At 38.7% G+C, this 72089-nt stretch overlaps 1 pseudogene; it reads right to left on the reverse strand.

The window, feature by feature from the left end:
- Positions 1-5544: 5544 nt before the first annotated feature.
- LOC132061329 (mechanosensitive ion channel protein 10-like) lies at positions 5545-54208 on the reverse strand (annotated as a pseudogene).
- Between the last annotated feature and the right edge of the window lie 17881 nt (positions 54209-72089).

The following is a 72089-nucleotide window of genomic DNA, read 5'->3' on the forward strand; positions in this document are numbered from 1 at the left end:
AGGCTCGATTTCATATGGAGAGACGAGATAACATGGTTCTCGGATGCTCTGAAAGCTCGACAAACGGTTCATTGAGGAGCCGAAAAGGATTCTAGTGGTGGATCCTACGGTGAGTGCTAAGTCTTCGCGGAAATTAATGGTCGAGATCGTCACCGACTCGGTGTTTCTCCATATAACACAATTGTTAAGGAGCTAAGAGAAAGGAGTCGGAAACTCAAGAATGTAAAATTCGGCATGAAGATGATTCACGTGGTTCGCAAAGGCCAATAAGAAATAGTGGCAAGACTTGCTCGCTACGGAGATGAAAATTTTATCAAGGCATATTCATGTTTCTTTGGAGGCCCAATTATCGGCGGAAAACCATCATCATTTGAAGAAGGAAGAAGTGTCGGGAAAACATTGCCGAGATCTTCACCAAGGCACGTCCAAAAGATTCGTCGAGTTCTTCCACGACAAGTTCGGGATAGCTTCCAAAAAATTACTTTAAGGGGGAGTGTGAAAAATTAAAGTAAATTTTTTGGAAGAACAAAAAAAATATCATAGATATTTAAAAGAGTTTCTAGAAAGTTATAATATAATATCTTTGATATATATTGTATTTAGGAATTGTCTAGAAATTCTAGACACTTAGATATTTATAGTTGAGGATAGAATTATCTAGAATAGTCTAGTGTAGGATCTTGGATAATTATCCTAAAGAAAAATCTAGATATTCTAGAGTAGTGGTAGGGGATAAAGATGATTAGTTTTTTCTTATGGATGTATCTAGAATAATATCTAGAAGCATCCCTAGACAAGTATAAATAGGAGTGACATTAGGCATTTGTAATCAAGCAAAACCAACCCCAATTGTAAGTCATTCAAGCCAATTCAAGAAAGTCTTTCTTCTTCAACCAAATTCTCCTTTTCATAGCTTCCTCTTCTTTAGTTGAATCTTCCGATCTTAGTTACGATCTTGGGCTAGCAGAAGGTTTCTCCGATTTACTTTTCTTCTGCTATATTTCTCTACAGATAAGGCCCTAGATGTCGGGTAATGCATAGTTAGAACAATTTAGCAATTTTATTTTATTTATTATAAATTTAGACTGGAAACGAATAGTTTTTCTTATACCTGTGCATGCTTTTATTGTTTGGTCTTAAACTGCATGCATTATTTAGAAACCAACTTAGGTCACGGGAGCAATCGTGTCTGACACGGCCCTCAAAGGGTGCCTAACATTTTTCCTTCGATAGAATCTCCTTAAATTTTTGGTAGCTCACCGGTAGGATTAGTTCAAAAATGATTTTTTTAACAAAAAATTATTTTCAAGAAAAAGAATTAGATGGCCTAAAACACCTAAAGAAATAACAAATATTAGGTGCGATTTCAAAAAAATAAGAAACCTTTTGAATTCAATTTTTTCACTTTGATATTTCAAGAACCCTTCCCTTATGACCATTTTTAAAAAACTTCAAAAGAGGAGGAATTTTGAATGGAGGATAAAAAAGGGGGCGTGACATCATGTTCAAGCTCTGGAATGAAGGAATCCTGTTGCAAAGCGTTTTCCCCTTAAGTAAAATTGATGTGACATGAATCTAAACAAATCATGGTTCAATTTGGTTTAGTTTATACAAAGACAGAAACCAAATAAATTATGTTGGTTTATTAAATATGCAAATGCCATTGAGTTATTTTTTTGTTTTGAAATTTGTCTAATTTTTTAATTTTTTTTTTTTACATATTATAAAAATTTATTTCATTCAATTTACTAGAATTAATAATTGAACATTGACTCGGTCAGATAACACAAATGACAAATTTGAGTATTTTTGGAAGTTGTTTGTCCATTTAACGCAAAAGCGGCAGTTAGGCTTAAATGAGTGTGAAGTGCACAAACACTCGTTTTTGGGGCCGCCATTTACTCCCTCCGTATTAAAGCAAGACTTTTAAAACTTATAGTTTAAAAAAAATCATAGATAGCTGTATGCTATAAATTATCACATTAAGGGGTAAAATGAGAAGTTTAAAGTTGAAATTGTAACTAAAGATAGAAAGGTGTCATTCTTTTTAGGACTGACTAAAAAGGAAAGAATGTTACTTAAATTGGGACGGAAGGAGTAAATTATTTCCGAAGTTAAAAGAAATTGTCAAGTTTATCTGCATCAGATACAACTTCAGATATTCGTGTCTGCAGTTGTGAAATTTGTGCCTGATTTCAGAACTTTTTTCTGAAGTGTGGCCTTGAGAAGGTCAAACATTAAACATTTTTGCCTGGAGTTTTGTATGGCCCGCAAAAGCCAACTTCGAACAGTTTTTACTGTAGTTAATTGTGACATTGACAAAGCCTAACTTCATTTATTTGACAGTTGTGGCCTTCAATAATAAATGTCTGAATGCAATACTAAGGCAAATTGAAAAGGTCAAGTCAATTAGAACAAATAGAATAGAAGCTCCATGAATCAGATACAGGAAAAAGCGTTTCTATTTTCTTTTCTTCTTTTGGTGGATAAAATATGTTTCATACTCTCTGTGTTGAACCAAGAAGACGTAGGACCTAGAAAAGTACAAGCTAGATTAACTAATTAAGAGAAATTTCTTAAAAAAATAAACGTGTACTAGTAAATACAGACGAAATATAAATATAGATCAAGATTTGACGGGAGACTGATAATGAAATGGGAGTACATTGAGAACATCTGGTGATATGAAAAGGCTTCAGATTGTTAGGGGTTGCTTTAAATTTTCTATCTTATTTGGATTATATCATAATTGTGTTTTACTTTAAAAATAAATTTTTTGGTAGAAAACTTTCTATTGGTGATAATACAATGAAATTACAAATACAACTGAAAAATAAAATGAAGAAAAAAATATCTTCGGCTGAGGCTCAGATATCTCACTCTCTTTAAGGAGATTCAAGTCCATGCAAAAATCTACCGGTCCGTGATATCTTTCCCGACTTGTCACTTCGGATACAAAGTACGATCACGTCATACAACTCAACAAACTCTGAACAAGATATTGAGTCCAAAACTCCACCAAAAAGAAGAACACCTTCCTTTAACTAATAAACTCTCTTTTTTCTTACTTTTCAAGAACTCTCCGAAGTATATATTTTTCTCTCTACCCCCAAAATCTAAGGAAGACTTCTATCTATAGTTTAGAAAATTATCCTAGAATTGAATAGGACATGAATGGGGTAGTAAAATAGGTAAATAATGGAAGAATTATTAAATGGAGGTTACATGAGTTACAAAGAAAGAATAGTGGCCATATTCTTACCACTAACTGATGTGGTTTAAAGGAAAATTAAGGACAAAAAACGGAGAGGCCACTTCTGCCTATATGACACTAACTGAAAGGAGTAAATGTGATAAATGGATAAAGGAGTTTCAAAGGAATTAAACTCCACATTCTGCCATGAACTGAACGTGGTCATGGACCATTTCAAAGACACTTTAATATACTAATTTGTAATATTAAAATGCTAAAAAACACTTACACTTTCTTTGTAGAAAAGGACTATGCTATATCTATCCTTTTTTTGGAGGAAAAGTTTTAGACTTCTATAAATAGAAGATTTTTTCTTCTCATACATAACATAATAACATTCACAATGTAGGCATTTAGATAGTCTTGTTAAGGGAGAGATTATTCCCTTGATAGTTTTTATGCTTTCCTTTATGTTAGTTTTCATATGTAGGCCAATTGACCAAATTCTATTAAAATATTATGTCTTTTTAGTATATTTTCTTTATTTTTCTGATTTATCGCTGTTCAAGATTTGCAATTGTAAGCTTCCGAATGACGCCCTGTTATTTTGATACCAACAAGTGGTATCCAACTTCAGACAAAATGTTGAAGTTGTGGCGTCGACATGACCTAACTTCTGATATTTTTACTGTGTCAAGGCCAAAACTTCAGAAATTTTCAAACGAGGTCAGGCTAGCTAAACTTCAGACACTATCGCATAAAGTTTAGGCGAACAAAATTTTGCCCAAATCAACAACTTGTTCTTCAAATTTCAACAATCAAACAAGCAAGTCAACACCCGAATCTACCTCAAATTTGAAACATAAGTTTCATATATAATAAGGAACGAACCCCAATCATCAATTTGCAAAAACAACAAATATAACAAACTCATTTTGCAACAATGGGGATTTGCCATTGTTTTCAAGCTTTTCAACCATCATGAACTTATTATTTCATATAAATGAAACAAACCCAATTCAAATCCGAGATCAATTGTTAGAAAATATCTGGTAATCTCAAATCCTAGATAAGAGAAGAAGTAGAATAAGAAGAAGCGGAGGAAGAAGCAAAAGAAGTCTAGTACATGTAATCATCAAAGCGTAATAGCCATTAATCTAGTGTTTGCAATCATAAAGCATACAATAAAGCATGAAACATTTAGACAACACAATGTTTAATCGAAAGAAGAATTTATATTAATAACTCATCAACAACACTTCAAATTCGTAATCCTAGAAAATGAGTATAGCTAAACATACTAAAAGAAAAAATAAACAAAAGAAATTTAAAAATAGTCATAAATATAATGCTAAAAGAGGAAGGAAAATTTCGCAAAACCAATGTGAAGTCACCAAGAACCCTGAGAGGAAAGCTCAAAAGTTTCTTAGTACTACTCTCTACGACAAAAGTTCTTTAATTAATAAAACATTATTCTGTTTATACATTTGGGTTTAATTAAGACGTGTACAATGACTCAATTACGGTTTTTGGATTGCTTTTAGTGATTGTATTTTGCTAAAAGCAAATTGGCTTCTTCCCTCTAAACATCAAATTCGCGAAAGGCATCCAAATTTGCTATTAGCGATTCAGAATCACTATTTCCATTAGTAGCGATTCAGCCTTGTCAATGAGCCTCTGTCAATGACAATTCTAATCTTCTAAAAGTGGTCACTTGGCCAACTTTTTTGCTTTTCGTTGCACCATTCCACTTTTAGCGATTTTCAAATGCGATTACAGATCTTCATTAGCTAATGGAACTTCTCCATTAACGTCCAAAGTTGTGTAATTGTGGCTCTTTTACTTATTTGATCTTCATTTCTTTCTGTCTTCTTAACTCTACAACTGCTGCAACCTGAAATCATGCAACCTATGTAAGAATCCAATCATATTCATCACTTAAAGACAACAAAAGCTCATGTAAAGATGCAAATAAGTTGGTAAAATCCCATCTTATCAACCGTGCTTCTCATCTTGATGATATCGACAATAATGTAAGATTCGTAAATAGATTTGTTTTATACTATTTACCAGGGTAGCCTATTATAATCCTCCTTTGTCTAGACTTAGGACAGACAATAGGAGCAAACAACACTAGCATAATTAAAATAAAGGAGAATGAAATTAATGCATGGCGGAGACTTGAGAAATTAATAAAGGGTTGACAAGGAAAATTAAATGCACACACCACAAATAAAATGTTTTATCCAGAAACTAAAGCAGCAACATTATTGCAATTTATAGACCTGTCTTAATTAATTAGCTGCAATTATCTTGTTGCTAGTCATATAGATATCAAATAAAATATGATCAAAGAGTGCAATGGCATATTTTATTTTATTTTAAATTAAGCAAATTCACCTAAAGCTAAGGCTTGGAGGTGATGGGGTTTTGGCTTGATCCCACCTTGTTTATTGATTAGTAATAATTACATAAATGGAGGGGGATGTGAGCCTAACCTCCACAACACACAAGGTGAACAAACTTACCTATAATAAAATTAGTAAAACTCTATAGTGCCACCATTGTGTCTCAAAGAAGTATGACTAAAATAGAGACACTTAAGCATGAAATTAGTCCTATACATAATATAGTGATTCTATAAAAAAAGCTGGGAGAGTTACAAGAGCAAAGTGTTCTTCTAATATATGCACAACAAAAAAATATCTCCCATGGACAGTGATGAAAGAACTGAATTTAACTGACAAAAAATTGGATTTGTCTAGCAAATCCTGAAACTTGGTAACTGCTATTTATCAAGGTGGTAAGGTCCTTTGGAGGCCTGTGGTAAGCTCTTACATTGCCTGATAACCTTCTTTAAGCATAATAGCCAACTTTTCTAGTCCATCAGCAACTAGATTAGCTTCCCTGTAGCAATGAACTACCTCAATGTTTTACCTCTTGAGTGACATATTAATTTCTGAGATTGGTCATGTCCACTTGGACTTGTTGAGGGAGAAGAGAGTATTTGATATTAAGGGTCTCAAAGATTTTCTTCAACTCAAGGATGAGCTCAGTGATCATGTTGCTTCTATTCCCATAGTTCTGGTGGTTAATGGTATGTTGAACACATAGCATCATTCCTATTGTGTGCACATTAGCTATTCCTTTCACTATCACTGAGTGTTTTGGATTCCAATACTTTGGCTTGCTCTCGAGGTACCTATATATATTATATGTTTTCCATCAAACACATAATCATATATATGTTGATTTGAGTTGAATAAATGAACCTCAAATCCACAAAATAAGAAAAGAAAAAGACAAGGTTGCCATCCCATCCAGTGAACTGGAAATATCAAGACAAGTTTGGAATGGTGGCTGACGTAGACTAGTATATCAGGCAATCACAATTTGCTAAAGTTAAAATCAAAACTTAGTTTCTTACTCACTGCATCTAAACACTTAGAATCACTGTGGTCCGGATCAAGAAAACAGAAAGAGGTTAACTTCTGCACACTAATAGACTAATTTTTTTATATCATCAAGTTACCTAAAAGATGGTTATAGATAACTGTTATAAAAAACAGGATTAATAGCTTGAGAAATAAGACAAGTTTTGAGGTGGATATAGCCTCATTTGTGTGGGTTTAGCCGAACCAAGTATTTTGACACAAAATATAGATATATAGGTTAAGAAAACCACATAAATGCATTCAAGGTGTGGTCAATAAAGTGGGTGAAGAACTATGACGTCTCATGTTCAAATTCTAATGGAGGCAAAACACTAGGTGATTCAATTTCTTCCCATCTACCCAAGCCGTGATGGGCAGAGTTACCCAATACCAGAAATAATTGAGGTGCGCACAAGCTGACCCGTACAGTCCACAAAAGTTAAATTGAAAAGAAATTATTAATTAAAAAAAAGGGTGGGTGAAAGTGACAAGAGTTCTTACAATTGAATGGCCTTCTTGAGGGCTATGATGGTTTCCATAGAAGTGTTGGTATCAATATCAAAGGAAATGGTGTCATACATTTCAGGGCTTCTATAGAAGTTGCTTATTGGCTTTGTGATCAAAACTGCATTTGGGTAGATATTTTCTCATTGTCGTAACGGAGAAATACTATTGTCAATATATTCATCTCTTCAACTATCATCTGCATATATACAATAAACATATTTAGAGCTTGTGTAGGTTATATTATTGTAATTAAATAATTGATAAACATTACGTGTTGACAAATAAGATAGAATAAGAAAGATTATTTGCTACATCAGGTTAAAATTAATCCTGAACTCTATTGACAACACAACAATCTCCAATGTCAAAAGGATGGACAACAAACACGAAGATGATGGATTCGAAGATAGTCTTGCAAGTGTTTTGGAAAGAAAATCCCTAAAGGGCAAGTTGGGATAAGAAAGATTATTTTCTACATCAGGTTAAAATTGATCCTGAACTCCATTGAGAACACAACGATCTCCAATGTCAAAAGGATGGACAACAAACACGAAGATGATGGATTCGAAGATAGTCTTGCAAGTGTTTTGGAAAGCAAATCCCAAAAGGACAAGTTGGCATAGGAGGAGAGCAAGTGTGTGGACAAGAGTCCCATCATTAAGAGTGAAATCACAAGTAATATGAAACTCATTATCCCACTTGCTAACTTGTGAAGCTGTTGCACTGCCGTCTTTGTATCATTCAATGAGTGTGCCAAGTACTTCCTCTCATAGTATGCTCCTACCTACATGCACTTAAAAATTAATTGATACCTATTAAAACTTTCAAGAATTTAACTTTCAGAAATTTTACCCTATGCATGGCTGATTTTCGTACGAAGGAAAACATTTTTTTTTTCAAAATAAGTAATTTCTTATTTATTTTTAATATTTAATATGTAAACATAAAATATTTTCCCAAGAAGGGGTGGAGGGGATAAGGGGTAGGGGTGAGTTAGGGATTAGGGGTGGGGATTGGCTGAGTAGTTGGTGATGGGTGAGTAAGGGGGTTTGTATGCTGGTGGTGGGGATGAGGGTGGGAGGCAAGGGGTGGGGGTTGGAGGTTGGGTGTGGCTGTGTGGGAAAGTGGGGGTGGGACAACATGTGGCGTTTTGGGTTAGGGGGAAAGACAATAAGCATGCAAATGACTTATGGAACTTGTTTTCTCTAGTTCTATCAGGGAAGTCGTTTTTCTGATTTTTAGAAAACTTTTCAAAAAATCATTTTAGCCAACCTAACATGGAAAAATTGAATGCTGGGTCTTCATGTTTAATTGATTTTTGTGAACTTTGTGGAGGATCCCACTCATGGGAAAATTGTTCTAAAATTTGGATCATACAGGATGTGTTGTGTGACCCTTCTAAATTTTATGATTGGAACTATTGTTCTAGTCTCTCAAGTGATTTTCACAAAGTAGATGTTGTAAATGATACTTGGCTATTGGTTCGAGCTCACCGATTAGAGGTATGGGAGGATTATCTTGATGAAATTACAAGTGACATGGCATACTTCATGGAAGAAAGAACAAAGCTCAAACAAGAGATAGACCAATTTGGCTTAGATATCCATGACCTGCAGGCTCAATAAATAAAAAGGTTGAGGCGTCTGATGCCCAAGTACCAATTGTTGTGGATAGCGGCCAGCATGTGTAGCCGATAGAGGAATTCCAACCATTTGATCAGATCTTTCCTCTCAAATCGCTGGTCTTTAATTATTGCCCCTGCTTCTCATTTAATGAAATTCTTTTGGCCAAAGTACTCTTATCCGCTAGTCTACAAAACAAGATATTCTGGGTTCGATCCCCAATAGAGGTGATGAATTCGTTGTTTTCTTCTCATTTAATTCATGAACTTTGCCTTGTCCGACATAAGTTATGTAGGAATTAAATTATCCGGCATAAGTTTTGTAATAACTAATACGCAAGGTATAAGTTTATAGAAACTTTGCCTTATCCGGCATATAATTTCTGTAGGAATTAAATTTTTCGGTATAAGTTGTGTAGTGCCGAGTGAATTAGTTACTACACAAATTATGCTGGAAAATTTAATTCCTACAGAAATTATGCCGGACAAATAGAAACTTTGCCTTGCGAAATTAGGGTCAAAGATAAAGGTGGACCGATTTTTTTTTTGTTTTGTTTTTTTGATGTCAGGGATATTTTTGATCATTTTCTTGTTACTTAAAGTCCCGAAGGGCATGTAAGATACATACTTATATTATTAATATCTCAAATAAAGAATAAGAATCATCTTTGAATTTTCTATTATATCTACTACTAACTTTGGTCAAAAGCAAAATTAATTATATGTTTTATGACCTTAATGATATCCTTCATGATGAAGGAAAATGTTTTAATTTGTCTTTATGGACTTCATTACAATGGTCTTTATGGCCTTAATTACTCTTAAAGTTTCAAAAATGTTTATAGATAAAAGACAGCTATTTTGCTATACATCTGATCTTATGGGATCATCCATTGACATAGCAAAAAATATAAAGTAAAATCCTTTCTTATTCTCCATTTTTTGGCCAATTGTGTTTGAGCAAACTCCAAACTTCCAGCCACTAGTGCAAGTGTTTGGAGGTGCTGTGAAACCTTAGGGAGCGACCTGGCTAAACAATTTGCACCACAGTCGGTCCGAAATCGCTTTTAAGGTAGTGACTTTCCACAACGCAGCGTTCATCCGATAAGTTGATTGTATCCTTTTGTTTGTTTTACTGATTAATATTGCTAATATTTCTAACAATTTCAATCGATTTGTTTTATACAATACTGATTAGTAGCATATGGAGAGGTAAAAAAAATTTATATATATATATATTGGTGATGAAAGGTAAATTACTTTTATTTCCTCTCTAAGAATGTGGTCATGGAAAAAAAGAAGAAGATGAGAAATCTATTTTGTCTAAAAAAAAAAAAGTGGGAAATTTTGGCATTAATAAATTTGAGTAAGCGTATGATATAACTATTGTGGTTATTTCTCAAGTGAATCTTGTGGACTCTTTTACTCCTAGGCAAATATGTGCTAACAAAGTTAATCTTGTGTCACCCAAGTTGAAGAAGAAGAATGATTTATTATGTTGGTTATTCAAAACTACTCAAGTTCTTCTTAAACTTGTATTTGGAAGAAAAATGGAGTGAAGGTTTTATTTGTGTGTGATTTATTGTGTCAACCTAAATATTATTGTTGATACTTATTATCTTATTTATCTGTGGTAACCACTGCTTCTTTTCTCTGAGAATGCTTTATCAGTGGCTTTTTCGCTTTCGTTAGTTGCATTTTCATATTGCTTTGAGCTATTTGTGCTTATCTGACCTTTTCTTGTCATGTTTTCTCTTGAGCCGAGGGTCTTTCGGAAATAGCCTCCCTATCTTCCGAGATAGGGGTAAGGTCTGCGTACACTTTAACCTCCGGACCGAACGTTGAGATTTGATTTGGTATGTTGTTGTTGTTGTTGTTGTTGTTGATACTTACTTTTCTCATATTGTTTTCTTAAGATATTTGTTGATGATGACATAGTGTGAGTAAATTTTACATGATTATTTGGATGAAGTTATATTATTAGCTTGTTATTTATAAGATGAAATGGCTTATGAGAAATTAGAAATACTTCGTATGAGCTATGAAAATATTATTCCCCTATATTAAAATTTTAAAGATGTGGGGGTTACGGTATCTTACTAGAGTTATGGTGAGAGAATCTTTTAAAAGTGATAATATTTCACTTAGGTCTTGCAATTCAAAGTGTTCTGAAAAAGAAAAATTTGAGGAAAAAAAATAGTAGCTGAATTTGTCATGGAATATGAGTTTGTAATATTGAATTGATTGGCAATGAGGTTGAATGGTTACGAAACCTCTTGATGAGTATTCCCTTAGGATTTAAACCGACATTTTTGAGTCGATGAATTGTTATTGTCAAGTCGTAATAGCCATTGCAAAAGATAAATCTTGTGATTGGATGATGATTAATAGAGAACATTTTATTTTACATAACATTATGAATATAGTGCTAAAAAGGAATTCTAGCAAGTATGCTAATATTTATCTCATAATTTTTGTTGCTTATAATGATAATGCAAGTTGATTGGATGGGTGTTATATATATCTGAAGGAACTCATGTATGTGTTGGAGCATGACATTTAAATATTAAATTATAATGTTAAATTAAAGTACATTATTTTAGTGGGTAGAGAAAATAGTCAGATGCCCCCTCAACGTTTAGATTTAATTATAGCCTTTTGCTTTTCATGAAGATCCTATTACCCCTGACCTTATTTTTTATGTATTTTTGTACTCTTTTTGGGCTATTTTTACACAACCCCCACTTTTTTAGTGTTAGGTGAGATACACGTGCCCAGGAAACAACCAGAATTTCTACACAAAATAAAGCTGCGAAAATGGTTTAAAATAGGCTAAAATTTGATCAAAATCAATTTCAAATGTCTCAAATTTTGTATTCAGCTTCCTCAAGATGTTTCCAAGCTATTCAAACAATACCCATGATTTTGAACTCACTTTTCAGATTGTGATTCTAAACTCAAGCTTAAAACGGAACTTCCATGGCTGCACTTCGAGCTTTTCAGATTTTCTTTGCTGTTGTTCGTCAATCCAAAGCAGTAGATAAGCTCAAAACTAGCTTAGGTATTCAATAATAACCAGGTCTTGAACTCATTACCCACACAAATTTTTTAAAACTCGTTGTCCAGTTCGGATCGAGCTTGAAGTTTGTGCTTCAATGGTGGGTTTTCAACTACAAAGCTATTCCCAACAATAAACTCACACCTGCTATTTCAAACTTCAGCCAATGAATCAATTCATGACTTCACATTTTAGCCCAACAATAACCCAGTTGAGAAGCAAACACCAACAAATGGAATCCGAATATTTTGGATTTCAGATAGTCGAAACAGTGATAATATTTTAATTTCTTTTTGGATTTTCAGATTTTGATTTTGTTTTTTTTTTTTGAATTTTCAAAATCAATGAAACAATTGAATATAAGAATACCCAATTATCCCAAAGCTCAGTCACTTAATTTCAACGCCCCCACCGCAACACTAGCTCCACCACCTAGTCACCCACTTAATTTTTATTCAATTGCACTTTAAAATTTTAAAAATTTCATGATTCTTGAATCCAAATAGGTTGATTTCTTGAAAATACATGTACGATTGATGATGAAATTGAATGTGGGTGTGTTAATGGAGGAAGAAAATGGGTTTTAATTGAGAAGGATAAAGAAAAGAAAAAAGAAAAAAAATGCATGATTCTTGAACCCAAATAGGTTGATTTCTTGAAAATATATGTATGTTTGATGATGAAATGGAATGTAGGTATATTAATTGAGGACGAAAATGGGTTTTAATTGAGGAAGATAAAGGAAAGAAAAAGAAAAAAAATCATGATTCTTGAAAAGATATGTATGTTTGATGATGAAATGGATGGAGGAAGAAAATGGGTTTTAATTGAGGAAGATAAAGGGATGAAGATAAAATTGAAAGATATCTTCCGTTAATTAAGGAAGATAACGGAGGTGGCGGCGGATATGGTCTTTCAGGTGAGATGTGGTGGTGGAATTTTTTAGTGATGAAGGAAATAAAATTATTGGATGATTTTATTGGTTAATTAGAGTTTAATTAGTGTAAATATAATTAATGAAAGAAAAATCAAATGAATAATAAGGAAAAGACTAAAATTTAAAAAAATTCTGACATGGCGTTGATGTGGCCATGTTCAAAAATGCCCTCACGCGCCTACTTCAAGTTAATGACACGCCATTATGTAAGAATGGCCAAAAAAGGGTACAAAAATACAGAAAAAAAAGGCCGGGGGAGGGGGGGGTAATAGGACGCCCGCAAAGGTTAGGTGCGTCATAATTAAACCGCGCAAACGTTAAGGGGACATCTGACTATTTTCTCTTAGTGGGTATGAATTGACAAAAAATGGGTTAATTATTCCCAATTTATCAAAGCTGTGAGCTTATGATTGAAGGAAAGTATTGTCTTCATACATTTCTCTTATTCATGAAGTAATTTTATTACTAAGATGTTCACTTCGAGATCTTGTTTAATTTCATGTGCAGTTATCTTCGTCAAATAACTTTTGGAGACATGCTAATTATAATAATAACATAAATGATGGGCAGCGAGGCTAGCTATGAGAGATTTGAACGGAAACAAACCCGAGACAACAATAATTTTCTTTGAGAATGAAAATTGTCATATTTCAATAGAAAGATAGAGACAATTTCAAAGTGCAAGAAAGAAAGTGGCAAAAATCAGGTTCCATTTTCTTACAACTCCTCTCTTATTTATTTATGAATCTACCCTTGTGTTTCTTATAAAATACTAGTGATATAAGTGATTAGGGTTGTAACGACTCGTTAGGTTGTTATGTACATTTTGACCATTTTACCCCTGCTGATCCATTTCCGAGACTAGGAGCCAGTCTAGTGAAACCTTAAGGAGCTAGAATCCTTAAGTGAAGGAATTTCACCAATAGTTGAATTTTGGGTAAACAGACCTTTTTCGAATTTCCATCAATTTCGTGAGGTCTGCAGGGTCGATTATAACTTGGCGGGGCTGATGGTTTGATTTCTGAGATGCTTGCTTTATTTCGTTGGGGGGGTTGACTTAGTAAATTAGACATCCGTTGGGAATTTTAAGGTCATGGGTGAGTTCGTAGCGCATTTTTTTACCTATGCGTGCATATCTAGTTTGTGTATGTGGGGCCTCAGACTAATGTCGGGATTTTGAGAAAACTTGGTGAAAAATCAGAAGTTTCTGGTTCTGGTGTGACTACCTTAGCGGGCATGGTGCCGCTATAGCGGGACCGCCACATCGGAGTGTTGACTACCACCGCGGTGAGTTGGGTTTTGGGGAAGTCTGCTATAGCGGAACGCGGGCCGCCATAGCGGGACTGCTACGGCGCGATCTAGACCGTTATGGCGAGCCGTGCCTTTTAATGAGGTACGCCACAACGGGGTGTCCCATTGCTATGGGGGGGGACATTGGCGGAAACATCAACTTCTTTGCGGAATCATCGGGGAAACATTAACCCATTTTTATATTGCTAAGTACGAGTCATTAGCCATAAACTACCCTAAACATTTCCCAGAGCAATAGAGGCGATTTATTTCATTACTTTGGTGGAAGCATCCTTAAAGGTAAGTCCTAACCATTACTTTGTTCACTTTCATTCCTCCATTAAGTTCTTATGCCAGTTCTAGATTCTCTAATGGTGTAAGAAAATACTAGAACCCTAGTGTTGCACCTCGAAAATTTGGGTTGTCGTACTGTGAGTAGTCTAGAGTAAGCATAAGGTGAGCATGGAGATTTTATGACCATAAGAAGGATATTTGGTAGCTTTAAATTGTATGCGATAAGAATTTGGAGTTATATGAATTGGTGAGACTAAGTTCGTCAGAGGAAAGTGAAGTATAAGTTGTGTTTGGGAAAGGTTCTGTAATTATCGAGCTAACGATTATTTAGTAAGGTCTTAAGGATGAGTTATAAGGTTCTTTGAATCATTAATGAAGTGTTAAATAAGTTTTAAGAAGGTTCCATAAGGATCAGAGATCAAACGAATCAACGAGAGCATTTTCGGAAAAAGGGTGAGTTATACGACCAACTATACAGTCTGTATAACTTTATACGGTCCGTGGTCCTTTAAAGAAAAGGAATGGACCATTATGGGACTTATACGGTCACTTATACGGACCGTATAAAGTTATATGGACCGTATAAGTGTCCGTATAAAATCATTACTAGATTTTTCTATTTCAATATATATATGTCCCAAGTTCTTATTTTTCATTTTCTCACTTTCTCCAAATCCTCTTGAAGCCTCTAGAGTATTCTATACACCATACCAAAACATATCCAATTGAAGAGAGATCAAAGATCCAACACCAATAATCAAGGGAAATCAAGTGTGTGGATGTTCACTAGGGTTGACCAGAACCAAGAACCTCTTCTTGATGGTGAAGTTGGGCTTTCTCGAGTGGAGTATTTCCATCCAAAGACCATTCCTATGTTATCAAAGATGAGTTCACATTTAAATTCATGTACTAATAAGTATTGAATGGTTGAAAGACTTGGATTATGGAAGAAAATAAAGCATGAAGTTCAAATATGGAAATAGTTGGATTCTTGAATGGTAACTTGACTTGGGTCATAGTTCTTGACATACCATGAGTTTAATCTTGTTATGAATGATATTAAGGATGTTGAAGAAGCATTATATGAAGAAGCATTATATATAAATGAACACAACATTATGTTGTAATTACGATTATGGATACCCTTGAAGGGGGATTGTGAGAATTGAATAATGTTTAACTTGAAGAAGTTTATTGATTATGATATCTTGGGTGTTGTTAATGATGTTTGGGAGTTGTTTATCATACGGAGAAAGTTGTAGAAACAAAGGAAACGCTGCCTAATTTTCATTAGCCCTTAGTTGTTTTAGTTGAGGCCTAAGTATGTTTCCGGTTATCTAATCTTCGTACGAATTCTCTTGAATGTAGAATCGTTAGCTTGGAAGGGGAACGTTCGTTGTTGAGGGGACGTGAAGGTATGTAAGGCTAGTCCCTTTTTTTTTCTAAGACATGATTCCTATAACCTGATTCCCTCTATCTTTCCATGATTTTCTTACATTCTGGAAATTAGAAGTCCATGATTGCTAAGAGCTTCTAATGAGATAAAGCTAAGAGATGTGTTATGAATATGATAGCGATAATGATGAATCTATGCCCAGATATTTTAAAACTCATCATATGATGTTATTATGATGTTCATGATTTTTACACGATTCCTTGATGTTATTCATTGTTAATAGTCTATTCTTATAATACTAATTCCTTTAAGCTGAGATATGACGATTATGATTATTCCATAATATAATCGGAGGTTACCAACCTTACGTCACTCCGATAGAGTTACAGTTTTTACTTGAGCTCTTATGCAGGCTTCATGTTAAGTAAATGATGATGATTACACCGTGTCTATATGGCACGGGCAGCACCTCTACGGCGGGCGGCTTATGGATCATGATGAAAACACCACTAGTGGGCGACGTGTGATGATTCCCGGGACACGGGCTAATGATGTTATGTATTCAGACAGTTATGTACGTATGTGTGATTTGTTTTAAAGGTAAAAGTGAGTATGCATGATTCCGCCTCAAGAGGCAAGCAGTTACAGTTATCCTTTCTTCTTGTGCTTTCTATACTTCCTTTCGATGTCATCATATATGCCTTACATACTCAGTACATTGTCGTACTGACGTCATTTCTTTTATGGATGTTGTGTTCATGCCCACAGGTAGACAGGGAAACAACCCATACACCTAGGAGCCTTACCAGCAGCTGTACAGGAGCACTCCACTACTCTAGAGTCGTCGCTTATTGGTACATTCTTTTGTGTACATACTGAGGGCATGGTGGGGTCCTGTCCTATCCTTATGTTCAGCACTCCAGTTAGAGGCTCGTAGATACATATGTGTGGGTAGTAGATGTTATGTGGTCTCATCAGTGTATATTCTGTATATCATTTCCGTAGCCTTGTGGGCCTACACATATTTATATGTATAATTTGGGAGATGTAGGTGATCATTTCATAGTAAGTTTACTTCGAGAATTATGTTTGTGTGAGATGAGTATGATAGTTAGAAAGGTATGCGGTGCTCGGTAGTCAGCTCTGGGTACCCGTCATGGCCCCCTAGTCGGGTCGTGACATCATATCTCGCATCTACGAGATCTTATTGAACCCCTCAGGTTCGCAGGTGCAAACTAAACCTCACAGGTGCGGGCTCTTGTCTACGGCCTTTTTCTTGTAGTTGCAAGCCTTGCCCAACTTTCCTTTCCTCGCACCTGTGGCCCACCACGCATAGGTGCTAGCCCAACCTCACTAGCGCGAGACACATAGCACCAGAAAAATCAAAAGAATTCTAAATTTTGATCCAATACCGGAAACTCATCAGAGACCTCTCGGATATTAACCAAATATGTAAACCACTCCTAAAATACACTACGAAATCACTCGCGTACTTATACTTTCCAAAAGAGATCACCCTGACCTGGTCAACACCAAATTCCTTAAAACTTTATTTCCAACAAGAGACCATAATACCTACGAGTCCCTCGGGAACTGAACCAACTACTCAACCAAATTACAATCGACATTTCGGACCTAATGGAATTGATGAAATTCCCAAAAAGAGTAAAACCTCATACCTTCTAACTAGGCCTTATTCATGATTTGGGGACTTAGAAACCAAGGCGGAAAGAGTTGGATTTGCAAATTTTGCCTCAGGACAGTAAAACGACGTTTTATGTCATTTGTACAGGCCGTTCTTTGGAGACATACCCCACAAGGAAAGATTTGAAGTCACTGAAATTTGACATTTACAGGTATGGAAAGATTGTACGAGCTGTACATATATGTACGGGGCCGTACTTTCCATCGTACATTTTCTACGGGACGTACATATATCACGTATCCCACTTATGGAAAATCGGAGGTTCTATAAATTGCCATTCCAGGTACGGCCACAATGTATGGCCCGTACATAGTGTCCGTACTTCTTCCATCTTAGCAAAAAATATAAATACATGGATTTAGTTTTTAATCCTATTTTTTCATACTCTCAAGCCCTAGAGGGAAGTTCTTCTCTTCACACCATTAAAATATACCAAGGCAAGCCTATTCCAAGCCTTTCAAGTGAATTCTAACATATACACATGATTTATAGGTAGAAATTTGTTGTCTCTAACATAGGGTTTTCAAGGAAACCCATCTCAAGGATCGAAGGTTGAAGCTTTTGGGATTCATCTTCAAGTTTAGATCGTTTCTACAGGTTTTGGAGCAAATAAGGTATGTAGGGCTTCTATCCACGTGTGGGAATATCATTGTTCTTCCCCACACCATGTTCTTCCATGAAATTATGAAGGTTCACCAAAACTAGGGTTTCTAGTCAAATTCATGATGATCCTAAGTACATGTACCATGATCTACTATGTTTGTATTAACAATTTGTTATTATGTTCATAATATTCCATTTTGGTTATAGGGAATCTGTCTGTAATCCATGAACACCCATGCTTTGCATTACATGGGTTCTTAAATGAAAGATATTAATTACTATGCTTATTTTCATGAAATTCTACATGCTTCCATGTTTTCATACAAGTTGTACTATATATCTATATTCATGTTATATTACGCTCACGAATTATGTTTACAATCATGTTTATATAATTCATGGGCTTCTAAGACAATTATATCCAAGTTCATGTTTTGGGAGTTGCATAGATTACCGAGAAGGTATAATATCTAAAACCATGTATGCCAGCATAGAATAAGGATCGCTCAGCTTAATTAAGACAATTCCTTCATGTTTACTCATTGCGGGTTATTGGATCCATTCATGTCATGTTTATGTCTCATAACCCGACAAGGTATGAGATGGCTTAGCTGATCGGGAAGAGATCAGACGCCACACACTCACGTGGTGATTACATATTAGTTACGCTAAGGCTTTCCCATTTAAAATGTTTTACTCATGTTATGTATACTCATGTCAGATGATACTCATTTCCATGTTCAGCTTACAGTTTCAGTTTCAGTTCAGCTCTTGCTATTTCATGTGCCATGTTTATTTCATTCAGCTGCTTTACATACCAGTAAAATTTAAATGTACTGACATCCCCATTTATTGTCTTGGTGCTGCATTTCATGATACAGGTATTGATTTACAGGGCGACAAATCGGCTCATTAGGATATTGCCAGTATCAGCTTTTGGTGAGCCCTATCTCATTCGGGATTTTATACAAATTTATATTATGTTAGTTATGAAGTAATGGTATGCCGGAGGCCTTTTCCCGATAAATAGTTTAGCAGTCAGACTCATGTCAGAGGTTTCGTACACTAGTTTTGCATGTCATGTTAGATGCTCAGTTTTGGTTAGCCTTTTTTGGCAACATATTCATGAAGTCCCGTACTTATGTTTAATGCAAGTATTTTAAGATTTATTATGATATTTCATACTTATGTAAACTTTCATGAGTTAAGTCATATTGAGTACTTGTTCCTATCTCATGTTGACTCTGCAAGCCATATGGTTTGCTCGGTCATATGCAGCAAGGCTCCGAGTGTCGTGTTACGTCCAAGCCATGGTTTGGTGTTTGACAAAGCTTGATATAAGAGCCCCAAGATCAAGAGTCCCAGCGAGTCTATGAAACTGTGTCCATTGGAGTTTCCTTTATATGTGTGTGCCGGCCACACATATAAATGGTTGACTACCAAGACATATAGGATTGTCTCGCTTCTAGGATTGTCTCGCTTCTTTCATACTCTAGATCGTGCAGTTAGAACTATATTCTGATGAATCCTTCTAACTCGTGCATATTAGATATTTAAAAAAATGCCAGCTAAAAGGGACTGTTAAGGGGGAAGTGCTAGTAGATGGTCAAATAGTTCTAGGACCAAGGAATTCCTACATATGAAGCCTCTAGTGTTTGCAGGGACTGTTAAGGGGGAAGATCCTTAAAATTTTATTGATGTGATCCACAAGGTTTTTCATGTCATGCATGCTTCAGAGACGGAGGCAGCAGAGTTAGGACCTTATCAGTTGCAGGATGTTGCTCATATCTGGTATGAATCATGGGAACAGCCTCGCGCAGAGGATGCATATATTGTAAATTAGGATGAGTTTGTAGATGCCTTTATTGATTACTTTCAGCCGCTTGAGGTCTGGGAGGCAAAGGCCTATGAATTTGAGAGATTCAGATAGAATGATATGAGTGTGAATGATTATTATCTCAATTTTATTTCTTTGGCCAAGTATGTTGCACATATGGTCCTTGATATGAGGGCCAGTGTTAGGCAATTTATTTTGGGCCTTATACCCGATTTGTATGGTGATGCAAATATTGCTGCTCAGAATAGAGAGATGACTATCAACAAAATGGTTGCTTTTGTACAAGGTAATGATGATAGAATGAAAGAGGAAGAGGCTCTTCAGAAAGAGAAGAAAAGGGAATTCAACAAATGAGCTAAGTCTACAAGTAACTTCAGTCGTAGGGGGGGGGGGGGGTGGGGAGGGGGTGTGGAGGCAGGAAATTCTTCAAGAATAGGCTAGCAGGACCCGCTCCCTCTACATGCAGTGCCCCAGCCCCAAAGTTCAGGAATGATCAGAAGAGAAAGAATTTTAGGCCAGCAGGCTCCTATTCCCAAGCTAGTGTGGTCAAAAGCCTTATGATAATCCAGTTTGCAGTAAATGTGGTAAGAGACACCCAACAGAGTGTCGCATGGGTATGGATATATGCTTTTGGTGTGGTCAGCGGGACCATTTTTAGAGGGACTGTCCATTAGCGTGGCAAGGTACCGGAGGTAACGTGGCTCAGCCCACAAATTCAACAGCTCCTCGGAGCTCTCAAGCCCAGTCACGGCATGCAGCTAAGTCTGGTAATGCAAGCGGAGGTCGAAACTACTTGTATGCTTTAACAGGTCAGGATATAGAGGCATGTGCAGATATTGTCACAGGTACATTAATAATTTTCACTTTTGACGTTTATGCCCTTATTGAACTGGATCCACCTTATCTTCAGTAACCCCATTTATTGCTAAAAAATTTGGGATTGAACCATTGAAGTTGCATGAACCCTTTGAAGTGTCCACTCCAGTTAGAGAGTCAGTTATAGCTAGGCGTATTTATAGGGTTTGCCAGGTTCTAGTCTATCACCGCAACACTGTAGTCGACTTAGCAGAGTTGGAGATAGTAGATTTTGATGTAATGATGGGTATGGATTGGCTGGCTTCATATTATGCCACAGTAGGTTGTAGAACCAAATCGTAAGATTTGAATTTCCTAATGAACGAGTCATAGAGTGGAAAGGAAATTCCGTAGTACCGAGGGGTACATTTATTTTCTATCTCAAAGCTAGAAAGATGATCTCCAAGGGGTATATTTATCACTTCGCTCGAGTCAAGGATACAGATACCCAGACTTTAACTCTCTAGTCCGTACCAGCTGTTAATGAGTTTCCAGAAGTCTTCCCAGAAGATCTTCTTGAAGTTCTTTCCGACAGGGAGATAGACTTTGAAATTGATCTACTTCCCGGCACTGAGCTGATATCTATTCCACCATACAAAATTGCTCCGCCAGAGTTGAAAGAGTTAAAAGCCCAGTCAAAAGATCTTCTTGACAAGGGATTTATTTGGCTAAGTGTTTCACATTAGGGAACGCTAGTCCTATTTGTTAGAAAGAAAGATGGTTCCTTACGCATATATATTGACTACCATTAGTTGAACAAAGTTAGCATTAAGAACAAGTACCCTATCCCCAGAATCAATGACTTATTTAACCAACTTAAGGGTGCCCTATTCCAAGATTGAACATACATTAGGAAACCATCAGTTAAAGGTTAAGGAAGTTGATATTCCAAAGACAGCCTTCAGGACCCGTTATGGCCATTTCGAATTTCTTGTCATGTCATTTGGGTTGAAAAATGCACCAGCTGCTTTCATGGACCTTATGAACAGGGTATTTAAGCCTTATCTTGATTTATTTGTCATTTCCTTCATAGATAACATTCCCGTAGTGAAACTGATCATGCAGAACATCTCATAATAGTATCGCAGACACTTCAGAACCATGAGCTTTATACTGAATTCTCTAAGAGTGAATATTGGCTTAAGTCAGTGACATTTTTAGGCCATGTAATTTCAGGTGAAGGTGTGAAGTTTGATTATCATAAAATATATGCAATAAAGAATTTTCCCAGACCCACCTCAGTACTCGTTATAAGAAGTTTCTTGGGTTTGGTAGGCTATTATAGACATTTTATAGAGGCATTTTCCTCTATCTCGGCCCTATTGACTAAGTTAACTCAAAAAAGGTCAAATTTCAATGGTCAGATGCATGTGAGAAAAGTTTTTAAGAGTTGAAGAACAGATTGACTTCTGCTCTAGTTTTGACGCTACCACAAGGAACCGAAGGGTTCGTAGTATACTGTAATGCTTTGGGAATTTGTCTCAGATGTTTATTAATGTAGCATGGTAAGGTTGTAGCTAATGTATCCCGATAACTTAAGGCTTATGAAAAGAATTATTAGACCCGTGACTTGGAATTAGCAGCTGTGGTTTTTGCACTTAAGATATGACGTCATTATTTGTATGGGGTGCACGTTGATATTTTCACTGATCACAAAAACCTGCAGTATATTTTCAAGCAAAGAGACCTGAATCTTAGACAGAGAAGATGGCTCAAATTGCTCAAAGATTGTGATGTAGATATCCTCTATCACCTAGGGAAGGCGAATGTTGTAGCCGATGCTCTTAGTCGGCGATCCATGGGAAGTTTAGCTCATGTTGAGTCAGATAAGAGAATTATGACAAGAGAAGTTCACCGCTTGGTAAGCCTAGGAGTTCGATTCTTGGACCTCAAGGATTGTGGAGTTGGTGTTCAGAATAGGGCGTATCCTCCCTAGTGGTTGAAGTGAAGGAGAAACAAATTTTGTGATCCCTTTTTTACTGTAGCTAAAAGAGTGAATTCACAAGCATAAGACAATGACGTTCGAGCAAGGGGAGATAATGGTACCTTGAGGTACCGAGGCAGACTTTGTGTTCCTAATGTTGATGCGCTCAGGGAGCGAATTATGTCTGAAGCTCACAATTCAATGTATTCCATCCATCCAGGCTCCACGAAAATGTACCATGACCTTAAGAAAATTTTTTGGTGGAATGATATGAAAAAGAATGTAGCATATTTTATGGCTAAGTGTCCAAACTGTCAGCAAGTGAAAGCCGAACACCAGAGGCCTAGTGGCTTGGCCCAGAATATTGTTATTCTTGTTTGAAAATGGGAGATGATAAATATGAATTTTATAACAGGTCTACCCCGCTCATCGCGAAGACATGACTCTATTTGCGTGATTATGGACTGACTTACCAAATCAGCACACTTCTTACCAGTCAAGACCACAGATTTAGCAGAAGATTAATCCAAGTTGTATATTCACGAAATTGTCAGATCTCATGGGACCCCAATGTCCATTATTTCAGATCGTGGTGCTTAGTTCACAACAAAGTTTTGGAAATCCTTTCATAAAGGATTGGGTACTAAGGTGTCGAGACCCTAGCTAATTGATCACAGACGGAGTCTCATCGAGACCACCCAGGTGGTCGCAGAGTCCATGCACTAACAACAATTTTAAGATATCATCGGAATCGGCCATGCAATAACGATGCCGGAATAGATCATCGGACATCGGCCATCTCACAATCACTCAAGTAAAAGAGTCTATCAAATATCAGTCTCACACAATCAACAATTCCGAAATTGAACCTCGGACATCGGCCTTCTCACAATCACTCAAGTTAAAAAGTTTATCAAATGTTAATTTCATACAATCAACGATTTCAGAATTGATCTTCGGACATCGGCCTTTTCAAAATCATTCAAGTAAAGAATTTATCGAAATATCAGTTTACCCAATCAATGATACCGGATCATCACCGGGTATCAGCCATGCATCATGAAAGTGTGAGAATTTGTGCAATGCGTATATTAGTTATCCATAATCAAGTTCAATATCACAAGTGCCAAAGAAGGGGTACGCCAACAATGTATCATATCATAATACCAACAGTGGTATGCCAACAATATATCAATATCACAAGTATCGACAACGTGTACACCAACAATGTATCATAGTTCAAATACCAACAACGGTATATCAATCCTATCTCAATCAAGACAATAACACAAATTCCGATATCTACCAATTACTCCTGGCATCAAACCATCACAATAGAACAATCAAACACACGTAACGGGGTGGTTAGTCCCAACACACAATAGGGCCCAACCTAAGGCAATATCCAACCCGACTTCATACCCGAAGGTTCATAGGCTGTCACCGACATCATAATCTAAATATGTACTTTGCATTATGAAGTCTCACTAAAGGTAAGCCATAACCTACCTGGACTGCCAAACCGCAACACCAACAACTCACTCATTTGCTTTGCCCTTCCGCTGAATACCATGTAATCATGAAGAATGATACTGATATTGTTACTATTTCAATTCAGTCCATTTTAACCCTAGAAATTGGGAAAACATGCCCACAAAGGCAAAACAGGAAATTCGTAGGCAAAACACCAAATTAAGTACTAGGAAATCATAATACAACCATTGATTGTTGATTTAGCCTAAAGATTAGCCTAATTTCTGATTTCAATCAAAACCCCCAATTTGGGTATAAACCCTAAGTGTTCAATCCTGAAATTCAATGTTAAAAGTGGAAGATATATGATTAATAAGCTTGGATTAATCAATATCTAGCATAAACATCACCAATTTTATCATTAATAATATTAGGAACGATGTTCTTTCAAACCCTCTTTCAACTTTTATCACCATGGGTTTATTAAGGGAAAAGGGGAATCTAACATGATAATGGGTTTAACAAAGATTGAAGAAATGGGCTAGATTTACCTCCAAGATTCTCCTCCAACTATCCTTAAGAGTATTTTCTTCAAGCTCAAATATCAAAATGGGAAATAATGAGGGTCTAAGACTTATTTAAGACACACTTAAATGAAAACACTGGCCTGTCACTGCCACAACGGTATCACGGCCGCTACAGTGGTGCCGCTACCGCGGCTGGTAGGCTGCCACAGCGGTATGCCCAATAATTTCCATGGCTGCCCCAGCGGCCAACACGCTGCGACAGAGCTGCCGCTGTTGCGGGCACCAGATACCAGAATCCCCTAAATTTTCTTAGTTTTCAATCGAAATACCGAGTTAGTATCGAGGCCATCTGCTCACAAACCAAACACCCAGACCTACACAAAAATACCCTGCGAATGCACTCGTGGTCTTAAAGTTTTCAACGGAGGTCTTGTTGACCCAGTAAACCCCCGATGCCTTAATTCTAATTTCCCATCCCAAGTCCCGAAATGCATCCGAATGCATTGGGAACAAAACCAAATGCACATATGAGTTCTAAACGACCACCCGGACCTCTTAGAATTGACGAAATTCTGAAAAGGGTTCATTTGCCAAAAGTCAACTTTGAGTCAACCATTTTTTAATTTAAGCTTATATTTTTGCAAAAGTTGCCCGAATTCGGTCTATAGACCTCGGAAAGCATGTCAACGGTCCCTTCGGGTCAAAAGTGTGCTAATCAATGCTCAGAAACGATTGAAAACACCAAAGAGACTATAACGACCGAATGGGTCGTCACATCAGATACTAATTGAACTGTTGCTCGTCCTCGAGCGAAGAAAAGTAGGAAAGCAGGGAAATACCTGAATCAGTTACACATATCGGACTCAGTCTCCCAAGTAGCCTCTTTCACAGGACGGTGCTTCTATTGCACCTGCATAGAAATAATCTCCTTTGACTTCAACTTTTGAACTTGCCTATCCAAGGTCGCGATAGGCTCCTCCTCATAAGTCAAATTCTCATCAAGCAATACAGAATCCCAACGGATAATGTAGGTACCATCGGTATGGTATTTCATCAGCATTGAAACATGAAAGACCGGATGAACTCCCGCTAAGGCTGGCGGCAATGCTAACTCATAGTCTACATCACCGATACAATCAATAATCTCAAACGGACCAATGTACGTGGGGCTCAATTTTCCCCTCTTAACAAACCTCATAACACCCTTCATAGGTGAAACCTTCAATAGAACCTAGCCACCGATAGCAAACATCAAATCCCGGACCTTCCGGTCTGCATAAATTGTTTGTCGACCCTGAGCTACCACAAGCTTAGCCTGAATAACTCTCTATTATATCCCGCATTTTGCGCATTGGGATATTCCGAGTTAATTGCGAAAAGTTGAGGACAAGGTTATAATTTTTTTTTCAATTGTGTTAGAGTGCATAAGTTGTATGTTCATCTTTTATTGGTATGGAGTATTAAAGGCAAAACTCGAATAAGGAAAATTAGGGGCTAAGAGTGGAAACAAATTATTTCATGAAATAGCCACAACTAGCCATGTGGCCGTGGGGTCATGTAGGACCCACACATGGCTAGCCAATGGTTTCAAGCCATAAAGGGGGCCATGTGTTCATATTATATTTGTAAGGGCATATATATATATATATATATATATATATATATATGCATAAGCCATGGCAAGCAAGACCAAATTCATTCTTCCACTTTAGAAATTTCAAGAAACTTGAAGAAAATAAAAGAAGGAGCATTCGGCCAAGAGGGGCTGGCCGAACATGGCCCCTCAATTTTGATCATGGAAAATTCTTTTCTTCTAGATTCTCTACTAATTGGAAGGTCCTCGTTAACATGGAGTAGTTGTTGGAGCAAGAAAACCGTTCGTTGTTGCCATGAACAAGTCTAGACGAGGGAAAAGTTGAATGGAAGAGGTAAAATTTAATCCTTATTTTCATGTGCTATGGGTGATTGGTGCATGTTGTGATATGTGGAAATGAAGGAAATTCATGAAAGTATGAAGTTGAAGTTGTAGCCGTGTGTTGTATTGTTGCCGTGGGTATGTGATGTTATGTAGAAGTGAAGAACTAAATTTATTTAGTATGTTTGGATTGTTGTGTTGCGAATTCTATGGTGCTAATGAAAGTCTAATGGTTCAAATTGAAGTTATAGTTGTTTGTGGCACGTTATGGGATTTTTATATAGTTTCTTAAATTTATTGAAGTAATGTTATGAACGTGTGGATATTGTAATATGTGGTTGTTGGTATGGTTTAGGAATTCGGGAGGAAGAAATATATTGTTGTTGTCTCTATTGATATTGGAAGGGTTCGGGTAGTGTGCATAATGGTTGGGTTGTTTGAAATATAGCGTGAATTGTTTAAAGTGTTCTTGAATGTTGTTTGAATGATCTCGGATTAGTAATTGGACGTGCGAGCATTGATGTTGGTTTGACTATATGTGGTTGAGTCGAATGCCAATGGAATGTCGTCGAATTATGTAGAAAAGAATTACCAATGTTAGAATGCGTTTGAAATTACTTATTGATGTTGTTGGAATGGTTGTTGGTATTGTTGTTGAAGATTTGGCCGAGTTGAATTCTCGGGGATGTTGAGTTTATAGGGGAAATGCTGCCCAAATTTTTGTAGAATAAAGTGATAGCGTGGGATTGAATTCTAAGTATCTATAGCTAATGTGTGGTAGCAAATGATGTTGTTGTAGATCTTGGACAGCCCGAGGATTAGGTTTGGATTAGCGTCGAAAGCGGACGAGGTATGTAAAGCTTACCCTTCCTTTCTTTTGGCATGTCCTAGAGTAAGTAGGCTACGATACGAGCCTCGAGGTAACTCTATTCTTGCGACCCAAGCATGTCCATGATTCTTATTTTTTTCTTGATATTCGTATTCTTAATGTAGTCGAATTATGGTCCTTATGTCTTTTGTATGTCTAAATTTCAAAAGTTGCATAAAAGTTTTGTTTTCAAAAGAATTTTGTTCCTAAACGATTCTGAAACTACGAATGACCGTAACTTTCGTGGACGAGCTCGGATCGCCTCGAAACGTTCGTAGGAGATTCCATAACAAATAATAACCCTAACTTTCATAGGTGGGCTCGGATGGGGTTGATACCCGTCCGTGGGGCCCGAGACTTTCCTTTGTGTAGTCCTAACGATTTTTTTTAGAAGAACTTAACATGTTTATCATCCCGACCCCCGAGTATGATTACTTACTTATTTACCGAGGCTGAAATGAGGGTTGTTATGCATATGATTCCGATACGTAGCTATGATTTCTAAAGTTCTGTTTGATATGTTCCAGAGTGGCATTCGGAAGAAAACTTGATTGGACTATTGTCTTAGTTTGTAAATGATGGTTCGTTTTGATTAATTTATTGAGTCTTTATAAATGTTTAAATCGCATATGGTTTATAAATGTTTTAAATTGCATATAGTTTCCCCCGATTCTGCTCGTGCACATTATTGTTAATTCCTTCGCCGAGTCCCGGGCCGGTATGTATCGTGCGCATTATGTTATATTCCGAAGTATGATGAGTTTCCGAAGTATGATGAGTTCCGAAATACGATATGATACGAAGTATGATGAGATCTGAAGTATGATGTGTTTCTGAATTATGATGTGATACGGAGGATGATATGTTCGGAGATATGCAAAACTTCCGAAGTATGATGAGTTATGGCGCCCAAGACAGGAGGGGCGACCATGTTCTGTCCGCTGGGTCCCATTATGGACTGCATATGATATCTGTTTTTGACATACATGATTTATGTTCAGAAGTAAGCATTCTGGCATTCTGATTATTATACTTGTTTTCTGTACTTCGCATATGATTTCCGATAATTGATATGCATATGCTGATTTTATTTACCGAGTCCCTCACTAGAGGGCCGGGACACGCTATGGGTACACATGATGGTTTTATGATATTGACATGCATGACATATGTTTTCAAAGGCAAGTCTTATGATTTTCTGGTCGTTATACTTGTCTCTGTAATTCCTACTTTGATTATGATCCTGTTTACTGTACTTCATGCTTTGCATACTCAGTACATATTCCGTGCTGACCCCCCTTTCTTCGAGGGATGCGTTTCATGCCGCGCAGGTACACCCAGATGAGTAGAAGATGTTAGAAGAAGGTGTTCCAAGATTGGCAAGCTCCATTTCTTCCTGCAGTGCTGCCGAGTCAGAGCATATGTACTATGTTGTCTTGGATCATGTTAGAGACTTTGCAGACAGAGTCATGTATATAGTATGTCAGTTTTGAAAGCGGCTCCATAAGCCGATGTACTAGTTTGCATTATATTATAGATTTCATGCGATTACAGGCTTTACTTGATTTGAAAAAGATGAAAAGCATGTTTGATTTTCGAAAAACTTTCATTATGTATTTATGTTATGATTTAAGGGCCCAGTATGATTTTGAGTGTTACGAGCGTCAGCGGGTTCGCTCGGCCCTACGTAAGGGTCGGGTGCCCATCACACCCTATCGGATTAAGGGTGTGACAAATTGGTACGAGCAGTTTGTCCTAGGGGTTGTACGCAAAGTCGTGTCTAGTGAGTCCGTTTTATGGTGTGAAGCGCGCCACATTTATAAACAGGAGGCTACGGGGCATCTAGGGTGGTTACCCTTCTTTCACTTCTTAGATCGTGCCATAGAGCCAAGTCATAGGAAATGAGATTTCTTGCACTAACCTGTGATTGCAGCTGAAGAATGACACCGATAGAAGAAAGTGATTGCTGATGTTGGAAGTTACAAAGTACGCAGGTAAGTAACGGTATGAAAGATATATGTTGGGTAATATATCGAAGTACGATTGAAATGCAAAGTGAAGATTAAAAAGGGGAAGTAAACAAGAAAGTGTAACAGGTGCAGTTTGAGTTGGGCATACGAGGTATGTTCATTATTTTTGTACTATTGATGATATTGGGAGCCCTGCGTGGCTGTGATATGATATGATATATATACATATGTTGGCCCTGTGAGGCATTGTTGGTATTTCCTGCGTACAGGTTTTGAGAGGGTAACAATTACAGAGGAAACTCTGCCAATTTTTTTTTTCTAGAAATAATACGAGGATGAGATATAAGTTTGTAATATGTCCTGAAAGGCTGTGCCTATAGTAATGATGAGATTTGATTAAACTACGAGTAAAGCCTAACGAGAAAGTGGCCAAAAGCTACGATGTGATCTATGTAGCTAAAACATAAAGGCAAGTGCGAAACGGAAAAGCGAGCTATGGAACGAATAAGGAAAGCTTATCAAGTTCGGTACGAAAAGTCGGGAATAAGGGTTATGTAATAACGGAAATGATAGTGAGCATAAGGAAAGAAAGGGTAATTGGAAGAAGGAAAAAGAAGAAAGTGAGATAACAGTATAGTAATAGGCCATGACATATGCAACCAAGGATATGAGTACTATAAGTGACAGGACCGTGAAGGACTCGGTTATAGAAAGGACGAGGAACGAGGTAGAATAAGAGCGAAAATCCAAGGGCGAATAACTAAGTATTTATAAGTAATGACGATCAAAGTGAGTTCGTCGCCATTGGGGATTTGGAAGTCTAGGATGGAAAGTAGTATTTCTAGGTGAAAAGTGTATATTGAGGATTAAAAAGGGCTAAAATAGTAATTGTGGCGTCAGAAGAGTAAGAGACACTTTCTAATTCGGAGAGACATGTTACGAGGATGTTTCGAAATCTGCTAGGACTTCAACCTACTCCAGATTATGTGCTGAAAGTTATGCGATGGAGTGGACGCAATTATATCAGCATTAAAGCATTGTATTTCATCGGAGTTCTAAAGTTAAGCGTGCTGGAACGAGAGAAATTTTGGGATGGGTGACCCCCTTGGAAAGTATACTCAGAGTTCTATAAAGTCAGACACGGGCGAGCCAAATGGGGAGGTAGAGTAGTCTAAGGGAAATGAGAGTATACAGAGTGGGCGAAAACCTTAGGAGGTCGCGTAGGCCGAGGCAGACTAGACCGGTGAAGAGAAAGAAGGTGTATCATAGCTCCAGGATTAGGGTGAGTTGGAATAGTGTTTGGAGATATCTTGTAAGCGAGATAGTATAGATTATATGTGTACATAGGTACGCATAAGATATCCGGTACATGGCTAGATCAGCGGACCAGTGTATTCCAGCAACTAACTTGGCGGTACATGGAAGGTATTAATCGGACAGGACAATGAAGTTCAAGTGAGAAAGAAAGGTAAATGGCACAAGGTTACGAGGCAAGTTGCTGCTGCTTTTACTACAGGTTAAGCTTGGAAAGTTCTGATATAATGATATTTGAAAAAGAAAGGAAGTGAGTAGATGGAAGGCAAGGGAATTAAAATGTCAGAATAAGAGTGTCGCCTAAGTGAGACGGGAAATACGGACATAGGGCAAAGTATAATCGGGTAATAGTAAGTACGCCTCTAAAGGGGGGAAGCAGGGGAGCGAGATGTGAGTGAAAGACAGAAGACCGCCTATAAGTAGGAAGTGAGAAAATCAAAGGAATGAGTAAAGAAAAGGAAAGGAGTATGACAAATAGGCTACCAGCGAATGTTAGTACGGAGGGAATATGTGGAATAGCATGAACTAGGAGAAAGAAAGACCGTGACTAAGATTGAATATACATTGCACGAGTCGGACAAAAGTGGTTATGTTACCTATGAACAGTATATGCTAGGGAAGAAACCACGTAAATATTTGGTGAGAAAAGTTTGGATTCAGTAATAACAGTATGGTCACGAGATCTTAGGTGCATTAAGGAAAGATGTAAAGATGGTTTGAGCTTAGCTCGAGATGTATTGGGCATTATTACATGCTCGCAAGGTCGGAAGATTGCGTACCAAAAACGCGGCTTTTATTAAAGTATTGTAGCGGAGAATTTAATTGGGAGATGAAACTGCACATTATAGTAAGAAAAGGAAACCCCCCCTGAGATCCTTACAAGACCTAATGAGGCTAATTGAACATTCGAGGATGAATGTTTTAAAGGGGGGGAGGATGTTACATCCCGCATTTTGCGCATTGGGATATTCCGAGTTAATTGCGAAAAGTTAAGGACAAGGTTATAATTTTTTTTTCAATTGTGTTAGAGTGCATAAGTTGTATGTTCATCTTTTATTGGTATGGAGTATTAAGGGCAAAATTGGAATAAGGAAAATTAGGGGCTAAGAGTGGAAACAAATTATTTCATGAAATAGCCACAACTAGCCATATGGCCGTGGGGTCATGTGGGACCCACACATGGCTAGCCAATGGTTTCAAGCCATAAAGGGGGCCATGTGTTCATATTATATTTGTAAGGGGCATATATATATATATATATATATATATATATATATATATATGCATAAGCCATGGCAAGCAAGACCAAATTCATTCTTCCACTTTAGAAATTTCAAGAAACTTGAAGAAAATAAAAGAAGGAGCATTCGGCCAAGAGGGGCTGGCCGAACATGGCCCCTCAATTTTGATCATGGAAAATTCTTTTCTTCTAGCTTCTCTACTAATTGGAAGGTCCTTGTTAACGTGGAGTAGTTGTTGGAGCAAGATAACCGTTCGTTGTTGCCATGAACAAGTCTAGCCGAGGGAGAAGTTGAATGGAAGAGGTAAGATTTAATCCTTATTTTCATGTGCTATGGGTGATTGGTGCATGTTGTGATATGTGGAAACGAAGGAAATTCATGAAAGTATGAAGTTGAAGTTGTAGCCGTGTGTTGTATTGTTGCCGTGGGTATGTGATGTTATGTAGAAGTGAAGAACTAAATTTATTTAGTATGTTTGGATTGTTGTGTTGGGAATTCTATGGTGATAATGAAAGTCTAATGGTTCAAATTGAAGTTATAGTTGTTTGTGGCACGTTATGGGATTTTTATATAGTTTCTTGAATTTATGGAAGTAATGTTATGAACGTGTGGATATTGTAATATGTGGTTGTTGGTATGGTTTAGGAATTCGGAAGGAAGAAATATATTGTTGTTGTCTCTATTGATATTGGAAGGGTTCGGGTAGTGTGCATAATGGTTGGGTTGTTTGAAATATAGCGTGAATTGTTTAAAGTGTTCTTGAATGTTGTTTGAATGATCTCGGATTAGTAATTGGACGTGCGAGCATTGATGTTGGTTTGACTATATGTGGTTGAGTCGAATGCCAATGGAATGTCGTCGAATTATGTAGAAAAGAATTACCAATGTTAGAATGCGTTTGAAATTACTTATTGATGTTGTTGGAATGGTTGTTGGTATTGTTGTTGAAGATTTGGCCGAGTTGAATTCGGGGATGTTGAGTTTATAGGGAAATGCTGCCCAAATTTTTGTAGAATAAAGTGATAGCGTGGGATTGAATTCCTAAGTATCTATAGCTAATGTGTGGTAGCAAATGATGTTGTTGTAGATCTTGGACAGCCCGAGGATTAGGTTTGGATTAGCGTCGAAGGCGGACGAGGTATGTAAAGCTTACCCTTCCTTTCTTTTGGCATGTCCTAGAGTAAGTAGGCTACGATACGAGCCTCGAGGTAACTCTATTCTTGGGACCCGAGCATGTCCATGATTCTTATTTGTTTCTTGATATTCGTATTCTTAATGTAGTCAAATTATGGTCCTTATGTCTTTTGTATAACTAAATTTCAAAAGTTGCATAAAAGTTTTGTTTTCAAAAGAATTTTGTTCCTAAAAGATTCCGAAACAACGAATGACCGTAACTTTCGTAGACGAGCTCGGATTGCCTCGAAACGTTCGTAAGAGATTCCATAACAAATAATAACGCTAACTTTCATAGGTGGGCTTGGATGGGGTTGATACCCGTCCATGGGGCCCGAGACTTTCCTTTGTGTAGTCCTAACGGTTTTTTTTAGAAGAACTTAACATGTTTATCATCCCGACCCCCGAGTATGATTACTTACTTATTTACCGAGCCTGAAATGAGGATTGTTATGCATATGATTCCGATACATAGCTATGATTTCTAAAGTTCTGTTTTATACGTTCCCGAGTGGCATTCGGAAGAAAACTTGATTGGACTATTGTCTTAGTTTGTAAATGATGGTTCGTTTTGATTAATTTATTGAGTCTTTATAAATGTTTAAATCGCATATGGTTTATAAATGTTTTAAATTGCATATAGTTTCTCCCGATTCTGCTCGTGCACATTATTGTTAATTCCTTCGCCGAGTCCCGGGCCGGTATGTATTGTGCGCATTATGTTATATTCCGAAGTATGATGAGTTTTCAAAGTATGATGAGTTCCGAAATACGATATGATACGAAGTATGATGAGATCCGAAGTATGATATGCTTCTGAATTATGATGTGATACGGAGGATGATGTGTTTGGAGATATGCAAAACTTCCGAAGTATGATGAGTTATGGCGCCCAAGACAGGAGGGGCGACCATGTTCGGTCCGCCGGGTCCCATTATGGACCGCATATGATATATGTTTTTGATATGCATGATTTATGTTCAGAAGTAAGCATTCTGGCATTCTGATTATTATACTTGTTTTCTGTACTTCGCATATGATTTCCGATAATTGATATGCATATGTCGATTTTATTTACCGAGTCCCTCACTAGAGGGCCGGGACACGCTATGGGTACACATGATGGTTTTATGATATTGACATGCATGACATATGTTTTCAAAGGCAAGTCTTATGATTTTCTGGTCGTTATACTTGTCTCTGTAATTCCTACTTTGATTATGATCCTGTTTACTGTACTTCATGCTTTGCATACTCAGTACATATTCCGTGCTGACCCCCCTTTCTTCGGGGGCTGCGTTTCATGCCGCGCAGGTACACCTAGATGAGTAGAAGATGTTAGAAGAAGGTGTTCCAGTGAGATTGGCAAGCTCCATTTCTTCCTGCAGTGCTGCCGAGTCAGAGCATATGTACTATGTTGTCTTGGATCATGTTAGAGACTTTGCGTACGAGAGTCATGTATGTAGTATGTCGAGTTTTGAAAGCGGCTCCATAAGCCGATGTACTAGTTTGCATTATATTACGATTTCATGCGATTACGAGTGCTTTACTTGATTTGAAAAAGATGAAAAGCATGTTTGATTTCCGAAAAACTTTCATTATATATTTATGTTATGATTTAAGGGCCCAGTATGATTTTGAGTGTTACGAGCGTCAGCGGGTTCGCTCGGCCCTACGTAAGGGTCGGGTGACCATCACACCCTATCGGATTAAGGGTGTGACACTCTCACTCAATCAAGCGACTCTCTCAATTGATTTGTGCTCTAAGGTCGAGCCTCAAACCCATCAAACCAACCAATCAGAGATCTACATCTCCTACCATATAAGGCCTCAAAAGGCATCATGCCAATGCTCGAATGATAACTGTTATTGTACGCAAACTCTACAAAGGGCAAGTGCTGATACCAGTGACCACTAAAGTCAATAACAAACGCTCTCAATATGTCTACGAGCACCTAAATTGTTATACCCCGTATTTTTGCATGTTGAGATTCGAGATACCTTTTAGGAGGTATATGAGATTATATGCACCTATCTTAAGGTAACGAGAGTTTAAGTTCATATAATGAGCTATGGAAGGATTGAAGGGCAAGTGAATCAAAAAATTAAATTTGTTGGAACTTTGAAGAAAATATTAGGGGCAATTTTGGCCCAACTTGGAGAAAGAATATCTTTTAGTATATGAGGAGTTTTAAAGCAAAGCAAAAGCCTAATTTGAAGTTCATGAAGTCTAGTTTCCAACGCAACAAACCGCTCACCGATAGAACATCGGAGTAGAGTGTTATAGATGTTGCAAGTTAGGTCACCAGAGCAGAAAATTTCCCTGCACGAATGTGACCCTAGGGCCGCGAACGCGAAGATTAACCCTGAGAAACACTTCGTGAATGCGACCCAAGGCCGTGAATGTGAAGGACAAATTTAAGTTAGTCACCGACTTCAACCCACTATATAAGGGTTAAAACCCTAATTTTTCTCTATAATAATTCCCCTAAAAGCTCAGAAACATATGAGAGCATACATACAACACAAAAGTGAGGATTTTGAGTAATTTCAAGTGATGGAGTATTAATCGAGGTCGGAGTAACGTGTAGTCGCAATTATAGTATTGTCTTGCATTGGAGTTGGCTTGGATTCAAAGTAAATATTGAAGATCTTTCTATTCTAGTAAGGATAAGGTATAAATCTCTCTTTATTAACATTTATTTAGGAATATTTACGAGAATAAAAGTTATAGTTTGTTGTGTTGGTGTTGTTGGCATATGAATTGAGGTTTGAAAAAAGTTTTGGATGGAATTATACTTATTTGTCATATAGGATCTTGATGATATTGTTGTTGATGTTGTTGGTATTGTTGGGAGCTGTTTGGGTGTTTGGATGAAGTAGATAATATAGGGGAAATGCTGCTCAAGTTTTCGTAACCCGAATTATCCTTCGATATTTAACGCATCTAAATTGATGTAGGAATATGATAGAAGTATGATTAAAGGTATATTTCTCAATATATAGGTTCGAGTGAAGGGAAAGCTGTTATATCCCGCACTTTTGTACGTTGGATTATTCATAAGTTAATCGACATAAGTTCAAGGACAAGATTATTTGTGAGATATGAGACAAGGACTTTTTAATCCCAATTTCAATATTGCACGGGTTGCTAATTAACTAATATTAGTGTGAAGATATTTGTGAAGATTAGGGATTAATTAATCTAATTAGATCACTAAGTGGGCCCCACTAAAACATGGCTGATTAGGATTGGTGCATGCTAAAGTGGGGCACGTGTCTAATGGGGTAAGCGGCTATATATATATATATATATATATATATGGTGATGACTAATTATTTACACATCTTCATCTTCACAAAAATTCATTTGAGAGAGAGTTACAAACAGCCATGGTTGCAACCTTGAGCTCACGGCCAACTTCAAGAGTTTGGAAGAAAGAAAATTACAATTATCTAGTAGGTGTTCTAAACGTCTAAGGGAGGCAGCAATATTATCTACATCTTAGGTCTCATTTCTTGTTGAATTAGGAGCAAGTAGCACGTTGAATTCATCTTGTTCTTAGGACAAAAAAATGTTCCAGCCCTCTTTTTATTCAAGTGAGCAGCAACGTTGGTATTTGATTTGAGGAAGAAGAAGTGGGTAGTAACCTCATATCTCATTCCATTCAAGTAGTGTCATGATTATTGAAAACTCGGGCAGAATTGGCTCGTTCTTGTCTACGGTATGTATTCTCTTCTTTTCATAATAGAAACGATCATAAATACGATATTGGTAGGTTATTGTTGGGCGTTATGGTATGGCGATCGTGTAGAAATTTGTTCTTGAGTTGAAGGATTAAAAGTGTAGTTATGATTATGTATATGTGTTGTTGTAGTTGATGGGTTGTTTGGGGCATGTTATTGTTAGGTCGCTGATGGAATTTACTTGTATATGGATAATAGTTATTGTTATTGTTGTTGCTCGATTTGAAAGAAAAAATAAGTCTAAAACGTACCTTTAGTAATCCGAAAGATTAATTGTTGGGTGGTTGTAATTGTTGGGCTAATATAAGGTCATTTTTGATGATGTGTTGTGGCTATAAATCATTAGGAATAACTTGAATATGTCGCGGTTGTTATGTTGATTATTGCAACGTGTGGACTGATTTGGAGCGTTGTGCGTGCGGTACGGGCTATTTCGAGGTGTTCTTGGACCTTGTTTTGGCTAGTTCTTGATGTGGTAACTTGGACGTGTTGTTATTGATGTTATTCTGGTTGTATTAGAGCTGGTTTGAATATGAGGGAAGTGAGCAATATAGGGGAAATGCTGCCCAATTTTCTAGAAAGAAGCTACTAACTTTGAAATACGTTTTAAGCTTTTCCGTAGCTTAACCATAGTTCATAACATCTTAATATAGGTTGAGGTACTTCGGGCAGCGTATACATATCGAGTCACGGATTAAGTGTCAAAGGTATGTAAAGCTATCCTTTCCTTCTTTTTGGCATGAATTACATAAACGAGCGAACGATGAACGTACATAATTCCAGTAAATTCTAGTTCTCAATGGTACTTGACATGATAGTTGTCTTAATTCTCCAGTGTTGGTTCATTCTGATTATTCTATTGAGTCTCAGATGATGATTTAATTTGTATATGGTTGCTCATGATATTCTACTCGTGCATGCGTTAATATATCATTCACCGAGTCCCGCGCGCGGTATGTATTCGTGCACAGTTTCATTGCATTGTTCACCGAGTCCCTCACTAGAGGGCCGGGTACGGTATATATATATATATGATTATTTCACCGAAACCTTCACTAGAGGGCCGGGTACGGTATATATGTATATGACTTCATTCACCGAGTCCCATAATAGGCCGGGTATGGTATATGATATAGATATGCATGATTCTCATCTCGTAAGGCACAGGTGCATTGGTATCTTTGATTATCATACTTGCCTCCTATAATCTTTTATTCAGTCATGATCTTTTTTATTGTATTTCATGCTTTATATACTCAGTACATTTCTCGTACTGACCCCCTTTCTTCGGGGGCTGCGTTTCATGCCCGCAGGTGCAGACACTCAGTTTGGTGATCCTCCAGCCTAGGACTTTTGCTCAGCTGTTTGGAGAGCTCCATTGTTCCGGAGCCTAAGTTATTTTGGTACAGATCCTTTGATATAGAATTATGCATATCCAAGGGTACGGCGGGGCCCTGTCCCGTCATATTTCACTTTTATACTCTTAGAGGTCTGTAGACATGTATGGGTTGTATATAGGTTTTGGTCAGCTATGTCGATATGGTTCGTTTTGGGTATTTCCGTATATAGTGGCAGCCTTGTCGGCTTGCATATTATGTTATGTTTTGGTTAGCTGTGACTCCTCAGGAGACAGGTTCATTATGATATATGGCGTTATGAGTTTATAGTTTGCTTTTACAAGTTTCCATGCTGTCCTTAGTTTCAGTCTGACTATATCTAACAGGTTCGTATACGAGTGTCCAGCTCGGACACTAGTCATGGCTCATCGGGTTGGGTCGTGACAAAAGCATCTGAGTAAGGGATCCTTTAAGTGGTGGCTTGACGGCTAAGGTATGTAAGGTGTTCGTTTCTTTATTTCCTTGGCATGAATCTAACTAGGAGCCTGTTTGGATGGGTTTATTCCTATAAGCTGTTTGCAGCTTATAAGCTAAAAAAAAAGGTTGGGGTAGTCTAACTTATTTTTTTTGGCTTATAAATTTGTTTTCGAGCTTATAAAAAAGATAAGCTAAGTCAAATGGGCCCAATTATTTTTTTGAGCTTATTTTAAGCACAAAATGACTTTAAGCTGGCTAGCCAAACACTCAAAAAAGCTGAAAACAACTTATAAGCAACTTATAAGCCAATCCAAACGGGCTCTAGAGCATGAACATGAACATTCCCTAATAAATCACTCCATTCCTATGTCATGTAGCTCAAATCTTAATGTCTTAGTTATTTGATTGATTCTTGGTATATTATCATGTTTATCATCATTAAGTTATTTCTTTGGATTCGATACGAATTTCATAATTTATTCGGAGGCCACCGACCTTATGTCACTCCGACTGAGTAGTGGCTTTTATTGGGCTCTCGTGCATTCTATTTACATTATTTTTATGTAACATATGATATTTATGGATCGGGTCGTACGTTCCTCAGCACTAACATATCATATTTATGGACCGGGCCGTATGTTTCTCGGCACTAACATATGATATTTATGGACCGGGCCGTACGCTCCTCGGTATTAACATATGATATTTTTGGATCGGGTTGTACGTTCCTCGGCACTAACATATGATATTTATGGATCGGGTCGTACATTCCTCGGCACTAACATATATGGATCGGCCTGTACGTTTCGCAGCACTATATCTATGGATTGGGCTGTACGTTCCACGACACTAACATTTATCATCGGGTTGCACGTTCTGCAACACTAACACTTATATTATGTGTGTGTGTGTGTGTGTGTGTGTATATATATATATATACACACACACACACACACACACACACACATATATATATATATATATACACACACATATGTGCTTACCGACATATGATTTTTAAGATTCATGCATTACATATTGTACGTTCTCAGATGACAGGTTAGCTCTACTCTGTTTATAATTCCGACCTACTTATGTTATTGCTTCCAGCCTTACATACTCAGTGCTTTTATCCGTAATAATGTCTCATTGTACGGGACACTGCATTTTGTGCAGCAGGCTCTGACAGAGCTATTGGAGAGCATCCGCAGTGGGACTTCTAGCTTCAGCGGTGTCAGCAAGTGCCACAACTCCGGACTTGCTATCTTGTGATACTTTTAAGTTAATGTAATATATGTTTACATGTACATTCTTGGAGGATAATAGACATAGTAGGTATGTAGATACTATGTATGGTCTTGCCGGCCTTGTCTAGGTTGTGATATTTTCCTATAAGCCTTGTCGGCTGTATGTTACTCGTGATGTTGTAGCGACCTTGTCGGTTCGCGTATGTACATATATATTGGATTATCGGATATTTCTATGTTGGACCTTTTCTGCGTGCAGGTGTTCTCTAAGTTATAGTATATGGTATTCAAGGTAATCGTTAAGTCAGGTGATTTTCGACCTATGAGTCGGAGCCCGTCATACTCCTCGTTAGGGGTGTGACAAATTAGTATCAAAGCAGTTCCGTCCTAGGGATGTCTATGAGCCATGTCCAGTAGAGTCCTGGTTATCGATATGTCATGCACCATATCTATTTCCAGGAGGCTATAGGGCATTTAGGAAGACGCTTTTCTTCATGATCTAAATCGTGCGATAGAACCAAGCAAGGATGACATTATCGACTTATCTCTCTGTTTAAATTTACGATGCCTCATACAAAAAGAAAGACGATAAAATACGGGACGGCGGGGGAAGGCCGTAAAATATCCCCGGCCGAGTTAGGGCATGGCGAGGCTCGAGCCTTTCTCGTATCCTACATCTACTCCATCGATTCTTAAAGAGCATGATAGAGCTCCGAGTCCCTCCGGCTCCTCGGCCTCCGACTCCTCCCCCTGTTCCAAATCGGGACTTGCGAGATGCGGTCCGAGTTATTAACCTAGATTGGTGGCTACTCGACTCGGCGGAAAGGCGCCTTCCGGACTTGTTTGTTAGTTCCCGCGTGCGTGACTTTCTTACTTTGGACCCTTCGGTGTTCATGGGGACAAACCTGAAGGATGACCCTCGAACTTTGTAGATCGAATGGCGCGCGCTTTTTGAGGATAATGCATGCTTGATCACGGAGTCGGTGGATCTGGCTTTTATAGGCTTGTGGGATATGGCCGCAGTATGGTATGTGTCCTAGCAACAGTCGAGAGGGTAGAATGCACCTCCAGCAGTATGGTCCGAATTTACTAGGGCCTTTTTAGATCATTGTTTGCTCGCTGAGGTTCGGAGGGCTAGGGAGCGATGAGTTTCTGTTCAGCCGAGAAAAATATGAGCGTTCGGGAATATAGTTTGAAGTTTAACTTCTTGGCTAGATATGCTCCGGCGATGGTAGCTGAAATGGAAGACAGGGTACATCGTTTCGTGACTGGACTTGGACCTCACCTGATTAAGGATTGTATGATGGCTTCATTATAGGGTGGCATGGATATTGCTCGTATTCAGGTGTATGCTCAAAAGTTGGAGGACCTTGAACGTCAACAGCGGACTGAGCAAGACCCGAATAGGGGCCGTTATAAGCGGGCCAGATCCGTAAATTATTCATGTGCTTTATCAGGAAGATTGTAGGCCCTATTCTTATAGAAGATCAGCTCCTTCAGTAGTTAGTGCACCTTACTGGTTCTAGAGGTAGCGTTATGATCGACCTAATTATTTTGGACCGGGTCAGAGTTCGAGGGCACCAACCCCTTTTATAAGGGAGAATCTAGCCAGGCAAGGCCCCCACTGCCCCGTTGTGATCAGTGCGGTAAGGGCCACTTTGGCTAGTGCTACCAGGGTATAGGGGTATGTGTTATTCTTGTGGGCAGCCTGGTCATGTTATACGGGACTGTCCGGCTCGCGACGGAGGTGGTCCGGCACAGCCGACAGGTTCGATCACAGGTTCTTCATCTTCTAGTCGCCTTCTTGGGCAAGGTTCTACTTCAGCGCCAGCAGGTATAGGTAGGGGAAGAGGCCAGACCTCTCGGTCAGGCCTCGGTCAGGCAGCAGTCAGAATCATATTTCTGCACTTACAGGGCGGTAGGATCTTGAGTTGTCCCCGGATGTTGTGACAAGTATTTTATCCATCTGTTCTCATAATGTCTATGCATTGATTGATCCGGGCTCCACACTATCATATATCACTGCTTATATTGCTGATAAGTTCGGCATTAAGCTCGAATCTTTGTCCAAGCATTTCTTAGTTTCTACTCCGGTCGGGGAACCTGTTGTTGCGAGATGAATTTATCGTAAGTGCGTGGTCACGATATGTGACCGTAAAACTTTTGCTAATTTAGTGAAGTTAGAAATGGTGGACTTTGGTGCTATTATGTGTATGGATTGGCTAGTCTCTTGCTATGCCGATGTGGAATGTTGGTCAAAAACTGTGAAATTTCAGTTTCCGGGGGATCCAGTTCTTAAGTAGCAGGGCAATACTCCAGCTCCAAAGGGTAGGTTGATTTCCTACCTTAAGGCGAGGAAAATGATTTTCAAAGGCTATATTTATCATTTGGTTCGAGTTAGGAGCACTGAAGTCTAACTGCCAACCTTGCAATCCGTTCCTATAGTTAATGAATTCTAGGATGTATTCCCTGATGAATTACTAGATCTCCCTCCCGAGGTAAATTGAATTTGCGATTTATGTGTACCCGGGCACTCAGCCCATCTCCGTTCCTCTTTATCATATGTCCCCTGCCGAATTACGGGAATTGAAGGTGAAATTGCAAGACTTGTTAGAGAAAGGCTTCATTAGGCTTGATGCTTCTCCGTGGGAGCACGGTATTATGCGTCATAGCAAGGATGGCTCGCTAAGAATGTGTATTGACTACGGAATTGAATAAGGTGACTATCAAGAAAAAATATCCATTGCCTAGAATTGATGATTTGTTCGACCAGCTACAGGGTGCCAAATGCTTGTCGAAGATTGACTTAAGGTCAGGGTATCATCAACTAAGTCTAAAAGGGGAAGACATTCCAAAGACAGCCTTCCGAACGAGATATGGGCATTTTGAATTCTTAGTTATGTCTTTTGGATTGACAAAGGCTCCTGCGGCATTTATGGCGCTAATGAACACAGTATTCCGGCCCTTCTTGGATGTTTTTGTTATCGTATTCATTGACGATATCTTGGTATATTCTCATTCGGAGACGAAACATGCTGATCATCTCTAAAGGGTGCTGCAAACATTGCGAGATCAAAGGTTGTACACAAAATTTTCCAAATGTGAATTCTGGCTAACCTCAGTGGCTTTTCTAGGCCATATTGTGTCTGATGAGGGTATTAAAGTTGACGATCAAAATATCGAAGCCGTTAAGAATTGGTCCCGGCCAACAACAACTTCAAAAATTCGATGTTTCTTGGGCCTTGCGGGGTATTATTTGAGATTTATAGTATGATTTTCTTTTATGGCAGCTCCCCTTACAAAATTAACTCAAAAAGGGACCAAGTTTCGATGGTCATAAGTGTGTGAGCAAAGTTTCCAAAAATTGAAAGATAAGTTGACATCCGCTCCTATTCTCACCCTTCCAGAAGGCACTGAGAGTTACACTCTATACTATGATGCGTCACACACTGGCCTGGGATATGTGCTGATGCAAAATGGTAAGGTGATCGCTTATGCTTCACGACAACTATGGAAACATGAGCAAAAGTATCCAACCCATGATCTGTAGTTGGCGGCAGTGATTCACGCTCTGAAGATATGGCGACATTATTTATACGGGTCCATGTTGATATCTATACAGACCATAAAAGCCTTCAATATATATTCAAGCAAAAAGAATTGAATTTGAGACAACGAAGATGGCTCGAATTGCTAAAAGATTACGATGCCAAAATTTTATATCACCTTGGCAAAGCTAATGTTGTAGCTGATGCTCTAAGTAGCAAATCAATGGGCAGTCTATTGTATGTGCCAGCGAAAAAAATTGGAAATGACTAGAGAAATTTATTGCTCAATAAATCTGGGAGTTCGCCTACTAGATTCAGAAGACACTGGGATTACCTTACATAATATATCTCAATCAACTCTTACCTCGGACGTAAAGGCTCAACAATATGAGGATCCAGTCCTAGTCTCTATCAAGGAAGGAGTTCAACAAAATCAGATCTCGACTTTTGAACTTGACTCAAATAGGGTTCTCAAATATCGAGGCCACCTGTGCATTCCAAATGTAACCAGGCTTGGGGACAGGATCATGTCAGAATTTCACTATTCCCGGTATTCAATCCATCCCGGATCCATGAAGATGTACCAGGATCTTAAGGGCTTTTATTGGTGGAATGGTATGAAGAAAGATATTGCTAATTTTGCAGCTCAATGCCCCACTTGCCAATAGGTAAAGATAGAACATCAAAAACCCAGTGGCTTATTACAAGAAATAGAGATCCCAACGTGGAAATAGGAAGTGATTAATATGGATTTCATCACGGGATTGCCCCGTTCTCATCGCAAATTCGATTCTATTTAGTTAATTGTTGATAGGTTAACCAAATCAGCCCATTTCTTGCTGGTAAGAACCACCTATGCTGCCAAATACTATGCTAAATTATCTCTTAAGGAGATTGTGCGTCTGCACGACATTCCTGTGTCTATTATTTCTGATAGAGGCGCTCAATTTATGGCAAAGTTCGAGAAATCTTTTCAGGAAAGTCTTGGTACTCGAGTAAATCTTAGTACGTCTTTCCATCCGTAGTCAGATGGGAAAACTGAGTGGACTATTCAGACTTTGAAAGATATGTTACGAGCCTGTGTACTGGATTTCCAAGGAAGTTGGGATGATCATTTGCCTCTGATAGAGTTTTCTTTTAACAATAGCTACCATGCTAGTATCAAAATGGTTCCGTATGAGGATTTATATGGCAGAAAGTGTAGATCTCTTATCGGATGGGTTGAAGTTAGAGAAACAAGCTTGTTTGGGCCAGACCTTGTTCATCAGGCTATTGAAAAGGTAAAGCTTATTCAGGAATGGTTACGTATAGCTCAGAGTCGTCAGAAATCTTATGCAGATGTACGTCGACGAGAATTGGAGTTTCAAGTAGGTGATTGGGTATTTTTTAAAATATCACCTATGAAGGGGGTGATGCGGTTTGGTAAGAAAGGGAAACTCAATCCCCGATATATCGGACCTTATAGGATCGTCCGAAGGGTAGACCAGGTAGCTTATGAATTGGAGCTACCATCAGAACTGCAAGTAGTTCATCCTGTTTTTCATGTATCCATGCTGAGAAAATGTATTGGAGATCCCTCCAAAATTATACATGTTGATGATATACAAGTTACATAGAATCTGACATACGAGGAAGAACCAATTGCCATTCTTGACAGACAGGTCCGTAGACTCAGGACCAAAGAGGTTGCGTCAGTAAAGGTTCTATGGAGGAGCAAGGACGGGGAAGAGATGATGTGGGAAGCTGAAGCAGACATGAAGTCCAAGTACCCTCACTTATTCCTCTACTGAGATGATCTTCGTTCCAAGAAACCTTACAAGAGTCCGCTCTATCAATAAATAACTTACAAGGTAAAAGTCATATCTCAACTCCTTGAGAGTGAATGTGACGGGAAATGTTATTCTAATTATTGTATCATTTTGTGTTGTTGATTATGGTATCCGGTAGGGAACATAAATTGGACCTTTCAAAATATAAGTATTAGTAGTGCTCAAATTATAAGGGAGACTTTACTACAGCTTGTGAAAGCCTGAAATATATGATTATACCTCAAGTATCCCAACATTCGAGGACGAGTGTTTTTAAAGGGGGGAGAATGTTATACCCCGTAGTTTTGTATATTGAGATTAGAGCTACCTTTTAGGAGGTATATGAGATTATATGCACCTATCTCAAGGTTACGAGAGTTTAAGTTCATATAATAAGCTATGGAAGGATTGAAAGGCAAGTGAATCAAGGAAATTAAATTTGTTGGAACTTTGAAGAAAATATGAGGGGCAATTTTGTTCCAACTTGGAGAAAGAATATCTTTTAGTATATGAGGAGTTTTACTTAGATAAAGAATATCTTTTAGTATATGAGGAGTTTTGAATTAAAGCAAAGGCCTAAACTGAAGTTCATGAAGTCTAGATTCCAACGGAACAAACCGCTCGTCGATAGGATATCGGAGTAGAGAGTTATGGACGTTACAAGTTAGGTCACTAGAGTAGAAAATTCCCTGTGCAAACGCGACCTTAGGGTTGCGAACGCGAAGAGTAACCCTGAGAAACCCTTCGCGAATGCGACCCAAGGCCGCGAACGCGAAGGGCAAATTAAAGTCAGTTTCCACTGACTTCAACCCACTATATAAGGGTTAAAACCCTGATTTTTCACCGTAATAATTCCCCTAAAAGATCAGCAACATATGAGAGCATACATACAACACAAAAGTGAGGATTTTGAGTAATTTCAAGTGACGGAGTATTAATCAAGGTCCGAGTAACGTGTAGTCGCGATTATAGTACTGTCTTGTGTTGGAGTTGGCTTGGATTCAAAGTAAATATTGAAGATCTTTCTATTCTAGTAAGGATAAGGTATGAATCTATCGTTATTAACATTGATTTAGGAATATTTCTAAGAATAAAAGTTATGGTTTGTTGTGTTGGTGTTGTTGGCTTATGGATTGAGGTTTGAGGAAAGTTTTGGATGGAATTATACATATTTGTTATGTAGGATGTTGATGATATTGTTTTTTATATTGTTGGTATTTTTGGGAGTTGTTTTGGTATTTGGAGGAACTAGATAATATAGGGAAATGCCGCCCAAATTTTCGTAACCCGAATTATCCTTCGATATTTAACGCATATAAATATATGTAGGAATATGATAGAAGTATGATTAAAGGTATATTTCTCAATATATAGGTTCAGGTGAAGGGAAATCATCGAAGTAAGGGATCCTTTAAGTGGTGGCTTGAAGTGATGGCTTGACGGATAAGGTATGTAAGGTGTTTGTTTCTCTCTTTCCTTGGCACGAATCTAACTAGAGCATGGACATGAACGTTCCATAATAAAATCACTCCATTCCTATATCATGTAGACCAAATCTTAATGTCTTAGTTATTTGATTGATTCTTGGTATATTATCATGTTTATCATCATTATGTTATTTCTTTGGATTTGTTACCAATTTCATAATTTGTTCGGAGGCCACCGACCTTATGTCACTCCGATTGACTAGTGGCTTCTATTGGGCCCTCGTGCATGCTATTTAAATTATGTTTATGTAACATATAATATTTAAATTATGTATATGTAACATATGATATTTATGGATTGGGCTGCACGTTCCTCGGCACTGACATATGATATTTATTGATCGGGTCGTACGTTCCTCGGCACTAACATATGATATTTATGGATCGGGCCGTATGTTCCTCGGCACTAACTTATATGGATCGGGCTGCACGTTCCCCAACACTATATCTATGGATCGGGTTCTATGTTCCACAACACTAATATTTATGGATCGGGTTGCACGTTCTCGCAACACTAATAAATATATTATATATATATATATATATATATATATATATATATATATATATAACACTATATATATGTATATATACACACGTTTACATATGTGCTTACCTACATATGATTTTTAAGATTCATGCATTACATATTGTACGTTCTCAGATGACAGGTTACCTCTACTCTGATTATAATTCTGACCTACTTATGTTATTGCTTCCAGCCTTACGTACTCAGTACTTTTATCCGTACTGACGTCCCGTACTGCATTTCGTCTTTCAGGTTCTCATGCAGTTATCGGAGAGCATCCGCAGAGGACTCTAGCTTGGCCGTGTCGGCCAAGTGCCATTACTCCGAACTTGCTATATTTTGGTACTTTTAAGTTAATGTAATATATGTTTACAGTACACTCTTAGAGGCTCATAGACATAGTGGGGTATGTAGATACTATGTATGGTCTTGCCGGCCTTATCTAGGTTGTGATATTTTCCTGTAAGCCTTGCCGGCTTTATGATACTCATGATGTTGTAGCGACCTTATCGGTTTGCGTTTGTACATATTTATTGGATTATCGGGTATTTCTATGTTGGGCCCTTTCTGCATGCAGGTGTTCTCTGAGTTATAGTATGGTATTCAGGATAATCGTTAAGTCAGGTGGTTCCCGACCTATGAGTCGGAGCCCGTCATACTCCTCGTTGGGGGTTTGACATAAATGGTCCACTCGAACTAGCCATCGGTCTGGGGTTGGAAGGTTGTACGAAGATCCAATCGGGTACCTAACTCCTCGTGAAATGCCCTCCAAAATTGGGAGGTGAAGATAGCACCCCGATCAGATACAACAGAAATAGGCACCCATGTAATCTCACAATATCCCAAATATAAATCTTAGCTAACTTCTCCGCAACTGGAATAAAATAAGCGGACTTAGTCAACCGATCCACGATCACCCAAATAGAATGAAACTTGCCAAGGGTCTTCGGAAGGCCCGTGACAAAATCCATTGTAATCCTCGCCCATTTCAACTCAGGAATGGGCATCCTCTGAAGCACCCTACCGGGCTGCTGGGGCTCATATTTTACCTGCTGACAATTTCCACACTTGGCCACAAAATCAACTATATCTCTCTTCATCCGATGCCACTAATAGTGCTGTCTTAAGTCATGGTACATATTAGTCGCCCCCATATGAATGGAAGAGCGAGAGCTGTGAGCCTCAGATAAGATCAACTGAATCAAATCACTGATACGAGGAACGCATACGTGCCCTCTAATCCGCAGGATGCCCTTAGAATCAATCACGGCCTCCTTGGCCTCACCTCTCGAAACCCTATCTCGGATCTTGCTCAACTGAGCATCCTCAAACTGGTGAGCCCTGATCCGATCCAATAAAGATGACCTCGCCTCTATACAAGCCAAAATCCTGCTCGGAGCTGAAATATCAAGACGAATGAAATTGTTTGTCACGACTCGAGTACGGGCTGTGACGGGTACCCGGGGCTAACCGCCGAGCACCGCTCATTCTATTACTCATCCTGCATTCATTCATATTTCTTATACTCATAATCATAGAAAACTATTTTTTATTTGAAACATATTTACTTTATATACATGAGTCCTCCGGCCATCAAAACAATATATATATATACAATGAGAACTGTGAGGCCATACTACCCACACTACGCATCTACGAGCCTCTACTAGAGTGCTAGACATAGGGACGGGACAGGACCCTATCATGCCCAAAACATACATATACATATATACCGAAAGAATAATCAATGGCACCTCTGGAAAATGGAGTGCTCTCAAATCAGCTAATCGCTCCTACGAATCTGGATTGCCTCCCTGTCTACCTGTGGGCATGAACACAGTATCCAAAGAAAACAGACATCAGTACGAACATTATACTGAGTATGTAAGGCATAAGATGAAGACATAACCTGCATACTTTTTAAGTGGATAAATTTTATACATAAGCATATCACATGATTTACCATAGCGTATACATCATCATATCATACGTACATCATCATCGTTAACCCGCGTCCGGGTAACCATCATATGCCGCCCACTAGTGGTGTCATGCCCGGCCCTCTAGGCTCGGTGTAAACATAGCAGCCCGCCTTAGCGGTGACATGCCCGGCCATCTAGGCACGGTGTAATCGTATGCAGCCCGCCTTCACGGTGACATGCCTGGCCATCTAGGCGCGGTGGAATCGCATCGTTATACTCATCATAAACTTAACATTATTACACATTCATAGGCATATCATAAGCTATACATCATCATACATTTATCTTTAAAACATTCATTAGAACTTGGAAGCATCTATGGTTATGTCGGGGTGACATAAGGTCGTGAACCCCCGATTACATTTTGGAGCATTTATAAGCATTCTGCCTCACCTTGAAGGAATTAGCATATAAGGTGAGTGTATAGAATGATCAACATCAATAGAATATAGATAGCGTCATTAGTTTTATAGGAACATCAAATCATTATCGTATTCGTAATGTATCTCTTATCTCATATGGCTATTCATGAACATAGGCTCTTAGTTTTCCGGAGTATAGGAAATTCTTGAAGAAGGAGGAAAATCATGCATAGGATCCATTGCCTTAGAAAGAAAGGCTAGCCTTACATACCTTGGTCGTTTAACTATTCTATCGCTTGCTCGTTCTCCTTTAATGCACACGTTCTACCTTCAAGAGAATTCGTATCGACATTAGCTAAACAATTATAAGAACGTGCTTACTAAAGCTACAGAAAATTGGGCAACATTTCCTTTGTTTATACAACTTCCCTCATATCACATATCAACTCCCAATCATTCATAGCAACAATCACATTTACTTACCATATCCACATTTCACAATTTCACTTCAATTCTCCATAATCATGATCAAAGTTCACTATCGCATTCTTTCACATATAATATTTATTCCATGTTTTAAAGGTCATTCATAACATACTTACATTCGCAACATATCTGTATTCATGATTCATTCCAATCTATGGCTCAACAATAGAACCATTCCCACATTTATGACCCATTTCATATATTCTTTTATAATCCAAGTGTTTCAACTTTCTAACACCTCAAATAACATGGAAATACCGTAAAAATCACCTTAGATAATGGAAGAATAAGTCTTGAGTGAAATACTCTTCTTGCACCCAAAACCCTAGTTCACCTCCAATGGGATTTCTTGACTTAGATGACTTTAATATGCTTCACACTCTTGATTTTTATTGGTTTGATGAAGTTGATCATCAATTTCCTTTGTGTTCTTGTAAATGAAGTATATGGAACCTTCTAGAGGTCTTGAGAGAGACGAAGAAGTGTGAGAAATGAAATTAATGAAGTGAGACCACATTTATATAACTGAACTTGTTCAGCTCGTTGGGACTTCTACGGATACTTATATAGTTCGTGGAACCTTACACGGCCTGTATAAATGGTCGTGGTTCACCACTGGGCAGACATCATCTCTGCTGGGTGTTATACAGACCCTTATACGGACCGTATAAGTCGGTCGTATAACCCCTTTCTCCTAAAATGATCTTCCGTCGTTCGTTTGATCTCCAATCCTTATGGGACCTTCTTAACACTTGTTTAACACCTCAATACCAATCTAAGGGACGTAATGACTCTTTTCCAAAACATCACTAAGTCATCATTAAGTCGATACTCGTAAATCTTGCCGGACATACAACATATACTTGCTTTCCTTAACAACTTTCTTTTCTTACCTTAAATGCCTTTGAAATCTCGTTTAGGGTCATCAAATGCTATCTCTTACTCATCAAAATATCGTATACATCATACCCCTCGTTAGTCTACTCACTGTACGCTAACGAAAAATTTCTGAGGTGTAACACTGTTGGCCAGAGTCTGAACCTCCATGGCCAACGGACGCTCAGAAACAATCAATCGATCTAAACTCCCCATACTCGTTGCCTTGTGACTCAAGCCATCAACCACCACATTGGCCTTCCGGGATGATATAGATTAGAGATGTCGTAGTCCTTCAGGAGCTCCATCCATTGGCGCTGCCTGGAATTAAGATCTCTCTGGGTAAACACATGCTAAAGGCTACAGTGATCGGTAAAAACCTCACAATGAACACCATACAAGTAGTGCCTCCAAAGCTTTAAGGCGAAGACTACGGGCAACAATTCCAAATCACGGGTAGGATAATTCTACTCATGAACTTTGAACTGACAGAAAGCATAAGCTCTCACTCTACCTTTCTGCATCAACATAACACCCAAACTCATATGGGAAGCATCATAATAGACAAGAAATCCTTACCTTCCACAGGTAAGGCTAGGATCGGGGCTGTAGTCAAAAGAAGCTTAAGCTTTTGAAAGCCACTCCACAATCATCCGTCCGGCTGTAGGAATGATCCTTTTAAGTCAATCGGGTCAAGGGGATGAAGCAATAGCGTAAAAAACCTTCACAAAGCGACGGTAATAGCGGACAAACCCAAAAACGAACCTACGTAACGGTGGCTGGCCTCGCCCAACCTATGATAGCATCAATCTTAAATGGATCAACTATAATTCCTTACGCAGACACCGTTGCCCAAGATACTACGGCGTACGCCAACCAGAACTCACACTTAGAAAATTTAGCGAATAAGATATGTTTCTTCAACAACCCAAGAATGGTACATATATGGCTCTCATGCTCTACTCTACTCTTGGAATACACCAAGATGTCATCAATAAACACAATCACAAAGGAATCAAGGAACGGCCTAAAGATGCCATTTATCAAAGTCATAAATGCAGTCGGGGCATTGGTCAGCCCAAAAGACATCACTAAAAACTCATAGTGGCCATATCTCATCCGGAATGCTATCTTCAGAACATCCTCCGCCCTAATCTTCAACTGTTGATAGCCGGAATGCAAATCAATCTTCAAAAACATCGAAGCACCCTGAAGCTGGTCAAACAGATCATCAATATGAGGCATAGGGCAATTGTTCCGAATGGTGACCTTGTTCAACTGGCGATAATCAATACACATTCTCATGGTCCCATCTTTCTTCTTCACAAATAACATAGGAGCACACCAATGGGAGACGCTTGGTCTAATGAACCCCTTGCTCAATAAATCCTGCAATTGTTCCTTAAGCTCTCTCAACTCGGCAGGTGCCATCCGATATGGTGGGATGGAAATGGGACGAGTGACCGGTCCACATCGATACATAAATCAATGTCACGATCGGGTGGCATACCTGACAAATCTGACCGAAATACCTCGGTGAACTCGCTCATAATAGGGATAGACTAAAGGGGTGGATATGCAACCGTCGTATCACGAGCATGCGCCAAATACGCTAAACAAACCTTACTTACTAACTTCTTCACCCAAGAGAAGGAAATGATCTTCTTCGGAGCGGGACTAGAAGTACCTCTCCACTTAAGCCTAGGAATGCCTGGCATGGCTAACGTGACTGTCTTGGCATGACAATCTAGGATCGCATGATAAGGAGAAAGCCAGGACATGCCTAATATAATATCAAAGTCCTTAAATCAAGAATCATCGGAAATCTACCCAAGTGTCGTGCCCATAAAGTAACCCGAAACAAGACCGGTAGACTCGATCGACAACCACGTATCCTCCGACCGAGTAGACACATGAACGGCATATCTATGCTATCACAAGGCAAATCTCGAACCGACGGCATGAAATGCGGATACATACGAATAAGTGGATCCGGATCAAATAACACGGATGTTTGCAAGCCGAAGACGGACAAAAATAGTACTTGAGATCACAGCATCTGAGGCCTCTGCCTTGGGCCTACCAGGAAATGAGTAACAATGGGCTCCACCATGCCCAGTTTGGGATACCCCTCTCACACTCTGAGTACCACCTCTAGCTGGCTGGGACCCATCTCTAGAACTATGGGAAGTACTGCGGCCTGACTATGCACCGCCTCTCTGAGAAGTCCCACCTCGACCACCGGGTGACACACAGAGTCTCGGTGACTGGTCCCGCCTGGTCGGGAAATCTCTAGCAACATGACCCGACCTCTCCACAAGAGTAACGGTAAGAGGAGTCGAGTCTTTGAAACATGAGCCGAAGACCCGGATGGAAGCGATCCTGTCCCACCGATCTTGGAGAACGAACTCTCAAGAGCGCTCAGCCTAGGTGGCTCACTAGAGAAAGCCGGTAATGCTGAATGTACGGGACGAATGGAATAGGGCTAAAGTGGCCTCGAAAACTGACCAGCGCACCTCGAACCGAAACCACCAAAACTGCCAGTCTGACGTGGCCTCTTGCCACCACCACCAAAAGCACGAGCCTTAGCGCCCTCAACCATAGAAGCATGCTCGATAATGGACTGGAAGGAAGTCCCTATAGACTCCATCTGAAGACAAGGAATCTGTAGAAAGCCCACTAGTCCTCTAACAAAGCACCGCATCCTATCGGCCTCAGTAGGGATCAACGGAGTAGAGTAACGGGCCAAATAGAGGAAACGGGTCACATAGGACTCCAAGGATATGCCCCTCTGCTCAAGGTGTAAAAATGGCTCCCTACATGCCTCTCTCAAAGACCGGGGCATAGACTTCTCAAGGGAGGCCGTGAGTAGAACTAAAGTCACAAAAGAGGGAGAACCTCTGTGTCCGCACGCCACAAAATACCTCCACCACGTCTTCGCATCGCCGCGAAACTGGTAGGACACATAATCAATGCCGTAGGTCTCCACTATCCCTATATGGTGCAACAACTTATGAATATCAAGAATAAACTCATAGGCATTCTCAGACGAGGTACCAGCAAACCTCGGTGGCTCTAACTTCTTAAATCTCGCAACTAGCTCTTGATCAGAAGCAGTCATAACAACGCCCTCCACGGGCCTAATCTCATCACCAGGAGCGGGTATCAGATCAATGCGTGCAGCCATAGCTGCAGCGGGATGTGCTACCCGCGTCGGTCCCTGCTCAGGGGTCTACGCCCTAACCCTAGTCTGTGAAACCCCGCCAGGTGTAGTAACACCGCCGGCCGCCTACTGGGCATCAAGATGAAGTAATACTCTGGCCATAGTTTCGTGCATGGCTTGATCAGAAGTAACCTCAGGCTGTGTCTCAGTTAAGTTTTTAATCCTATTTTTTTCATACTCTCAAGCCCTAGAATGAAGTTCTTCTCCTCCCACTATTAAAATACACAAAGGTAAGCCTATTCCAAGCCTTAAGTAAATTCTAACATATACACATGATTTCTAAGTAGAAATTCATTATCTCTAACCTAGGGTTTTCAAGAAACCCTATCTCAAGGATCCAAGGTTGAAGTCTTTGGGATTCATCTTCAAGTTCAGTTCTTTTCTACAAGTTTTGGAGAAAATAAGGTATGTAAGGCTTCTACCTACATGTGGGAACATCATTGTTCTTCCCCACGCTTATGAAGTTTCACCAAAACTAGGGTTTTTAGTGAAATTCATGATGAGCGTAAGTACATGTACCATGATATACCATGTTCGTATTAATAATTCTTTATTGTATTCTTAATATTCCATTTTGATTATTGGGAATCCGTCTGTAATCCATGAGCACCCATGCTTTGCATTCTATGGGTTCTTAAATATAAGATATGTATTATTATGCTTATTTTCATGAAATTCTACATGCTTCCACGTTTTGATACAAGTTATAGTATATATCTATCTTCATGTTATATTACAGTCACAAATCATGTTTAAAATCATGTTTACATAATTCATGGGCTTCTAATCCAATTATATCCATGTTAATGTTTTGGGATTTGCATAGATTATTGAGAAGATTCAATACCTGAAACTACATATGCCAGCGTTGGATAACGATAACTCCACCCATTTAGGATGATTCCTTTGTGTTTACCCACTGCTAGTTATTGGATCTGTTCATGTCATGTTCATGTCTCGTACCCCGAAAAGGTATGAGATAGCTTAGCTGATTAGGCACAGATCAGACGCCACATGCTCACGTGGTGGTAAAATGTCGGTTATGCTAAGGCCCTCCTATTTAAAATGTTTTACTCATATTACATATACTCATGTCAGATGATACTCATTTTCATGTTCAGCTTACAGTTTCGGTTTTAGTTCAGCTTTTACTATTTCACGTGCCATGTTTATTTCATTTAGTTTCTTTACAAACCGGTACAATTCAAATGTACTGACATCTCTTTTTATTTCTTGGGGGCCTGAATTTCACGATGCAGGTATTGATTTACAGGATGATGGATCAGCTCATTAGGATATGTCGAGTATCTGCTTTTGGTGAGCCCCATCTCATTCGATTTTATCTTTTATTATATGTATGTCAGTTATGCCGTTAAGGCATGCTGGGGGACTTGTCCCAGTAAACAGTTTAGCAGTCAGACTCATGTCAGAGGTTTCATAGAATAGTTTAACATGTCATGTCAGATGCTTAGTTTTGGTTAGCCCTTTTTGGCTACATATTCATGATGTTCCGCACTTATGTTTAATACAAGTAATTCCAAATTTATTATGATATTTCATACTTATTTAAACTTTCATGAGTTAAGTCATATTCCGCATTAGTTCCTATCTCATGTTGACTTAGCAATCCGTGTGGTTCCCTGGGTCATATGCAGCAAGGCATCAAGTGCCGTGTTATATCCAAGACATGGGTTAGGGCATGACAAAAAGATTCATTTACCCCCGAAGTTGAATTTGGTCAACCAAACACTTATGAACTTCAAAAATTCTCACTTTCTCACATACACACATGAATGCCTCGGGAATTACGCCACTCATCCCACAAGTCAAAGACCCTCTAATTAAGTCAAGGGGCAATGGGGATAAAATAGTCAAAATAGCCAAAATGACCTAATGGGTTCTTACATTCGTATACCTGCTCACCAGTTACCGATGTAATGATGACCTTGGTGCCTTTCGCCTTCTATAAAAATGACCAGTCCCCTTTTTATTTGATACGCTACTCATATTATTAATTTCTTTCAAATTCAATAGCGACAACATTTCTTTTTTCTCTCAAAGTCTGATCGTTGGGAAAGTATTATTTTGCACGACCAGTTATCTATCCTATTTTGTACAAGATTTCTGCCTATGGAATAGATTATGTTACTCTACATGTTCCAAGTTAGTGTAATATTAAAGAACAGTAAAGTAAGGACACAACCTTTTAATGTGGAAACCACCCTGCTTCCAAGGGTGAAAAAACCACGACCTATACCTCTGTAGGACTTTTCCAAACTCCACTACAGCTGTGATCCTGTGCAAATTCAAGTTTCAAACTCCATAACCTAGGAACTAAACTCTAATTCCTATATAACTAATCTCCCTAGACTAATGAGCACACTCCAAGTTATCCCAACTCTAAGTCGAATTTGACTACTATTTATACCTATGACTATTCTAATTTCTCTCTTGGTGAATGTGCAAATATTTTTCATGTCATGACATAGATATACATAGCTTTCGGTGCGAAGTAAGTCAGTTGAACGCAAACCCTACATAATGAGGCCCATTAGGAGAATTAGGGTGTTAGTTGACTTAGGCTTCTTGCGTGCATGCGGATTCATTATTTCCTTAGGATTCTGAAGCGTATCTTGGATAAATAGGGTAAGAAATTATGTAACTTGTTCGCCAAGTCATTACCTCAGAATCTTCAATTTCAGGAATCCAACTTGCAGCATGATTTTGAGTTGGAACATGTTCATGGACCAGGTTTAAGCACCTACTTCATTCACTTTGTCTCGCATCTGCTCCAGCCCCGATCTCTGGCACCAATAGATGCTCTATATGGGAATGATTATGTCGCCAATTTATGTTGAAATAGGTCTTTAATATCTATCCAATTTAGACACAAATTAGCTTCAAAGAAAAAGGAAATTTTCCGTAAAAAAACTCTTCCTAAACAACTTGACTACCTTGTTTCATGCGGCTTCCTTTCTAAGCATGTATCTTTAATTAATCCTTTTCTTGTACGAACTGGAAACTTCAGCTACGAAATAATTAATTCATAATATAATATCACGAGTTGATTAATCACAAAAATTTTGCACCACCTCCAAATTTTTGAACTTGAACCTTTTTTCTAACATAAATACATACGTGAACAAGTTCATTAAAACCTATTTGTCAATCATCAAAACACATGCTTATCATAACTCGACAATTTCCCCCTTTATGATGATGAAAAACGCATGTACTTTCTGAGTATAAGAACCATAAAAATTTTCTGCAAAACTTCTTGAACATGATCAATACCAACCCTGTGTTGAGAACTATGAGGGACCCGGATCTTTGATATGCTTTTCAATCCTTCTTGAATGTTGATTTTTTATTATACATTATTTGTCAATCATCAAAACTTCATAAAGTCTTGCAAGCATATAAACAATTTCCCCCTTTTTGATGATGAGAAACCCATATTAGCTATACACTTCTTCATGTGCATCTTTCCCCTAATGAACAACTTATATGGTAACAATCTTGCCTTTAAGAACCAGCTTCCTCTTCCGAACCAGCTACCTACAATCATAAGAGTTGATAACTCTTCTCAAGAATATGGTCCATCTACCTGGTTCGTCATCAGTCATCTTCATTATGTGTTAAAGAACCACTTAAATAAATGCAATGTTGTAATGACCCAATTGGTCGTTGTTATGCTAATGACCCTTTTACCCTGTTGACCCTTTTTCGAGGTCATCAAGTAGGTTTTAGAGTGACCCTTGGAGGTTTGAGCCTTAAAGTTGTATATGTTTGACCCAAAGTTGACTTTTGGGTTAACGGACCTTTTTCAGAATTCTGTCACTTCCTAGAGGTCTGAATGGTCATTTATGACTTGGTAGTGTGTTCGGTTTGGTTCCCAATGCAATTGGGAGTGTTTTGGGATTTGGATTGGAAACTTGACTTTAGGCCATTGGGGGTTGACTTGGTCAAATAGACCTCCATTGGAAATTTTGAGGCTGCGGATGAATTCGTAGCACGTTTTTATGTGTGTATGCATTTTTGTTTTGTATCTGTGGCGCCTCGGGTGATAGTCGAGTTTTGGGTTGAGATTGTCAAAAACTTGTAACATTCTTGTGTCCACTGCAGCGGCACTAGAATTGCTGCAGCAATCTCGTGGTAGCGAAGGACTGATGGCAATAGTGGGTAAGTGACATTGTGGCGAGCCGCCATAACTGTCGACCAACCGCTGTAGTGGACTCACAGTAGTCATAATGGGTGCTGCTGTAGGGGTTAAGAGATTTATGAGTGGGATGTTGTAGCTGTTCTTGGGCTGCCATTGTGGATGCGCTGTAGCGGGCCGATGACTGGTGCAGCCGATCTCGGGTAGAATTCTATTCTTTTTTTTTTTCAAGTTAAAACTCTTAAACCGTATCACTTCTTTTCATCACTTTCTAAGAACTCTCTAGGAGGATTGATCAACTTGTGGACTGAATTTTCTTAGAGGTAAGACCTATGACCTTACTCTTATTCATTTAACTTCCTAGATCCTTAATCCATGAATAGAATCACTAGAATAAAAATAGAGAAGATGAGCCTTGTGATAAATTTCTTGAAATGGGTTTAGACTTTTATTGTCACGACCCAACTAGAGGGCCATGACGGGCACCGGGAGCTAACCCACCGAGCACCTCTGAGCATACATCTATCATTTTTAGGTGGACCATATAGACAGCTCATGGGTATCATAATCTATAAGGGTATATGTCACAAGATAATGACACATCGCTATATAATCATCAATAACTATGTCCATAAACATAGGCCAACAAGGCTTCCAAAATATCGTACAACAGTATGAACTGATAACGATATCGAACTTCTAGCTACACAATATGTCTACGAGCCTCTATATAGAGTACAGGAATCCATGAAAATGGGGCAGGACTCCGCCATGCTAAAGTATATAGACAAAAGAGTAATACTAATAACCTACAGCTCCGAAACAACTGGAGCCTTTCTGAAACTCTGCTGACGAAGCCCCTAAGGATCAGATCCATCTACCTGTCTACCTCCGGGCACGAACGCAGCGTCCACAAGAAAGGATGTCAGTACAAAAAATGTACTGAGTATATAAGGCATGAATAACAACATAACAAGAGATACGGACCATTTCATGCATATCAAACATAATAACAACATTAGCCCGTGTCCGGGCCTCCTATGTCTGGGGTAGCCATCGCACGCCGCCCACTAGTGGTGCGCCCGGTTATATAGGCACGGTGTTATTATCGTTATCCATATCCGCCCACCGTAGTGGTGCTGCCTGGCTATATAGGCACGGTGTTATTATCATTATCCATAGTCGGCCACCGTAGTGATGTTGCTCGGCCATATAGGCACGGTGTGGGAAACTACTTACATATATGTATATAAAGCATGCATGAGACCCTAATTAAAAGCTACTACTTTTATCGGAGTGACGTAAGGTCTGTGACCACCAATTTATATTATGGAACAATCATCATCGCTATATCTCACCTTGGAGGAACAATTATCGTAAGGTGAGATCAACAACAATGAATAAAATCAAGAAAATCATGAAATAAACTCAATAATCTCCTCATAACATCAAAACCATAAGCTTTGGAATCTTCAAAAATGGAATTATCATCATCATCATTATCATCATCAAACATACTTATCTGTAGCATCATAAGAACTCTAAGAATCATGAACTTCTAGCTTTTGGGAATAAGAATGTTATGGAAAACACGTGTGAGTTTGTGAGAAAGAATCATGCCTTTAGAAAGAAAGGGACAGCATTAACATAACTTTTCAGTCTCTTTAACTACCCAACGCTTGTCCTCCCAAGTTCGTATATCTACATTCAAGAAAATTCATACTATTGTTAGGCTTTTCATCGTATGCTTATCTTAAGCTTTCAAATTAAACCATTTTTAGAATCTACCAAACTTCGGGTAGCATCTCCCCTATATCTTCTACTTCCTCCAAATTCCAAAACAACTCCCAAACATCATTAACAACATCAACCATAGTGTAATCAAGATACTACATGACAAACATATATAAATTCATCCGAAACTTTCTTTGAATATCAGTCCATAAGTCAACAACATCAACATCTCCGTCTACCACCTTTATGCCATGTTTTACTTTACTTTAAGCCATTAAAATCCTCAAAAGAAATGACTTAATATCAAAGTCAAGATGAAAAACATACCTTATAACTTGAAGAAATTCACCTCACACAGTTCACCCTAAAGCTTATCCACCACAACTTCAATTAGATGTACGAACAAGCTCCTTCCTGGAACTAGTTAAGGATTTTATGGATTGATCTTCTCTTGATTTGATTTAGAATGGTTTGGAGTGTTGGAGAGAGCTCCTAGGGTCTAGAAGGTTCTGATTTGGTGAAACATAAGCCCCAAAGTCATGGCCCTTCTTTGATTCTGCGAGATTTGTTGTTAATCATACAAACCCGAGCCCAATTTGATGTAGAAACTCCTAAATTTTGCTATGTTTTCGTGTAAGGATATTTGATGAATGTTATGGGAGGTTATAGAAAGTTGTGGAGATGAGAAATGGTTAAAAAGAAGGTGATTTTGGTGACTTAAGGGGGTATATATAGTGGTCCCAATCGGGTTTGGGCTGATGGGCCAAAATTGGTGGGCTTTTAAATGATTTCTAGAATTTCCACGTAGGTTCGCGGGCTCCTGGCAGTCCATTTTAAAATGCCCATAACTCCCTACTCCGATGTCATTTTGATGAACGGTTTGTTGCGTTGGAAACTACACTCCATAAACTTCATTTTAGCTCTTGAAACTCCTCAAAACTCCGGATGTACTAGGAGATGTACTTCTTTGAAGTTGACCCAAAATTTCTGTCCAAAATTCCGTCAAATTTTCCCTATTTGTTGACAAAATTATTTTCTTCGATTTTCTTGATCCCGAAACCTTTAGACACTTGCTTAACACTTGTTAAGAGTATTCCTTAACCTTATAAGGGTTTCATGACCTCTCCAAGCTTACGTTAATTTGCAAAGGACGTGAAAATTTTCGAGCTGTAACATCTTCCCCCCTCCCCCTTTAAAAACATTCATCCTCGAATGTTAAGCTCTTAGGAATGCTACAAAATTTTCGCTAGAGTTTCCCCTATAATTGTACCACTACCATCCTATCGCAATAACCCAAAATATACAGTGCCTCACAGGGCTACAACATCAATATCCATATTGGCCACACACGACTAAGAAATCATTCAAAGAAGCATCACATACCTGAGGATAATGTTGTCTCTTTCTGGAGCTCTTCTGGGAGTGGAAACAAATGTGGGTACCTGGACTTTATATCTTCCTCAGCTTCCCAAGTCATTTCTTCCCTATTATTGTTTCTCCACATGACTTTAACTGAAGCTACTTCTTTGGTTCTGAGTCTCTGAACCTGCCTATCTAGAATAGCAATGGGTACTTCTTCATAGGACAATTTCTCAGTAACTTGGACATCATCTACAGGCACAATTCTGGAAGGATCTCCCACGCACTTTCGAAGCATTGACACATGAAAAACTGGGTGGACTAACTCAAAATCTGAAGGCAGATCTAAATCATATGCTACTTATCCTACCTTGTGCATAATTTTATCGAGCCCGATATACCGAGGACTAAGTTTTCCCTTTTTGCCAAATCTCATTACGCCTTTCATCAGCGATACTTTCAAGAACACCAAATCGTTAACTTGGAATTCTGCATAGGATTTTTGATGACTTTGGGCTGTTAATAATTGATCTTGAATAAGCTTGATATTCTCCACCGCTTGCTGGATCAAGTCTGGGCCCACTAGCTTTGTGTCCTCTACTTCAAACCATCCAATTGGTGATCTATATTTCCTCCTATATAGAGTGGCATATGGGGACATTTGAATATTAGAGTGGTAACTATTGTTGTACGCAAACTCAATAAGTGACAAATGATCATCCCAATTACATCTAAAATCTGGCACACATGCCCTTAACATATCTTCAACGGTCTGAATAGTGCGCTTGGCTTGCCCATCAGTCTGTGGATGAAATGCTATACTAAGTCTTACCTGAGTTCCCAAACCTTCTTGAAAAGACTTCCAAAAATTAGCTTTAAATTGTGCTCCTCTATCAGTGATAATGGATACTGGAACACCATGAAGTCGCACTATCTCTTTAATGTATAACTTTGCATAATCTTCTTCTGAGTACGTAGTTCTGACTGGTAGGAAATGAGCGCATTTTGTGAGTCTATCCGCAATCACCCATATAGAGTCATACTTACCCTGAGAATGGGGTAAGCCTGTAATAAAGTCCATATTAATCACTTTCCATTTCCAAGTTAGAATCTCCATAGCTTGTAGTAATCCCTCAAGCTTGTGATGCTGAATTTTCACCTGTTGGCAATTAGGACATTCAGCTACAAACTCTGCGATATCTTTCTTCATCCCATCCCACCAATATATTGATTTGAGATCATGATACATTTTTGTTGCTCCCGGATGAACAGAATAACAAGAATGATAAGTTTCCTCCAGAATTTGTTGACGTAACCCTGTAACATCAGGAAAATATATTCTGCCTTGATACCAGAGAACTCCATCTGCAGGAACCTCAAATGGTGACTTCTTCTTCTGAGGAAGTGCATCCCTATAATGAACTAACATGGGATCCTCATATTGGCACTTTTTTACCTCCTCTACTAAAGATGACACAGCTGGGTTCTGGACAGTAACTCCCGTATGCGCCTGGGTCCATTAAGCGAACTCCTAGGCTAGCTAGCGATTGAAACTTAAGAACTAACTCCCTCTTCTTCGGCTAAACATCACCTAAACTGTCTCTAGATTTGCGGCTAAGAGCATCATCTACTACATTCGCCTTTCCAGGATGGTATAAAATACTCACATCATAACATTTCAATAGCTCCAACCATCGCCTTTGCCAAAAATTCAATTCCTTCTATTTGAAAATATAATGGAGATTCTTATGGTCTGTATAAATGTCAACATGAATGTCATATAAATAGTGTCTCCACATTTTCAGCGCATGAATAACCGTAGCAAACTCTAGATCATGAGTCGGGTAGCATTTCTCGTGTTTCCGCAATTGCTTGATACCTTGTGATACGATCCTACTTGGCACACCTCATTTCAAGATTTACATCCAAGGCCAAGATAGGGAACTTCAATCTCTACAAGCGGCATGGATGATAAGGATGGAGTTGAAGGCCTTTGGAGGCCCATACAAACCCCACAATGAGGCCTATGATGTGTGGGAGGTGGCTTGAAGAAGAAGCTACTAAAAAGGGGACCAAATGCTCCAAGTGGCCAAAGGTGCAAATAGGGACATTTACGCAAATTGGCTACGTGGAAACTTGGACAAGGTCGGGAGTTGGCTATTTGTGCAAAGAAGGTTATGCTTGTAAGAAGGCCATGCATGCAAGGTTGATTAGAGGGCCATCTATGCACGATGAGGGCGTGTTTGGCCATTGAAGGCCAATTCTTGAATTGAAGACTACACTAAGAAGACTAGCCAAACAAGGCCCTTACTTCATTAAGGGTAGCATTGTAATTGCCTATTAGTCTTCTTTACTTAGCTTGTATATATAGCTTGTCTTTCATTTCATTACTTAGGTTGGATGAATTATGTATTGAATACTCTAAAGAGTGATAGTTTGTTTAGGGTTAGCTTAGTTAATGGTGGATTCCATTGTTGGTCTTGAACCATTTTTCCATTGATTTCATGAAGGGTTAGTCATTTGTGGATTTCAATTGAATTTCCCTTGCCTTGATTTCAAATAGCATAGGTTCTTTGAATTGAGTCAAATTGAGAGGGTCTAGGTTTCATATACTTAGGTTTGCTCATAGGTTCATTATTCATTGAGTCTTGCTTTTATGCTCTATTTCTCATCCCCTTTCTTCAATTCTCATCCTTAATTTCTTGTTATCTTTAATTTTGCGTTTTTGTGATTGATTCGTTGTTTCCCCCAAATCGATTCGTATCATTTAGTATCAGAGCATAGGCTAAGAGGTTGTTCCTACAATTTCTAATCCTAGGCTCAAATTCAAAAATCCCAAAAAAATTCGAAAATCATTTTGTGCTTTGATTTTGTTGTTTTTGAAGTTAGATTTGAGTTTGTTGTGGTGAAAAACATCTAGAAACGAAATTTGAAGCCATTTGGGTAAGAATTGAAGTGTCCACCATTAGAGGTTCATCAAAGCTTAAAGAACTCAAAGTGGGTTTAGTTGATTTTGGTGAAATTGAGCTTTGATTCGTATTGGGCTTTGTTGTCTAAGTGATAAGGAGCTTAGATCTAAAAATTGGGGCAAAAATGAGTTGATTTGGACCACATTGGGTTTTTGAGTGTTCTTCATTGTTCATCTTTGTTCTTGGTGAAGAAGAAGATAAAAAGGAAAGTTAGATCCAAAGAATACAAGTCAAAAGTTGAAAAGTTGTTTTTCTAGCCAAATAGGATAAATACAAGGTTGTTTGGGTCCCATTAGGTCAACAAAATTGAAGAATATTGCACAAATCCCGAACCAACTGAAGTTTTTCTGACATCGTGTTATATGGACGAGTTCCACGGGCCATATAATATTATACGGTCCGTGAAACTCAAGTTTGGGACCATGGAAAGCGAGCTGGAAGTTGGAGTTTCTGCCTCAAGCTGAACTTAAAATACAGACCAAGTTATACGGACCATATTTTATTATACGGTCCGTGAAAGTTGAGAAGCCCAGTCCGTGAAACTTGGACCCAAGAACCAACGTTCTGCCTCAAGTTGGTCTTGATACACGACCACTTATACGAGCCATATTATATTTTACGGACCGTGAAAGTCCAAGGAAGGTGGTTCGTGAAAGAGGATCTTGAGTTCGTGCAAAGTCATTTGTTGATCGTGAAATGCTTATACGGACCGTGAAACACCACCACTTGGTCGTGTAAGTCCAATTTCAACAATTTCGATCAGGTGATTCGTTATTAATTCTTTTCAATTCCAAAAATTTTCTTGGGATTGCTTGTTGGATTGCGTCCCTAATCCTTTGGTAGGGAGCAAAAAAAAAAAATTAGTTGTTTCAAATTGATACCGTAGATCAATCGGGGCTTCACGGCCGTGTTTTCAAGTTATCACCTACCCGGGCCCGAAATTTTATTTCGTTCTCGATTTTCGCATTTCGTTTTCTTGTATTCTTCACTAGTGTGCATTTAGTAATTGTTCTACTTGTGTACACTAGTTCTTGAGTCCGTCTTTCTTTCGTCCCAATTCTTTTCAAGCTTTTCTCGTTTTAACCTCGTTGAAACTTCTTTGGCTCAAGTCCTTTTTGCTTTATCGAGTCGTCCGTCTTTCGATTAATAAGAATCTATTCCTCCACAAAGGTTAGCAATCTTGTGAATTGATTTGGATTAAAAGGGTTCTTGATCAACTTTGGAAGAAGCTTTAGGTTGAGAGGTAAGCTTAAGTGCAAATACGAGTGACGTGAGGAGCTTTTGCTACTAATCTTGTTTGATCGTTTTGTACGTACACAAAGAGGAGACATAAGGAGAAGGAATAAAAAGAATGTCTTCCGTAGCCTTGGAATCTTGTGAAGACGATTACTATGGTGAATATGGGAGCTATGAGGGAGATGACATGGGATATAACCATCACTATTCTTACAATGAATATGATGGTGATGGTGCTCATGAGTCATATGAGGAACATGGTCGATATGATCATAACTCGTACGAGGGTGAAGAATACTACTCCGAGGACAATTATGAGGCAACACTTCATGAGGCTTATGAAGAAGAAGGAGTAGCTGAGTACGACGAAGAGTCCTATGGTGGATATGAGCATGAAGAGTCTTATCCTACACACCATGGACATAGGGGTGAATTGAGGTATTCTCCTTCCTCACACTTTCGATATGACCCACTTGGTGAGAACTTGCAAGAATGGGAAGAATGTGGTGAAGATGGGCCTATTGGCTATGCACTTCATGGTGAGTATGCTTGTGAAGATAATGGAATTGTATATAATTCTTATGAGGGGTCTTCTAATAGATATTCACATACAACGCCTTGAAAAGCTTTCTATTTAAAGCAAAATGGTATAAGTGTGTGGATTGGTCCAAGTAGGAGTAGTCCAAGGAGGAGAAGAGAGTATACATTTCCTACTTCAAGAAATACAATGAACCATGCTTCTTATCCTAGAACAAATGTGCCATGTTCTCATGGTTATGGTGTGGATGCTAGGAGGGGAATGTTGATAGGTGAAGGAAGTAGAGGGCATGCAAGATCTCAAGTGAGAAATGACCCGGAGAGGCGAATACTTGAGACAAAAATCACTTTGCTTGGTAGTGCGGGGTATGTTCTTGTGTTGGATGATTGGAGTTATGGCAACTACCTTGCACCTCAAGCGGTTGCACAATTGGGTATAGAATGTATGATGACACAAGACCCTTACTATGATTCACGAGGGTTCTTGGTTGATAGGAGCGCGAAGGTGTTCTTTACCCATGGCGACTACCAAGAAGAATAGGTTTGGTGTGATATACTCCCACTAGACCATTGTCACATGTGTTTGGGTAATCCTTGGTTCCAAAAGCATAGGGTTTCATTTGGGCGAAGGTGGCATGAGTTTGTAGTGGACAATGATGGAATGCCTCTCTTTCCAACCGTACTTGCCATAGGTGGAGGGTCCAATCCTTCGCTAAAGCGCAAGGAGAAATTAGAAGAAATGCATCGCATAATGTTGGGACGCTTACTCAAACAATGGGAGGGAGATAAAGAAGAGGAAGAGAACGAGGTGGAGGGTTTTCCCAACCCTTCTAAAGAAATACTTGACACTTGTCCCAACTCCAATGAAATTGAGAGAGAAAAGATTGAGAGGAGTAAGGGAGCGAAAAGTGACGACTCTAGAGAGGAAAAAGGAGAGGATGTGAGAGAGTTGTCACAAACTCTATCTAACCCTTATAACTTTTCTTTCTTTTCTAGTGGTCTTGTTGATAGTGCAAGTATTATCGGAAGCGAACCAACTGATGAGCCTCAATCTTTGAAGGAGTTTGAGGTAGTTGAGAGCTTCCCGAAGGGGAAAGTGAGCTCTAAAGATGAAACCCGAGGCAAAGGAGATGAATGCGAACTTCAAGGTACAATAGCTAATCTTAGCTCTCTAAATGATATGAATGAACATATTGTTGAAGTGAGTACAAATGATAGCTTTTTCCTAAATGAGCTTAATGAATCTTTGCCTTGTGATGTGCCTAGTGCTATAATGATAATTGACAATGTAGTTGAAATGGATGGTCCAACACTAGTTGATCCTATTGATGACTATCTTGACTCTTCTCTTGAGTTCAAGTTGTGTCCACCTAGTGTTGATCCTCTTGGTTTGCATGTTAGTACATTGTCATGTGAGATGTTAGGACACCCACTAGTTGATCCTAGCGATGACCGAATTGATTCTTCTAGCAAGATCAATTTGCGTCCAACTAGTAGTGTGGTTGCTTGTGTTGATCAATTTGTTTGCTATGAAAATCTACTATTTGAGAAACCTTGTGATGTGCTTAATGACCCTCAATTTAGTGATGATATTGGTACAATTGATCATTTACCTAGTCGTGTGCATGAAAGTATTGTGGAAAGTGACCGTTGTCTTTATGAGAGTGGAATTGCATGCTTTGATATTTCAATGTTAATTGATCCTTCTCTCTTTATAGATAATGCGTTATTTGATATTGACATGACTATTGGGAATGATGAACCTAGTGGGATGTTTGGTAATGTTGAGCATTTGGTTTCTTTTGGAGGCTATAATGTGATATGTAACCCACTATGGAGTGATGACACTCTTTCCCATGATGGAGATCCTCCTTTGAAGGATTGTGATCCATTTGTGGAGAAGGAAAGTGTTACAAAGGAAGGTGATTCTTGTCTAGAAATTGCAAATTCTTCCATTCATGTTCAACTTCATAATAGCCTATTGAATGATCTTATTCTTGAACCTAATAGTGAAGCTACATTGGAGAATGACATGGATGAGGAAGTTATCTTAAGTGATACCTTTCTTTATTACTTGTTTGCATATGATGACGCTCTTATTTGTGTTGGGGGTGCATCTTATGTTGAGGAAGGTACTTGTGGCGTAGTTGGTTGTTTTATTGACCCTAATAGGTGGCTATACTTCCCATTTGAACCGGGTGCTACCTTGTTGGATTTAGGAACACCTTGTTTAGAAAATGAGTTCCCATGGTGCTTTATGTCAAATAGAACCAATGTAGTATTACATGCTTCGTATTTTGCATCCATTGGTTTTATTACTTTACCCTTATGTCATGAACCTTGGAGGAATCAACTTCTTGATACCTCATGTATGCACTTGTTAGTCATGGTTGCTATTGATGTGTGGTTGTACCACAAATTTGTCCATCCTTGGCATGTATGTGTGGTTATTACTTTGTGTGCTAACCCTCAATCCTTGAGGAGTATGTTTTCGTATGTCTTCCCTTGGGTTTTGCTAGGTTCGGATTCGAGGACGAATCCTTTTGAAGAAGGGGAGGATGATACGATCCTACTTGGCACACCTCATTTCAAGATTTACATCCAAGGCCAAGATAGGGAACTTCAAGCTCTACAAGCGGCATGGATGATAAGGATGGCGTTGAAGGCCTTTGGAGGCCCATACAAACCCCACAATGAGGCCTATGATGTGTGGGAGGTGGCTTGAAGAAGAAGCTACTAAAAAGGGGACCAAATGCGCCAAATGGCCAAAGGTGCAAATAGGGACATTTCTGCAAATTGGCTACATGTGGAAACTTGGACAAGGTCGGGAGTTGGCTATTTGTGCAAAGAAGGTTATGCTTGCAAGAAGGCCATGCATGCAAGGTTCATTAGAGGGCCATCTATGCAATGAGGGGCGTGTTTGGCCATTGAAGGCCAATTCTTGAATTGAAGACTACACTAAGAAGACTAGCCAAACAAGGCCCTTACTTCATTAAGGGTAGCATTGTAATTGCCTATTAGTCTTCTTTACTTAGCTTGTATATATAGCTTGTCTTTCATTTCATTACTTATGTTGGATGAATTATGTATTTAATACTCTAAAGAGTGATAGTTTGTTTAGGGTTAGCTTAGTTAATGGTGGATTCCATTGTTGGTCTTGAACCATTTTTCCATTGATTTCATGAAGGGTTGTTCATTTGTGGATTTCAATTGAATTTCCCTTGCCTTGATTTCAAATAGCATAGGTTCTTTGAATTGCATCAAATCGAGAGGGTCTAGGTTTCATATACTTAGGTTTGCTCATAGGTTCATTATTCATTGGGTCTTGCTTTTATCCTCTATTTCTCATCCCCTTTCTTCAATTCTCATCCCTAATTTCTTGTTATCGTTAATTCCGCGTTTTTGTGATTGATTTGGTGTTGCCCCCAAATCGATTCGTATCACCTTAGGAACCCACCTTACTGAAACACTCCTTCCTGAATACCCTGTTAAGCCTCGGTTTAAGAGAAATGCCATATCTAGGATACTATATCTTTACTCTAGAGATGTGCTATATCTGGGATACTATATTTTTTTCCAACTTATCTCGTATTGCTTTCCATCGCTATCCTCGACTACGCTACATTTCACTACGCTACGCTTCACTACGTTACGCTCTATAATAATTTGGGCAAACTTCTCATATACTTGTACTATCTTTGTGATACATAATTCTATGCCGTGCTGCTACCTCCCAACATGAACGTATCCTTCTTGGTGCTAGATTTATCCTTATTCTTCGTAATACAACAAGCTATTTTATGCGAAGTTATTCATCGTCATCCTTCTTCATTACCACTACCAGTCTCTAGTTCCTCATTTAGGTATATTTGGTTCTATCTTACTTGCAACGTGACTCTAATTCCTTTACATCCTGGATCTTCTGTACCTAAGATTCTCGTATAATCTATAAGCTTTTGCTTCTATGTTGTCATACCCAACCTTCTTTGTTTCTTCCTTATTGACCTTTCGTAGCAACTTTGTCTTGGGACTTCGGGTAAGACTTTCCTTGGAATCTTATCTCCTAACCTTATCCTTTTTGAAGTGGTTCTCGATTCCTTTTTATTACTATCTTTCCAGCTTCTATCAAAGCATGCTCCAAATCCAGTACTTATTTGTCTCATCTTTCCCCCCTTCAAGGTGTTAACCCTCTACTCTATATTTAAAACCCCATTAGTTCTCCTTTTTCTTGCAAGTATATGCTCTCAGCGAATCTGCCGCTAACCTTTGTTGTGACTATTCATCGTCTGAGTTGCTTTCCCATGTCATCACCGCGATGGTATCTAGCGCAAATTTTACTCTCAAACTCTGCCCTGATTGTTAATATTCCTCCCTTTCTTCGCCACATAAGCACTCGGTCTTTAGACAAGCCTCCTTTAAACTACAAATTCATCTTATTAATGAAGGGCATATCGTATATCATCTCGTGAATTCAAACTCATTCATCTACCATCATACAACTAATTCCTTCAAAGCATCATTCATATCCTTCATTAGCTATTCAGCCTTATATTACTAACTCAATAATCTTGTGACAAGAGGACTTCAGAAGAAAAAAAAAACATTATGTACCTTAGTCCTACCTTTGTCTTATATTCGTATATGCTTATACTCGTACCTCCATACAACATCCTTTTCAATATACTTTATACGATAAAAGCCCTTGTCAATATCTAGCTCTTTTAATAACGTACATCATTCTCTTACCTCTTCTACCCCTTTGTACTCATGAATCATTAGCATATTCATACTCAAGGATCATATCTAAACATATGCTTATCCCTTCCACTTCTTACTTTGAGAAGAAGTTACACTCCCATCTAATCATCTAATCAAACTGATGCCTCATTAATGAAACACTTTGAAAGGTTTAATAGACTCAATTTTCGCCCCAATCCGACCAGTAACATAAGAAGTAACATATGACAACGTAGAACTCGGATCAATCAATACATATACTTCCTAAGAGAATACTGATAATATACCTGTAACAACATCACGGGGAAGACTCAAGATCCTGTCGCCGAGCTAGTACATAGGTATGATGCTGAGGATCACTCAAACTGGATGCTCCTCCTTGACCTCTGCCATGGCCTGCTGGTGTTTGTCAGAATTGCCTTGGAGGCTGTACAAATGACGAAAAACTAGTTGTTGATCCTGTGGGGTGGACCCTACCTCTACCCTATCGAAATGGGCACTCAAGCATAATATGGCCTGGCAGGCTGTAGGCATAGCAAACATTTAAAACCAATTGGTACGGTCCCCAATGTAGTTTACCACACTGAGTACATCATGGTATAGATGGTCTCGTCTGACTAGAACCAATCCTAATATGAGAACAGAGAACTGGAAACTTTAGAACTCTGAGCTGGCCTAGAATAAGTGGGTCTATAAAACCTGGGTCCAGGAAACTGTAGAGGCGCACTAGTTGTTAAACAAACTGAGTGCCTAGAAAATTGCTGCCTCGGGGCACCTCTGAACTCATGGTCCAACCTTGAAGACCTGACCCTCTTCCTCCGACCCCTATCACCATGGCCCGCACCCTGCCGCCATGCCTGAGCGGCTACAAACTGTGTCAACAAAAGGATGGCCTGTCTCAACTCCTGGCCCGGGGCATCTAGTGGAGGAACTGGGGGTATTGAAGCTGGAGCTGAGGCCCTTTCATGCTCCTCTGAAATGGGTAGAGTAGGTGAGGTCCGAGATGGAACCTCATTATGGGACTCTCCCTCTTCGATTTCTGCTGGTGGCTCCAGTTCTGTCCTCTTTTACGGCCACCGTCTTGCCCTTCAGGGCTGCTGTAGCTTTCCTCTTC

Source organism: Lycium ferocissimum, chromosome 6, assembly GCF_029784015.1.
Source record: "Lycium ferocissimum isolate CSIRO_LF1 chromosome 6, AGI_CSIRO_Lferr_CH_V1, whole genome shotgun sequence".
NCBI lineage: Eukaryota > Viridiplantae > Streptophyta > Magnoliopsida > Solanales > Solanaceae > Lycium > Lycium ferocissimum.